The sequence below is a fragment of the Hypomesus transpacificus genome, chromosome 6 (genome assembly GCF_021917145.1).
Source record: "Hypomesus transpacificus isolate Combined female chromosome 6, fHypTra1, whole genome shotgun sequence".
Lineage (NCBI taxonomy): Eukaryota > Metazoa > Chordata > Actinopteri > Osmeriformes > Osmeridae > Hypomesus > Hypomesus transpacificus.
The window spans coordinates 5,929,342-5,997,389 of record NC_061065.1 but is presented as its reverse complement, the minus strand read 5'-3'; the positions used below and the strand labels follow the sequence as shown (position 1 = coordinate 5,997,389).

The following is a 68,048-nucleotide window of genomic DNA, read 5'->3' as shown; positions in this document are numbered from 1 at the left end:
GTGGTGACACCATCTTGTTGGGAATTTACAGGGAATGTCAAAGGAGAAGAACAGATTTCATAAAAATGACCTCTAATCAACTGGGCAACACATCGAGCCAGACAAACTGATCAATGAGCCATGTCCGATTTCATAAGGGAATATGCTATTTTAGGAACTGTGTTCTGTCTGCCAAACTACCAGACAACCCCCAAAATGGGTGGTCCTCAGTGGAACTTCGTCTGGAATCCTATCGAGTAACAGTCATGCCACCGCGGGTGAAGCATAGTTGAATGGAGTTAAAGGATAGCATTGGTGGACAAGTGTACCCTTTGGCAGTGACCTTAATTCCCTTTCTTCGCTGGCCCAGTTTGTGAATAGTGACGTGCCTGGAGCCAGTACAACCTTGAAACAGTACTACTCAGTGTGCTTTGAAATGTGCTGTTTTAGTGTTTACTGTTTTAGTTGACTTGCAGACTCTCTGTCACTGAGCATGTGCTGTTTTAGTGTTTACTGTTTTAGTTGACTTGCAGACTCTCTTGTCACTGAGCATTTCTATAGAAGAGGGGAAATGGCTTTTTCCATGTCTTTAAAGGGATTTAGCATTTAAAATGTTTCATAATAAAAGATGATCCCCATTATATATAAATAAACTTTATTTTCATTGACAAATGTACAATATTAACATTGTCTAATACTATGACATGTCACTCTCACTACATACCAAGACAAACCAGCAAACCTTGGCCAATTCTACTTGTATCATACCAATGACACACAATGTATAAGCATTCCTCACACAGGAAATATAATTTTCCCAGGTAATGACTCATATAAAAATAACATTTATAAAAGGCCCTCTCTGGTGTGCTGGCTAGATAAACTTGACTCAGAAAACTATTGAACATGAAACCCATTCACACATTAAACATTGTTGCACTAAAGGTGAACTTTAGTTCACCTTTAATAATGTTTAATGTATAACTAAAGAAATGAATTAAATGTAAGATCTAAATGTACTCACTGTAAAACTCTCAAAAAAAGATTCTGTACAACCTGCATAATTATACATGTAAAGTTGAGATATGGTATTGTTCAAAATAAAATAAGATACTGTATACAAAAGTGCAATAAATGAAACCAAAACATCTATATTGTGAAACACTGCATTCAATAATGTAAATCCTAGGTTTAATTATCTACAACTGTGTTGATATTGCTTCAAATGAATGAAAGTACCTGCTTAATGAATACATGTTTCAGATGTCCTTACAGATCAAAACAGTAACACTTCATTTCAACACTTTCAAATGACAGGTGCCGCATTCAGTCTCCTTTCCCACGGGAGAGTTGAGTACTGCAAAAACTCAAGTTACTTTTAAACATCTTCAGAAAGGTCAGCTTGCCATCTTTTCCTTCTTCTTAAAAAGCTTCATGAGTTGGCCAAATCTTTCAGCAATCTGCAAATGTAAAATAAGAATTGTGTCATTTAAGATGCTTTGACCCAAAGTGTTGATAATGTGTTGGTTTGGCTAATTTTATCGGGTTCCCATTATAAATGGTGAGGCATACTTGAGCTGGTGACTTATTCAGCTTGTCTGACAAGGCAGAGAACGCATCTGTTGAGGCCCTTTGCATTTTCAGTTCAAGGAGAATAGCTCTGTCTTCATTCCTGGGGGTAAAACAGACAGATTTAATGGATAGTTCATTTTACAGTACATGTACAGTATCTAAATGTTACTTTTTTTTCATCTTAGTAGCTAAAAACAATACAGGGAATCAATTACGGAATTGAGGGAAGTTCAAATAGTTTAAAAATATATATATATATCAAAATAATATAAATAGTTTTCCCTTTCATGACAAAATAGGCAAAAGACTAACTCACTTAGTCCACATCACCACAACTTGGCCCTTCTTCTTGATGATGTTCTTGGCAGACAGGCTGTTAGGTGATAACTGTACTGTGGGAGATGCAGCTTTGCTTTTCTCCTTCCTGGGCGTTCTGCTCCTCTTTTCCTTGGAATGTCTGAAAGCCTTCTCCTGCTTACTTCTTCCCAAATGAACCCCCTCTTTGACCCGTTTTGCCTTGGTTTCCACTTGAGCCTTCTTTCGTTTGGTACCAGTCTTTGGATCCTTCTGGTTGACATCTGGGAGTCTGCATGTTTTACTGAGAGGATCCTCAGTGTCTTCACCAGATGCTTGTGACTGAACCTCAAGCACTGCATTACCATTGACAGTTTCAGTGCTTGCGGGAAGGCTGGAGGAGCGGTCCTCTGAAGGTGGAGCCAGCTCTCCATCCACAGCAGGTGTGACAGGATCACAGCCTTCGCTAGACTGTCCTTCTCCTTTTGGCATTTTGGTCAGATTCTCCTCATCGCCTGGAGGTATGCAAGCCCTGGTGGCAGCTTGTCGGATCTTCACGATGAAATGGTCATTGGACTTCTCCATCACCACTGCCTGCATGGGCAGATGAGGTTTGAAGTGAAACAGAAGAGGAGCAGCTGCCTCTCTACTCCTGCCATCGCTGGATCCACAGCTGGAGTTGTCTGTATCGAGGGCAAGGTGGATGTCCTGCTCAGTAGCATCCTCCTCTTCCAAGAGGGCATCCTCACTGAAGTGTGCACTGATGACACTGTCCGGCACAGACATGGGCTCCCCGTTAACTGGGCGTAAGAAGCTGAGGTGGCTGTCAGACTTGAGAGGAGAAGGTATCGTGAGGGACACAGCCAGGTCTTCTGACAGGATGGAATAGGATCTCTGGGAAAACACACCGGACGATGGCCCAATCCGAGGGGGAACCTCTAGCATGCAGCTCTCATCAAACATAATTGGATTAACGGGAATGTGAAGTTTGCTGTTTGGAGAGGGAGATATTTTACGAGGTGAAATGGCCGACCACGTGGCAATAAGTTTGGAAGGCGAACACCCTTTGGTGGGGGTGGTGATGCTCAGGAGGTGCTCCCCAGTAGGAGCCTCCTTGCGAGGGGTACCGACCGGCCAGCCATGACAGTCCACAGCAGAGATATTGGTGTCCAGGAGATCAGAGCCATCTAAAAGACACTTGAATATATCTCCCATCTGTGTGTCCGTAACCAGGTTGAATGTTAAGCTGGACGCTTGCTGTTCTGTGAGGATTTGGAAGTCGGACTTGTCATGGAGTGAGTTGCTTCGAGATATGCGACGCACCAACGTAGACTCCTTTGCAGATGTTGAATGTGTATTTCGCTGAGGTAACATCTCTATGGCGTTTTTCATGGAAGGGTGAGCTGATGTGTTTGGAGATGTCTCTTCTTCATCTTTTTCAAAGGTCATTCTGATATTTTTACCTCTACTTCCAAGTCCCACCGTCATAGTTCTCTCTGTGTTGGATTCCTCCATCTTCTGCCTCACTCTAGGTCTTGAAATTGGAGTCACAGGTGATTTCAGCTGCCTCATTTTTGTCCTTGATGTTATGGTCATAGGTGACTTTTTCTGCTGTGATTTTGTCCTTGATGTTATGGTTACTGGTAACTTTGCCTGCTGTGATTTTGGCCTTGATGTTATGGTTACTGGTGACTTTGCCTGCTGTGATTTTGGCCTTGATTTTATGGTAACAGGCGACTTCAGTGGCTTTGTTGAATTCTTATTTTTACTTAGTTTCTCGCCTGTGTCTGCACTTGAAGGTGAGTTTTCCTTTATAGCTTTGCATACACTTGCCAGAGCAGCCCGGATTTCCTTGAACATAAAGTCTAGTTGTACATCCACAAAGTTCCATAGCTTTTTTTTCAGACATTCAGATTGCTGTTCAAATATGCGGTTGACTATCCCGTTTTTTGATATTTTGTTTAAAACATTTGACATAATATTCTTCAGCCTAGATTTCAGGTCATCATCTTGGTCACAGAACTTACTGAAGTTGACCCTGTCGACAAAGTCCAAAAAGGAAACGAGGGCATTGTCTACAATGCCATAAAAACTGCTCATATGGAAGGTTTTATGGAGCTTCATATACTTCTTCCTGACCTGGTGACGAATCTTCCCAATCATATCCATAACTTCCTCAGTGCTTAACACAGAAGTTGTAGCTGTTGGAAGACAAATCGTTTTGTGTCGACTTCTATTCAACGAGGGGCTTCCACTTGATGCAGTTACGTTTTTTCTGATCGTTTTAGGACTGTCCTGTGATGCAGCAAGTGACTTTGCTGAGACTTTTTTCCGCCTGGAGGACTGAGGACTAGGCTGATGTGTCTTTGTAGGCCTTTCATCCTGGGATGAGACCGGACATTGCTCTTCATCACTTTCACTAATGATTTCACCCTCTTCCAATTCATCCTCGGTTTGGCTTTTGGTCAGCATGGGGCCACCAGGATTCTTGTTCTCTTTGTTCACACCCAAATTAGTTGAAGTAGGGTCAACTACGACACTGCAGAAATCTTAGAGGTGACAAAGAAAAGCATAATTAGCAATATGACTTTTGCAATTCCCAACTAGGCATGAGTAATTCCATACGTATAGAGAAATAAATGTAAACTGTACATACCTTTCCCAAGACTTTTCACATGAGCTGGCTTGTTGGATTGAGAGTGGGGATGGTTTCTCCTGGTTATGCGGATGGGGCTGGTCAGAGGACTAACAGGATCTGGAATTACTTTTAGACTATTCAATGTCTTCATCATGGACTCCTCATCGTAGAGCAATGGTATTGAACTGGTGGCCTCAACCTTCCCCTCTTGATTCTTAGCGTAACCGGAGCCCGTATTGCAGGAGAACTTTGGAGACTGGACCCTACAAGCGCTGAGGTTCTCCGACGGCAGGATTTCTTCTGTGGTACTGCTTACCCTTGAAACTGCAATGGTGCCCGGTGGTGAACTTTGTTCATGAATGGGCCCGTATACTGCATTATCCAACAGTGTGACTTCAGCATTTGCCTCACATGCAGAAATTTGTGGAGGAACCTCCATGCTTTTTGTGCTGGACACCACATTCGCATCTACTGAACCATCTTCCCTCAGTGGAAAAGGCTTCTCATGACTTTCAGAAGAACTGCAAGACGTAGACAGTGGCAGTGAACAGCCCTCAGGTTGGATGGTGAATTCCAATTGTTGACTCTCTTGATTTATTTTTGCTTTTCCATCTTTAACTGCAGGATCTTCCTCACAGTTTGCGTCAACTGCATCTTGTGCAATTGTTTCCGAAGGCTGGTTTTTAGATACTAAGACGCTGGAAGGTTCAGCATTTAAACGAAGAGCACAACTATCCAGAAGACCAATGGATTCTTCCGGTTTGTCAGGGATATTCTTTCTGTCAGTGGAGTGACACACTTGAGTGTCTTCCTGACTCTCAGTAAGACAAGCTGCAGTAGGTAGATCCTTAGATTCCACAATATGGCAAATGTCTAAGCTTTGCAGATTAGTTTTCATAACAAGCTCACTGTCCGGAGCAGATAGGCACCTATTTTCAAGTGGTTCTGGATTGTGTGGATCCTCTGTGACCTTGGAAACTTCAACATCACATTTCAGACTGTCTTTGATGGGATCATGTATCGCTTTAATCTCTGTAACAGCCTCTGACCTGTCACTCTTTTCTGATGGTTTTTCACCTGTACTTAAGCTCTCAATACCAGCAGGGTCAAGAGACAGTGGTTCATCTGAGGATACATGCTTTGCATCGTCTATTAAGGGCTCATTGATCTCCACCGCAGATTGACTACTGTTGATTTCCATGGAGTCACTGTGGACTTCATCTATGACACAGAAGTCCTCCATGTCAAGCTGCCCACAGCTTTCCATTGATGCGTCTTCTTCATCCTCCTCAGGGAGAGAGCTTCCTTGCTCCTTGGATCCAGAGGGCCGTCTTGGCTTTTTGACAGGTGACAAGGTGAGATTCAGAGTTTCCATGAAACTCAGTTTTCTGTTTGGACTGTTTTCCTCTCCAGTGACTTTCTCAGACAGTTTAAGCTCCCCTGGAGGTACGTCTGGGCACCCGGATGTTGACTTTTCTTCCTTACCGTCAGGAACCTTCTTGCGCTTCTCCCTTTCCTTCTTATGTTTCTGCTCGTGCTTTTCCCGTGTGTCTGTCAAAGGGCTTCTTCTCTTCTCTTTGCATTTTCTGTCATCTTTTCGTTTCCTTTCCTCTTTCCTATGATGGTCGCTTGATAGGCTGGCTCCTCTCTTGTGATTTAGTGGCTCACTGGACTGTTCAGTCAAGCTACGCCGACTTGAACTAACCACATCCTGAGTCCTTCTTGAAGTGCTCAAATCTTTACAACTTCTACCATCTCCATCCTTATCTTGACGAAACTCCCTACCACCACTTTTTGAATGCGGCTCTGAACTTTTTTTAGAAGATGTCTTAAACTTATGGGCTGACAACACTGCGCCATTTACAGATTCTGGAGGCGGGCTTTTAGACTTCTCTGATCTCCTGTCCACTTCAATATCAGCAGAACAATGTTTGTCTTTTCTTGACTTGGAATCATATCTTCCAGACTCTCGATGCGTCTTGTGTGATCGGCCCCTGTCCTCTGCCTGACATTCCACTGGGTTTTTATGCCTGCGTTCTGTCGAATCTGATGTTCTGTGATGTTCAGATTTCCCGTCCTTAAGACTGGGCTGTTTGTGTTTGTCTAACAGGCTGTGTCCAGGAGTGGAGTCTGTGCTGGCTTTACGGATGGAAAAATCGGTCTGTTTCAATGGAGCTTTACAGTCTCTGGCAGTAGAATACTTTGAATCCACATCAGGAGGGAGTCTTGAATCTGAGGCATCAGTTTGGTGAAAGACATTGTCTCTTTTTTTACATGGGGCCTGAAGAGGAGGGGGTGGAGATGGAGACGAAGGAGGTGGTGGAAGAGGAGGAAGAGATGAAGGAGGAAGAGATGGAGGTGGTGGTGGAGGAAGAAGAGATGGAGGTGGTGGTGGAGGAGGAGGAAGACATGAAGGAGGTGGAGGAACATATGAAGGAGGTGGTGGAGGAGGAGGAACAGATGAAGGAGGTGGTGGAGGAGGAACAGATGAAGGAGGTGGAGGAGGGCGCGGTTTGGGAGGAGCAGTATCCTTTGAAGCACATTCTATTTTAGGTCCAGGAGGTTTGATGGGAGGAGGAAGAGATGAAGGAGGTGGCGGAGGAACAGATGAAGGATGAGGTGGTGGAGGAACAGATGAAGGAGGTGGAGGAGGGCACGGTGTGGGAGCAGCAGCATCCTTTGAAGCACAGTCTTTTCTAAGTCCAGGAGGTTTGATGGGAGGAGGCCTAGAAGGTCCTGAAGACCTACTGTGTCCCAAAGAGTTAAGTCTGGTTGAAACCGGATCTCTCGTACCATTTATATGAGGTGCATGATGAACATAAGGTCTCCCTGACCTGTGAAAACAATTGTAAACATGTAATAATCAATGACATGATTACACAGGTCGAAACGCTTGGTGTACACTAAGACAAGGATCATTTGCTAATCATTGCACTGCACTCACCTTTGGCTCAACCTCTTTATCTCCTCATCTTTCCGCACTATCTCCATCCTAGCAGTTTTGATGAGAGCACAGATGTTCTTCTTGAGGCAGCAGTTCTCAGTGTTGAGTGAAGTGTTCTGTACGATGAAAACACCACACACAGAGAACAAACATATGTCACACATCACACATATGGGAGTCAGATGGCTGAGCAGTGAGGGAGTCGGCCTAGTAATCAGAAGGTTGCCGGATTGATTCTCCGCCGTGCCAAATGACGTTGTGTCCTTGGGCAAGGCACTTCACCCTACTTGCCTCGGGGGAAATGTCCCTGTACTTACTGTAAGTCGCTCTGGATAAGAGCGTCTGCTAAATGACTAAATAAATGTAAGGTAAATGTAACATATTTGTTTTATTGTAATAAACACAAAACATTTCATTTGACAGGATATCAATACACACGGCCAGTGTGTGGTGATGTACCTGTGTTTCCATCTGCAGCAGTCTCGTTCGCAACTCCTCAACTTGATTTTGTGCCGCAATGAATCTTCTTTTCAACTGAAATTAGGATGTCAACATCAGTATTTTATTATCAGAGCAAGATCTGTGTCAGTGAGGGCATTCTTTAAGGCACGTATAAAAGAACATTCTCAAGGTCTTACCTCAGTTTGAGCAGACTCTATACCCCGCTGTTCCTCTGTAATGATTTCTTCATATAAATCCATAGATTCTTTTAGCTGTGGTGAGACGACTGAGCAGGGTGTTTCTGATGAAGACGACAACGACATAAAGATTAAGTAACATTGAATGACACTGGGATTATAATATACTGTTAAGGGGAAGCAAGGTTAAAATAACAAACAAAAAAACTGCCAAACAGGCTTTCTTAGAAATGTTTATGATATTTATATTTATGGAATATGTTTGTAACTTGTATTTACCTCCATAACTTCTTGGACTCGTATCCAACCCAGAATATATATCCATGGAATCTTCATTGCATGTGGTGATGGAGCCTGACAGGATTAAATAGTCAGTCGCGTTTCTGCTCAAGTAACGATTTTTTACAGTAAACCCTTGACTGTTATCATGTCAAATACTTTTCATAAGTCTTATGAAACAATATCATAAGGCAGTTTGATGCACGTCATTATCAGACAACCTCCTAAGGTGCACATTTTCAAATGCACCTTTCTAAACCTTACTCCTTCATTGCATTTTGAGAACAATGTACTGAGCCATAACACATGGGAAGGGCAGTTAAGATGTATACATTTGATTTACTTACAATATTGGTCTTGGCTCAAATTGCCATATAGGTCATCAATTACATTTCCTTCCATCCTGACTGGAATCTATCAACAGTTGAATTGAATGGTGGTAGAGAAAACAGCTGGGAAGATAAAAGTTGGTTTGTTATTATGAATGAAAAAAAACAAAACAAAAAAAACATTGAAAGTTTCTTAGAAAACGTTTGTTCAAGTACTATTAAGAAGTTTGTAAACGTCTTGCTAGTAGCAGGAAGAATGCTACCACACGAACAAAGACAGCAGCTGGTGGGGCAGATTGAGGGGTATTTGACAGTAACTCTAGATTAGTCACAAATGTGTTATTGAACTGCACTGGCTAAGAAAAATGAAACGGCAATATACAGTAACTGGTTGATATAAAGCGACCCACACACACAATTGTATTCAAGTTTGACATGTTTACCAGATGAAAGCTAGTAGCTACAGCTACAAGCGACCATTAATATGGTCTCAGATTTAAGGTCTCAAAGCATTGCTTGCAACCAGCTAGGTCAATATAAAAAAAATACAGCTCATATCCATTATCCGTCACAAATGTATTGAACGTGATGTACTGTTCACTTACCATCTGAAAATGTTAGTCAAGAGTCATTATTGTTCGGCTTCTTGTTCTGTATGTTTACCATCACTGGCGCGCCAACACAACCCTCGTCCTTACACGGCAGGAAGCAGCGACATTTTCCCGCGGTGAACACAAGAGCCTCTTCCGGGACAATACATTTACGTCTGAACAGGTTGTTATATCTGTTATATGGCCGTACAGCTCCTGTTTTTATTAATAAATAAAAATGTTTGGAAAGACATTGCCGACCATTTTATTATCAGGAATATGGCAAACGTCTATCCATATCCATAAGTTTGCCTCACTTTTGTCGTCACTATTTTTGACGCTGTCAGTGAAAGAGCACAGGCCAAGGAGCAAAAATTAGCTGTAGCTGGATACCTTAATCGCTAACTTTGTCAATCTTCCCCGACTCCTTGATCTGTTATCAGATGTCCAACCATTACTAAACACTTATAGGACGAAGATCTCTAAGGACCTCTCGCAATCTAAGTTGAATCTACATTAAATTCCGAATGTATTGTCGCGTTTCTTCGCGTCATTCATTCAGGCGACGTTGGCACAGACAATCGACCCGGAAGGGTTTCTCATTTACTCACATGTGGACTGGATTTTAACACTGACGGGAACGTGCTTGCTGTGTTGTGATACAACCTAGACAGACAAGCAAGTGATGTACCCCACTATTTGGTTAACGAAGAATATAACATATTACATTGTTAATAATTTGTCGTTTATTTCGTTGTAGATCGCCGTTCCACAAACGACAAATGGTACGATGGAAAATTTAGAATTGAGCCTGTCATCACTGGGTACCATATCCAGACATATTGATAAAAGCCACAACGAACTAAGCAAATACTTGGCAAAACAGGTAAGATAGAATTCATTTGAACTCATTAGAAACTGGATTTTGTTTCTATAATGAGTTATTTACGCTAACCGAACAGAAAGCGCAACCTCATTTGATCTATCAAACCCACCCTCCTCAAAATTGACACTGTGTATTTATCTTTCAATCAATCGTTTTACGACTTCACACACAATCAGAATAGATATTTGTGCATCACAATTGTAATGTTGTGTACTCTGAAAGCACGTTTTAAGCATGTTTTGTTCACGAAATTAACGGATGATGGTTTGGAAATGAAACGTGTCAGGATTCAAGTATGTTTTAATGTTAAGACTTAACTGACTTATCCCTGTCTGCAGATATGGAGCCAACAAGACAGACAAAGTATTCTGTCATGTCTTGCCCAGCTCCTCTTGGAGAAAGACTATACTCTTCTGATCGCCCGCCACCTCCGGCCCCTCATCCTAGACCTCCTTGAGAGGAACACAGAGAGGATCAAAGTGGATGGCACAATAAACCACGATCTTCATGAGCGCTTGTGTGTTGCCCTCAGCAAGCTCCTCTTTGTTAGTCCGGATGCACAGGCGTAAGTCTACCCCATGCATCCTCACCGATGACAATCAGTATCCCACGACACGACGAACAACCTCTTGTCTTTTTCCATCCTCTCCTTCGCTCTCCTCCTTTGCAGGTTTGCTGCCAGGTACTTTGACACGGCCCCTCCAGTCTTTCAGAGGCTCTTCTTCACCAGCGAGGAGTCCTCGTCCGTGCAGTACGGGCCCAGGAGGATGAAGCTGCGAGACCTCATGGGCGCCACCCTGCGCTTCCTCCAGAGCGACCGTGCCAAGTTCAGGGTCCTCTGGGACTGGAGCGCCTGTGTGTCTCAGCTCCTCACCAGCGACGTCATGGTCCGAGGGTGCGTACTCAGCCGACCTCTTACCTGTTACAGTCCTCATGTTGTAAACGTTGTTATTTATGAGAATAACACTTTTTTTGTGTGCCCTACTGTGAAGGTACACGGCCCAGTGTTTGGCCCTGGTCTCTCACATGACAGACAATCAGAAAACCATTTTCCTGAGAAAGGTGCTATCGAGCGAGGAGATCCTCCACATGAAGATTAAGTATGTAGATTCTGATTGGCTGATGTTATGAAGGATTGTTTTTACGTCATAATCGACATGCGATCGTTTTTTATCGTCTTGAAGGTCATTGGAGGAAACGCAGCAGTTAGAGGTCGAAAAAGCCCTTGTCCTAGCCAATCAGGGGACTGTGATGTGGCGGCAGGAAAAGGCAAACAAGTTCACCAGGGGTCAGGTGGTGTCAGAAGACCTCTCCCAGAATGTGGTGGCTGTATGTGGGGTGGTGTTGCCCAGGGTGTCTCCCAAGCACACGGAGCAGGTACTACATTTAGGGTTAACGTTTTCTTATGTGGGCTATTATGTAACTCAGAAATGTGATTAATGGTGTGTTTTTGTGTGGATCTCTTTTCTTCGCACCTTTCTTTAGGCTAACCTAAAGGAACTGGTGCTTGTGGATTCAACTTGTCGCAACATGCGCAGACTGGCGATGGCAGTGGCCTCCCAGAAGGCTGTTCTTCTTGAAGGGCCAATCGGATGTGGTAAAACTGCCCTTGTGGAGTTTATGGCATCCGTCACCGGCCATACAAATGCCACAGAAATTCTGAAGGTTCAACTTGGGGATCAGACTGACAGCAAAGTGAGACAAACAGTGCCACAAAACCATACCAGTATGATATTGCACATTTGCAGTCATAGTAAGTCTAATAATAATCTTGTTGCAGATGTTACTAGGGATGTATCGGTGCACAGACATCCCAGGGAAGTTTATTTGGCAGCCTGGTACCTTGACACAAGCTGTGTCCAAAGGCCACTGGATCCTGCTGGAAGACATTGACCATGCTCCTCTTGATGTGGTGAGAATACGTTCACTTCCATAATCACAAAGGAAATTCATGAATCAGATAGGGAAATAGAATGTAGAATACTCTTGACTGTTATGGCTGTGTGTAATGGTTGCCTTCATGGTCCGGGTGTTGTGCTGTTCCTGCAGATATCTGTCCTGCTGCCTCTGATGGAGAACAAGAAGCTGATGATTCCAGGACGGGAAGACTGCATAGATGTTTCTCCAGGCTTCCAGTTCTTTGCCACGAGAAGGTATACAAATTAATATTTTTATAAATATCTGTGTATTATTGACTTTGTTGACTGATAAATGAATGGTGAGTGTTGTGTATTTGTAGGATGTATTACGGTAACGGCAGTTGGTACAGGCCACAGAACAGCCATGCTTCTCTCTTGGACAAGTACTGGACTAAACTACAGATGGGAAATATGGTGCGAGATGAATTAAAGAAGGTAAGCTGTCCCAGAGCACGTTCATTCACCTGTCTGCCTTAGTCTGGCTCCTCCTGGATGCTGGTAGATGTGTGTTGAAACTATTTACTCGTCTTTGGGGAGCAAAGACTGTTGTCATGACGTTACTGTGTCGTTCATATGTCTGTTGGGTTGTTTAGGTGTTGGTGACGAGGTACCCTAACCTGACCGTTGTGGTGGAGCGACTGCTGGATATCTACTGCCAGCTGACAGGGGAGAGGCACCCTGAACACAGCCCTGCTTCTCTGTGCCACGGCCTCACAGGCAGCCTGCAGGACCCCGAGGTGGCCCAGTATAAGCCGGACGAGAAGACCACATCCCTAGAGGGGAGAGACCTGTCCCTCAGGTAGGCAAACTGATTTTGGTCCATATTTTTTTCCATGATTGGTATCGAAATAGAAATAGAAGAAACTTTCTTGGTGGAAGATTATTTAACAACTTCTTAGAAAAAAAATCACCATCCAAACAGAAGCAATTGTAGTTTACTTTGTTGTTGTCCTCTGCTTCATTGCTATTGTGGTGGTCTCACTGCTGAAATATGAACCCATTCAACTGTCAATACAGTTTGCCTCTGGCACATAAGAATAAGATCCATTTTCATGCCCATAGTTCCAAGCCCTACGGTCAAGTCCCAGATAGAGATGTAAATGTGATGGTCCCGTATCTGTCTGAGGGGAGTGTGCCCTCGCCCTCCCCAGCTGAAACAGAACCCGCCAGCCCCCAAGGACATTCATTAGCTTTCCACTGGGTGCTGCTGCGGTCGATGGCTGATTGATTGGATTGTCCTATGGACTGGGCTCTGACTACTGGTGCTTGTGTCAGTTTAGGACAACCCGATTAGATAACACATTTATACTCTTACATTTACCTTGACCACTTGTCTGTCAATTACCTGTTACCTGCATAGCTTCACAGAAAAAAGGCTAATAGAATGTTATAGAATTGAAGAGGGAATTTTCTTTTACACACATGAATTGATATGCTGACAACTATATTCTGTCATTTTAGTTGTGTTCTGTTTGTATGGATCGTTGCAGTTTAAATATGTGTGCTGCCTTGAACTGTTTATGATCTTGATCTTGTTTCTTTGTGCTTCTTTACAGGGACTTGCTGAAGTGGTGTGAGAGAATCACGGGGAACTTTGACAGCAGCTCTTCAGCTACAGCACAGCATGTCTTCCTGGAGGTTCGGTCTCAATCCAGTCATCAAACAATTACGTCAACCTGTTTCAAACAGATCTGTCCTGGTTGTGGTTTTGATTCGAACACGATATACCGCTAAATACTTCTACTGCAGACCGTTAGAAACAATCACATTAGCATGGATGTACTTCTAAAGTATTTCTACTCTTCTTTGAATATCCTGTCTGCTTTTCCCGCTCCAGGCTCTTGACTGTTTCACAGCTATGCTGTCACGACCAGAGAACCGTCTGCGGGTGGCTGAGGTCATCGGGAGCAAGCTCAACATCTCCAAAGAGAAGGTACCACAGCGCTTCCCTCGCCTGCTTCCAGACCTCTCATCGTACCAGGGACATGTTCCATAAAGTACTGTGGTCACTGTGTCTCCCCAGGCTCAGCACTTCTGCCAGATGTATCAGCCTGGTATCTCTGTGACCGAGCTGGAGGCTTCTGTGGGCCGAGTGGCTCTGGTCCGGAAGCAGAACGAAGTAGTCCGGCTGTGTGTGTAAGTTGGGCATCCTGCCTGTCGTCCCTGGTCATGTGCCAGTCACTGTGCCAGTCACTGTGCCAACATTTAGTCAGAGCAGATAGACTCCCTGCTGGTAAATTGAATAAACATCAAATTGATCCTTAAGTACACTATGGTAAACCAACAAATATTCTGTCTCTAAGCAAATCCCCCAAAACGATTGATTCTTTCTTTTACCCCATCAGGTCTACTGAAATGCATTCTTGGCTTTAAAGTGCAGTCCCATTGTAATAGTTTCAACAGTGGATGAACTAAATTAAATCAAATGGGTGTTTGATTAATTGTTTCGACAGTGGGTGAATTACATAAAATCGGTGTTTATTGATCGCAGTTGTTTCAATAGTCAGTAAAATACATTAAATGGGTGTTTAATAAAAAACTACCTGTTTCCAGTTCAAGTATGGGTAAGAAATAAAGAAGAAAATTAAAGTAAAATCCAAATGTGTTCTTTTTCTGGGTGTTGATAGTGAGAAGCAGACCTTTGCAGCCACACGTCCGTCTGCAGTGCTGCTGGAGCAGCTGGCTGTGTGTGCGGTGAGGGGAGAGCCTATACTGCTGGTTGGAGAGACGGGCACTGGGAAGACCTCCACCGTGCAGTATCTGGCTGGTCTCACAGGTGAGACACGGCTCTAATGACCATGGCCTTCCTCCTGACTCCCCTGAAAACTCCAACACGTCCCCTTTTCTCTATTCCGTACCCTCCAGGACACAGGTTAAGGGTGATAAACATGAACCAGCAGAGTGACACTGCTGATCTTCTGGGAGGGTGAGTCACTGAAGGCTTGTAGCCTAGTCCTTACCTGCACAGTCCCACACCGACCTGATTAAAAGGGGGTCCCTTTTCCTTGCTGATGCGGATCTTTTCCAGGTACAAACCTGTGGACCACAAGCTGATCCTGCTGCCGCTGCGCGAAGCCTTTGAGGACCTGTTCTCCCAGTCGTACTCCCGCAAGCAGAACCTGACCTTTCTGGGCCATGTGCAGACCTGCTTCAGGGGCAAACGCTGGCAGGACCTGCTCAAGCTCATGGACCACGTGTGCAAGTCAGCCCTCACCAAAGAGTTGCAAGACAAATCTAATGGTACTACCTCCAGAAAACACCTTTCTAAGCGAACAGATCATTCCACACCTTGATTGTGGACTTAGGGTTGTAACTATCCCCGTGGTGTGACTGTGACTGTGTGTTCCCCCCAGCTGCCTTGTTGCAGGAGCAATGGGAGGCCTTGGCACTGAGACTGAGCCAAACCCAGCTGCAGATCAAAGCCTGTGAGACGGCCATGGTCTTTGCCTTTGTGGAGGTAACACAAGGATCCCTACAGACGCACCTCGCTCCCCTCACACGAGTGTTAATCACCCATCACATTGTGATCCTTACTGACGATGTTTGTGTGTGTGTGTGTGTGTAGGGGACTCTGGCCCAGGCGGTGAAGAAAGGAGAATGGATCCTGCTGGATGAGATCAACCTAGCGGCGGCTGAAACCCTGGAGTGTCTGAGCGGGCTCCTGGAGGGAAGAGCTGGCTCTCTGGTGCTGCAGGACCGTGGAGACACAGGTGAGCTCAGTACTGCACCCTGACAGGATCATACCATCCTGCACCATGATCTCAGTACTGCACCCTAACAGGATCATACCATCCTGCACCATGATCTCAATACTGCACCCTAACAGGATCATACCATCCTGCACCATGATCTCAATACTGCACCCTAACAGGATCATACCATCCTGCACCATTATCCTAAATGAAGCCCTTGGTCTATCTTAAGTGTTGTGCTGGTGCAGGATCTAAATGACTGCAATGCACACAATGATTCCCTTCTGTTTTTGCGCTTGCCGACCCAAGATGTGGTATTTTGATGCTGCAATGGGAATATCACCTTCCCTCTTCTCTTTGTGCAGAACCGCTCGTTCGCCATCCAGACTTCCGTCTGTTTGCCTGCATGAACCCAGCCACCGACGTGGGCAAGAGGAACCTTCCTCTGGGGATCAGGAACCGGTGAGAAGCTCTTAAGAGAACCAGGTGTGGTGGATGACTGTGAAGCTCTGAGCATCTTCACAACCTCATGTTCCTGGTGTCCCCCCCCGCCCTCAGCTTCACCGAGCTGTACGTGGAGGAGCTGGAGAATGAGTCGGACCTGAGGATCCTGGTGTCAGATTACCTGAAAGGCCTGAACCCCTCGAGGACCGTCGTCAACGGCATCATCAGGTGAGGATGAGAAGCTCCTCCCTCTGAGACGTCAGGTGAGGTATCTGCGCATTCTTGATTTAATCTCCAACTGTATGGCTGACCTGGTGACTGTGTTGGCGTGTAGTTTTTACCTGGCGGTGCGCAAGGAGGCTACCAGCCACCTGGTGGACGGTACGGGCCACAGGCCTCACTACAGCCTGCGGACGCTGTGCAGGGCCCTGAAGTACGTGGCTTCCAACCCCTGCTACAGCGTCCAGCGCTCGCTATACGAGGTGGGACAAAACAGCGCTGGGCCCAGACATTCTGACGCATCTCGCTGACTGTGCTTGATACGTGACGTGCTGTGTTTCTGTCAGGGGTTCTGCATGAGCTTCCTGACCCAGCTGGACAGGAGCTCCCATCCCGTCGTCCAGAATCTAGTGTGTCAACACATCCTGGCAGGAAACGTCAAGTGTTTGAAACAGGTAATGCAGCACGACAACAAGACGAGCTCATGTAGCAGACCCAAAGGAGTGGAGGGAACTCCTTAAAGCTTAAAGTGGAAATCATGTGATTCGAAAAAGCTTTGAGGAAACCCATCCCGTCATGAACCAGCCTGGTGATCTGCTGATCCAGTGATAGTGAGCAGGTTTCGTGTGTCTCTTCCAGCCTATTCCAGAGCCCTCAGGGCGGGTGTGTGTGGAGATGGAGGCCTACTGGGTGTCCCAGGGGGAGATGGAGCCAGCTCTGGACCCCAGCTACATCCTCACCTCCTCTGTCAAGCTCAACCTCCGTGACCTGGCCAGAGTGGTGTCCGCAGGGTAGGAAAACCTCCACTAGCCCCCCCCCCCCCCCCTTCCCCACTCATTTGCTTGCTGGGAGTAGTGGTAGGGGGCTTCTGGCCCAGCTGAGAGTCAATTATCCTCTAACCGTACTCCACAGGTCAATGTAGTTTGCTCCAGGCACTTGACCGTTCCTATAGAGGTCAAACTACAAAATCACTTGTTTTCACTGCAAACTACTGGTTGTTAGAGAATCACACCATTTATCTGCCTCCTTCAGGAGTCATCCTGTCCTGATCCAGGGGGAGACGTCTGTGGGGAAGACCAGCCTGATCAGGTGGCTGGCGGCTGCCACAGGGAACCAGTGTGTGAGGATAAACAACCACGAACACACGGACATCCAGGAGTACATGGGCTGCTACTCCTCTGACGACGGGGGCAAGCTGGTCTTCAAAGAGGGTATCAGCCATTGATATACAGCCCAGTCCAATCCACTCCCCTCCCTCCCACCCGAGCCTCTGGCAGCGTCATAGTCTAACATTACTGTGTGTGTGTGTGTGCTCTCCCTTCAGGCGTTCTCATTGATGCTATGAGGAAAGGCTACTGGATCATCCTGGATGAGTTGAATCTGGCCCCCACCGATGTTCTGGAGGCCCTGAACAGACTCCTGGATGACAACCGAGAGCTGTTTGTAGCAGAGACCCAGGAAGTGATCAAAGCCCACCCCAGATTCATGCTCTTCGCCACCCAGAACCCTCCGGGACTCTACGGGGGTAGAAAGGTAGGTCTTGTTGTGGCTTCAGTAGAGCAGTGGTTCAGGTATAGTGTCGACGGGGGCCGCTTGGTCGAGTCTCTTCATTTTTTTTACATTTTTAGTCATTTAGCAGACGCTCTTCTCCAGAGTGACCTACAGTAAGTACAGGGACATTCTCCCCGAGTCAAGTAGGGTGAAGTGCCTTGCTCAAATCCACACCAATTTCTTTTGCACGTCCCGGAATCGAACGGGAAACCTTCTGATTAATAGCCCGTTTCCCTAACCACTGACTCCATCTGATTCCTCTTCATTTCTTCCCCAGGTCCTCTCCAGGGCTTTCAGGAACCGCTTCGTGGAGCTGCACTTTGACGAGCTGCCGAGCGGCGAGCTGGAGGTCATCCTCCACCAGAGGTGCAGCCTCCCTCCGTCCTACTGCACCAAGCTGGTCCAGGTCATGCAGGACCTCCAGGTGAGCGCTAACCTCCAGGGACGCTGCGTCGTCAGCCAGCTCGCTGGGTTTGACCGCTCATGTGACCTTTGGGATGTATGCTCCAGTCCCTGCGCAGGGGATCGTCTGTGTTTGCGGGGAAACACGGCTTCATTACCCTCAGGGACCTGTTCCGCTGGGCAGACCGCTATAGGCTGGAGGAACAGACTGAGACGTCGCGGGATTGGCTGCAGCATTTGGCTGACGATGGTAACACCGGATATTTACAGAAACGTAGATGAGACAGATTCTAGCGGTGGGGGAAAAAATTGATTCACATTTGAATTGCGATTCAGTTTGCTAGCGATACAGATCGATTTAGAAATGTATGTGAATCAATTTGTGTTAAAAAAATTGTTTTCAAAAAATCTCGGAAAAGTTGTGAATGTATTTCTAAGCGGACCTACTTGTGTGTGTGTCAGGATTCATGCTGCTGGCAGGCAGAGTGAGGAAGGCAGACGAGGCAGCTATCATCCAGTCCATCCTGGAAAAGCACTTCAAGCGGAGGGTGAACCCTGACTCCCTGTTCTCTGAACAGCAGGTCACCTCTCAGTTCAGTGAGTACAGACCACTCTGACCACTGAACGACCCTCTTTCAGCTCAATAGGTCAACTGCATTATTCAAGCACTTGTTAAACAAAACCAAATATGAAATGTCTCTCAACTGAACCAGCGGTTGACGTTTTAGGTAAACACCATGAGTATGAACACTTGAGGTGTTGAATCAGTGTTTAATGTTGTCTATTAGGAGTTAGATCCTGGAGGTTCTATTGACTGTGAAAAGCGTTGCGTGTTGTGCAGTGTTTCATGTTGCGTGTGGGACATTAGTATTGGCCAGACTGTTAGGATCCATTTAGAGCTGTGATGTGGTCTGCACGGCAGGTCCTTTTGTGGACAGCATCGCGGGCGTCCCCGAGGAGTTCCGTCACGTGGTGTGGACTCACAGCATGCGGAGGCTGGCCGTCCTGGTGGGGCGAGCGCTGCGGTTCGGAGAGTCGGTCCTCCTCGTGGGAGACACAGGGTACGGCACATTGTCTGTCTGATCTCTGAGTGCAGTAGAAGGGAACACTTCTGAGGGCTGAAGTTTGTGGTTTTTATTTATTGTTTTTATTTTCTTCTTAGGTGTGGAAAGACGACAATCTGCCAGCTGTTTGCTGCCCTGGCAGGACAGAAGTTCTTCTCCCTGAACTGTCACCTGCACATGGAGACGTCAGACTTCCTGGGAGGGCTCCGGCCAGTCAGACACGCTGGGACACATCAGGTACAGGCTGGCATGGGAAGTCAGAATACAAAAAAATGAAATTGGCTAAATTGAAGGTTAGCCTATACCCTACACTTAAATGTAGCTGGAAAAAAACCCATCTGCTGTAGCATAATGTTGGTTACAACCCTAGTTGGGTACCTCCAGACTAACTGCAGGTCTAGCAGATAGGAAGTCCTAACCTCCTGCTGATACTGTCTCCTGTGTGCTGTGCGGCGCTGCAGGTGGACGCGGAGGACGGCCGTCTGTTTGAGTGGCAGGACGGGCCTCTGGTCCAGGCTATGAAGGAGGCTGGGGTGTTCCTCATGGACGAGATCTCCCTGGCAGACGATTCTGTGCTGGAGAGACTCAACAGGTGGGCACGCTCTCTCCGTCACGCCTCTTAGCTGGCCCGCACACACACACACACGATCGTCGCTGACCTTTGACCTCGTCTCCTCGCAGCGTTCTGGAGACCGAGAGGTCCCTGCTGCTGGCGGAGAAGGGCAGCGGGGACGATGACGACGTGGAGCTGATCACAGCCGCGGCCAGCTTCCGCCTGGTGGCCACCATGAACCCTGGAGGAGACTTCGGCAAGAAGGAGGTAAAGCTCTCTAATGTAGATCCTTAAAGATCAGCCATCATGGATCCTGGTTATTTAAACCATACTCTCTTGTTCTCTCTGTGTGTGTGTGTGTGTGTGTGTGTGTGCAGCTTTCCCCAGCGCTCAGGAACAGATTCACTGAGATCTGGTGCCCTCAGACCAACAGCCGTAGTGACCTGGTCCAGATCATCCAACACAACCTGCGTTCAGGCCTGGCCATAGACGGTACCCAGCTCCTCTCCACCCTCAGTCTGTTTCACGTCTGAAGTAAAGCCCTCCTCCTCTCCTCTCTCTCTGAGGCGTCCCGTAACCCTGACGACGCGCCCTGTCCCCCCTCCTTGCAGGTGGAGACATCGCTGAGCTGATGCTGGACTTCATCGATTGGCTGACCAGTCAGGAGTTTGGCCGGCGCTGCATCCTGAGCGTGAGAGACATCCTGTCGTGGGTCCACTTCCTGAACGTGGTGTGTGAGCGTGACATGGATGGCTTTATGACCATGGGGGCGGAGGAGGAGGAGGAGGAGGCTGAGTGGGACCTGAGGCTGGACACCATCACTGCCTTCATCCACGCTGCCTGTCTGGTGTATGTGGACGGCATCGGCTCAGGTCAGACACTGCCACACCACACAGACTCAACCTGTGTCAACTCAGGAAGTGCTAGAATCACAAAATCTCCTCCTCCTCCTCTCCTCCACCTCCTCCTGCCCTGCCCCTCCTCCTCCTCTCCTCCCCCTCCTCCTCTTCTCTTCCTCCTCTCCTCCCCCTCCCCTGCCCCTCCTCCTCTCCTCCTCCTCCCCCCTCCTCCTCTCCTCCCCCCTCCTCCTCCCCCCTCCCCTTCCTCCCCCTCCTCCTCTCCCCGTGTGTTACCCACCAGGCACAACAGCGTCGTCAGCTGAGAGTGCCATGGTGGCTCGCCGGTCCTGTCTGGGCTTCCTGCAGCAGAGGCTCAGCAGAGTCACCCAGCTGGACCAGGAGATGCTGGACGCCCTGCGCGTGTACGACACCACCCTGCCCAGGGAGCCCCAGCTGGGGGATGACTTCTTCGGCATCGACCCCTTCTACATCGCCCTAGGTCTGGACGCTTTTTCCTCTGGACGTGTCCTGCAGTAGTGTTTCCATAGCAGGTTCTCTGCTGTGTCTGGAAGTGCAGGTCGACCTCATCTTTGCTTCCCCTCGACCCCCCCCCAGGACCAGCGACTGAGAGCCGGAGCCTGTCGGACTACGCCCTGGCCGCGGGCACCACTGCGGTGAACGCCCAGAGGATCCTCCGAGCCCTGAAGCTCCAGAGGCCCGTGCTGCTGGAGGGCTCCCCTGGCGTGGGCAAGACCAGCCTGGTGGCAGCCCTGGCCAAGGCCTCTGGAAACCACCTGGTCCGGATTAACCTCTCTGAACAAACGGTAAGCCCCTGTTCCCCAGTCTCTCAATGTTCATGTTAGCCAGAACATCTGTGCAGCCTCCTCTGCTGTTATATCATGTCTCAAGAGAGAGACGGGTGGACTAGCGATCGCTCCCTGATCGGTTAATGATGTTGTTTTGTCCCGGGGCAGGATGTGACGGATCTGTTTGGGACTGACCTGCCTGTGGAGGGGGGGAAGGGGGGAGAGTTTGCTTGGCGAGACGGCCCTCTTCTGGCTGGACTGAAGGCTGGTCACTGGATAGTTCTGGATGAGGTACGATATCTCCCACAACCTGCTGTATTTCAGAGTTATTGGTGTCTTGGTGTGCGTTAGATGTGTATGATGATGGTCCATGTGATATAAAGGCTTGTGTTTTTCTTTTCTTCTGTAGTTGAACCTCGCTTCCCAGTCTGTGCTGGAGGGCCTGAACGCCTGCTTTGACCACCGCTCAGAGATCTATGTTCCAGAGCTGGGGATGACCTTCCAGGTGCAGCACGAGAAGACCAAGATGTTCGGCTGCCAGAACCCCTTCATCCAGGGAGGGGGGCGCAAGGGACTCCCCAAATCATTCCTCAACAGGTTCACTCAGGTACTGTAGACGGGAGCCAGCCAAACACACAGGACCAGGATCACGTTGTTATCATCATCAAATAGATGTCATTATGTAACTACACCCCTGTCCTTTACAGGTGTTTGTGGACCAACTCACCAGTGAAGACATGGAATTTATCGGGGACTCAATTTTTCCCAACATCGACAAGCAAATCACCTCTAAAATGGTGCAGTTCAATAACCGGGTAGGTTAAGGACTCATGTCCCTGGTCCAGTCAGAGCCTGTGGGGTTCAGTGGGACTGACCTCGTCTGTCCCTCTGTGCCTGCCAGGGTCCAGCAGGGTTACATGTCCTCGCTTGACCCCATTGTGACAATAAAGGACAATAGCCGCCAGTCTGTCCAGCAGTTGGCATCGTTCCCCTGCCCATAGAGCTATTCGTGGATATTGGTTCACTGTCCCAAGTTCACTGCTGGCTTTGTTTGGGGGGGGGGGGGCTCTATGAGGTCTTGAACTCTCTCTGTGGTCCACTGGCTTCTGAATACACAAGCCACTTATCTCTTCTCCACTGCTTTGTCCTAAATCTGGTCACAAACCATCCTTCTGTTTCCTGCTCTGTTTGTCCCTCCTGTCCCTCCGTCCCTCAGCTTGTGCAGGAAGTCTCTGTCGAGAGGAAGTGGGGTCAGAAAGGAGGCCCCTGGGAATTCAACCTGCGAGACATGTTCCGCTGGTGTCAGCTGATGCAAGCCGACCAATCGCCTGGCTTCTTCAACCCAGGTCAGCATGTGGGTGTGGTGTACGCAGAACGGATGAGGACGGAGGCAGACAAGGCCCAGGTATGTACAGCCCTGCTGTTTACTAACTTCTGGTCTTGGAGTTGTCTGTGAAACTTGATGCTCGTTCAAAGCTGTCAGCTGTTGTCATGAATACTCCTCTGTTTAGGTGCTGTCTGTGTTCCGGAAGGTGTTTGGTGAAGATTTTGAGCCCTACACTAGTTCAAGGCAATTCCACATCACACCACTGAACCTTCAGGTAAGTCACAGCCTCGACACCTCATCCAGTGCTAGACTGATTTGTTTTTTTAATAAAAAATTCACAGATGTGTAAAAAGCACATCAAGTCATCCCCCCGCCATGTTCCCCCAGGTGGGCTTCTCAGTCCTCCAGCGCAGTGGGGGGGCCCCAGTGGTCCTGGACCCCCCCCTGTCCATCACCCACCAGGCTCTGCGTCCTCTGGAGTCCGTCATGAAGTGTGTGGAAGTGGGCTGGATGTCCATCCTGGTGGGCCCCACGGCCAGCGGGAAGACCAGCCTGGTGCGGCTGCTGGCCCTGCTCACAGGCCACCGTCTGCGCGTCATGGCCATGAACAGCTCCATGGATACCACAGAGCTGCTGGGAGGGTTCGAGCAGGTAACTCATCAAGCTGGGACAGCTGGCTTCCCTCTGCAGAGCACACTTGGGTTTAGATTGGCCTGGTGTTCTCCTCTGTAGTGGCTTCGTGTGAGCAGGGGGTGTGAAAGAAAGCCTAGCGTTTACTTCCTTGTGGTGCTAGCTGTGTTACGCTGGCTAGGTTAGTTCGACTGGCCCACACTGATGTAGCACGTCCACAAACGCTCAAGCAAACCCAGCGACCAACTCGTGCCACGTTTTTTTACCGAAAATGCGACGAGTTACAGCCTGCTTGTGTCTCCAGGTGGACATCATGAGGCCATGGCAACAGGTGCTGGAGACGGTGGACTACGTGGTTGCCATGGTGACGAGGCGGGGCCTGATGTCGCTGGACGGGGCGGTGCAGGACACAGAGTTCCTGCTGAAGACCTGGAGCCTGTTCTGCCGCTGGCTGAAGGACGAGGGTCTGGAGGGCACGGGGGGCACGGTCACCTCAGACGCCCTGAACAAGCTGGAGGTCATCATCCTGCTGCTGCAGAAGCTCAACACCAAACTCAAGGTCTTCACAGGTACGGCCCCCCCTCACACGCTGGGTTTGGCCCTTCCATGGACGGCTGTCCTGTTTAAAAACAAACTGACCGCGTGCTGATGTCACTGGTGTGGTTAATGTCGCTGGTGTAGTTTTATTTCATTGTTTATGTTTTTTTATCCTTGTTGCATTCATGTTTAAATGTTGTTTTATTAGAATGGTGCAGTGACCCCGATTCTAATAAAATAAACAAAATGTAAACATGAATGCAACGAGGATAAAACAAACCAATGAAGTCAAAGCACAGCAGCTCCAGTAAGGTGATGGGCTGCCCCAGGTGATGGGCTGCCCCTGTGATTGGCTGCCCCTGTGATTGGCTGCCCCCTGTGATTGGCTGCCCTGTGATGTGCTGCCCTGTGATTGGCTGCCCTGTCGTCCCCAGACATGTCCAAGCTGCAGATGGACTTCACCCTGCTGAAGGAGCGCCTGGCTCAGCTGCAGGACGGCTGGACCAACGGAGGCTTCGAGTGGCTGGATGGGATGCTGGTGCAGGCCCTGCAGGCTGGGGACTGGCTGCTCATGGACAATGTCAACTTCTGCAGGTGAGGGGAGGAGGGCGGGGTGAGGGGCTTCCAGCCATCCAGGAGCTTCAGCCAACCTGAGCACAGAAACAGTGGATGTCAGTGTGATATCGATGTGTTTGTGTTCAGCCCCTCTGTGCTGGACCGCCTTAACGCCCTGCTGGAACCGGGCGGCTGTCTGACCATCAACGAGCGAGGCGTCATCGACGGAACCACGCCCAGGATCACGCCCCACCCCAACTTCAGGTACGTCCCACAGAGCTAGAGCTCCTGGTTCAACACACGGACAGCAACCCCTGGGGGCTCCGCCTGACGGGAGCTGGTGTCCCTCCTTCCTCCAGGCTGTTCCTGACCATGGACCCTGCTCACGGGGAGATCTCCAGGGCCATGAGGAACAGAGGGGTGGAGATCTACGTCCCAGGAGAACACGAGGGGGTGTGCTGGGACTCTCTGGACCTGAAGACCGTGCTGCACACTGTGGGAGTGACCGGAGACTGTGTGTGCGATCTGCTCATCGAAATCCACGCTGACATCAAGACCACCATCTGGGGTAAGCTTCCAGAGACAGTCCTGTACTCTGAACACAGGAGTGGCTGGTGTTTTCCCAGTCACTGATCAAGTGATCTAAACAGACAGATATGTAAGTCTCTTCCCTCCCCCCTCTCTGTCTCTCTCTCCCTCCCTCTTTCCCTCCCCCCCTCTCTCTCACCCTCTCTCTCCCTCCTTCTCCCTCTCTCTCCCCGGCCAGACTCTCCTGCCTCCTCCGTGTCCTCCCTCCTCCATGCTGCCACCCTGCTGTCCTGCCAGCTGCAGAGAGGAGTGGACCTGCCCAGCGCCCTGCTGCACTCCTGTGGAGAGGCCTACTCCCTCTGCCAGCGCACCACCGCCAGCCAGCGGGTACAACACTACACCATCACCACACCGTCACCACACCATCACCACACCATCACCACCACTCCTACCAGACCAGCCTGTCTGGCAACACAGTCCTCGTACCCATCTAGCAATGTGTAGCGACGGCACAGCAGGCCAAATCCCAGGTGTCGACGCTTGTTTGTTCTGCTGTGTCTCTCTGCAGCAAGCCCAGCAGGTGATCGAGAGACGGCTAGCCATCCTGGACACGGAGGACTGGGGCAGCGGGCTGCTGTGTGCAGGGGTGTGGCCAGACGGCTTCCCCTCCGCCCTCCTCTCCACCGAGGACTCCTGCTTCTCCTCCGTGCTCCGAGACGGACAGGTCCTGTCCTTCTGCCTCAACACCCTCAGCCTGCAGGGCAAGAGGTCAGACACTGGACCACGCGCACGGGTATCAGAGAGAACATTTAGTTTTGGGGCTACAAGGCTGATGTCCGTGTGTCTTCCCCCTGTGTGTGGAACCAGGAGTCGGCCGCTGAGCCTGTGTGACCTCCAGAGGGCGCTCCAGAGCGGAGGGGTCCACGAGGGGCTGGTGTTCTCTGGAGGGGTGGTGGACCTGGAGGAGGGGGACACCCTGCGTCTCATCCCCACGGCCGTCAGGCTGCTGACGGAGAGGGCCTCCCACAGCGACTGGATCCTGCGCAGCAGCTGGCTGGCTCACCTGGGCAGGAGCTACAAATCTGCCCCCGGTACGTCGCCGACACGGAGCCACCGCTAAGCAGGCAGTTGGAGCGATGATATCAGGGACTTTAGGTCCTGACGGTACACTCACATACCTAATATGCCAAATTTGTTGCTCTGGAGCTTTCTGTGAGGGACACGTATGCACTGTGTACTAAGGATGTTCATTTGGAAAATACATTCTGAACGATAACCAATGCTCGTTAATGACCATCAAACTATTAACAGACAATATGAAAATGTAGAATGGACTTCAAAAAATATATATTTGTGGCGGTAGACAGGGGCGGAGCCAGACATTCAAAACATTTTGGGCTCAGCCCAATCCAGCTTTTAACATGTGTTTGTACTTTTACTCTGCAAACATACTTTAAGTCTAATATTTGTTCCGCTCTGCTTGTTTGCAGATCCTGCGCTGGTGCAGCTGGAGGCGGGAAACCGATCTCTGAAGGCCGTGTTCTCCAGCAAGCTGATGGTCAAGGGCAAGAGCCTCACGGAACTGCTGCAGCCCCACAGCACAGGTACCAAACACACAGGAACACGCTCCCGCTACAACACTTCTACATCAACACAAACAGATTTCACAAGAAAATGACAAAGTTTGAGCGCTTTTGAGAGCTGCACTGTTGAGGTTAACAGCATCTGCGATGTGGTTAGATGACTACAGGATCCTGGTGGACATGCGATGGAACAAGCAGTATCTGGACATTCTGGCCAACACGTGCAACTTTGAGGATGAGGAGAGGTACACAGAGTTCATGGAAGCCCTGAACGCTGTCGCTAACAGGTACGCCCCCGAAAACAGAGTCTCTGTCTGACCGCTGGTGTCAGTCTGACCGCTTGTGTCAGTCTGACCGCAGGTCTCAGTCTGACCGCTGGTCTCAGTCTGACCGTTGGTGTCGCTGTGATGAGGAGGAGTCACCGGGTGTGCTTTGTGTTTTCACAGGATTGTCCTGCAGATGGACAGAGAGGAGAGGGCTGTCATCTGTACCTGTGCCATCAATGCATCAGCACACAACAGCGCCCTAAGACTGGCCACTGCGTTCTCCAAAGGTACCCCAACACAGGGAGAGCACGGAGCCCAGCTGAAACACACTTCCACCTGGACGCTTCAAAAACAAAAACACACAAACAGTTGTTGGGTGTTGATTCCTGTTTTTCTTTCCTCATCTGAAGGGACGGTGGACATCGGCCACCTGCCACACCCGGTGCTGATACACCTGCGCTCCTTTTTCGACCTATGGGACGACTTCATCCTGCAGGGCATCCAGACAGGCCAGCCCTACATATCAGACCACCTCATGTTCGAGGTCAGACTCCAGGCATCACACCCTGATCACCTAATCTGAAGGCTCCTTAATGCGTCTCATAAACCTCAATCATGGCTGATGTGTGTATAACTGTGAGTGTGTGTGTCTCCAGGTCCTGCAGCTGCTGCAGTGGAGAGACCGCTTCTGGGACGTGTGCAACACGCTTCCTGCAGACTCCCAGGGCGTGTCGGTGCTGTCGCTGCACTGGCAGTGGGTCCAGAAGCACCTGATCTTACGGCTGCCTCATCTGCTGCTGGGGGACGGCACCTACGAGTGAGTGTTCTCCTCCAGGCACCCCCCACCCTCTCCCAGACACCGCCCTGGTGAGAGGCAGTGGTCAGGCTGCTGTGGTCAGGCTGCTGTGGTCAGACAGCTGTGGTCAGTCTGCTGTGGACAGGCTGCTGTGGTCAGGCTGCTGTGGACAGGCTGCTGTGGTCAGGCTGCTGTGGTCAGGCTGGTGTGGTCAGGCTGCTGTGACCAGGCTGCTGTGACCAGGCTGCTGTGGTCAGGCTGCTGTGGTCAGGCTGCTGTGGTCAGGCTGCTGTGGTCAGGATGCTGTGACCAGGCTGCTGTGACCAGGCTGCTGTGGTCAGGCTGCTGTGACCAGGCTGCTGTGACCAGGCTGCTGTGGTCAGGCTGCTGTGGTCAGGCTGCTGTGGTCAGACTGCTGTGGTCAGGCTGCTGTGGTCAGACTGGTGTGGTCAGGCTGCTGTGGTCAGACTGGTGTGGTCAGACTGCTGTGGTCAGGCTGCTGCTGTGGTCAGGCTGCTGTGGTCAGGCTGCTGTGGTCAGGCTGCTGTGGTCAGGCTGCTGTGACCAGGCTGCTGTGGTCAGGCTGCTGTGGTCAGGCTGCTGTGGTCAGGCTGCTGTGGTCAGACTGCTGTGGTCAGGCTGCTGTGGTCAGACTGGTGTGGTCAGGCTGCTGTGGTCAGACTGGTGTGGTCAGACTGCTGTGGTCAGGCTGCTGCTGTGGTCAGGCTGCTGTGGTCAGGCTGCTGTGGTCAGGCTGCTGTGGTCAGGCTGCTGTGACCAGGCTGCTGTGGTCAGGCTGGTGTGGTCAGACTGCTGTGGTCAGGCTGGTGTGGTCAAACTGCTGTGGTCAGGCTGCTGTGATCAGACTGCTGTGGTCAGACTGCTGTGGTCAGGCTGCTGTGGTCAGGCTGGTGTGGTCAAACTGCTGTGGTCAGGCTGCTGTGGTCAGGCTGCTGCTGTGGTCAGGCTGCTGTGGTCAGGCTGCTGCTGTGGTCAGACTGCTGTGGTCAGACTCCTGCTGTGGTCAGGCTGCTGTGGTCAGACTGCTGTGGTCAGGCTGCTGTGGTCAGGCTGCTGCTGTGGTCAGACTGCTGTGGTCAGACTGCTGCTGTGGTCAGGCTGCTGTGGACAGGCTGCTGTGGTCAAACTGCTGCTGTGGTCAGGCTGCTGTGACCAGGCTGCTGTGGTCAGGCTGCTGTGGTCAGGCTGCTGTGGTCAGGCTGCTGTGACCAGGCTGCTGTGACCAGGCTGCTGTGACCAGGCTGCTGTGACCAGGCTGCTGTGACCAGGCTGCTGTGGTCAGGCTGCTGTGGTCAGGCTGCTGTGGTCAGGCTGCTGTGGTCAGACTGCTGCTGTGGTCAGTCTGCTGCTGTGGTCAGTCTGCTGCTGTGGTCAGGCTGCTGTAGTCAGGCTGCTGTGGTCAGGCTGCTGTGACCAGGCTGCTGTGGTCAGACTGCTGTGGTCAGGCTGCTGTGGTCAGGCTGCTGTGGTCAGGCTGCTGTGGTCAGGCTGCTGCTGTGGTCAGACTGCTGTGGTCAGACTGCTGCTGTGGTCAGACTGCTGCTGTGGTCAGACTGCTGTGGTCAGACTGCTGCTGTGGTCAGGCTGCTGTGGACAGGCTGCTGTGGTCAGGCTGCTGTGGTCAGGCTGCTGTGGTCAGGCTGCTGCTGTGGTCAGACTGCTGTGGTCAAACTGCTGCTGTGGTCAGGCTGCTGTGATGGTGATGTGAGGTTTCTCTTGTCTTCCAGAGGGCAGCAGGAGCTGCAGACGGTGTCAGCTGCCATCCAGACCGTCCTGTCCACCCCGATCACTGTGGCCACAGCCCTGAAGGGCATCCAGAAGACACTGGGAAAACCACTGCCTTTCAAGGTAAAGAGAATGTCTGAACCTCCGAATGCTTCCTGTTAATCTTCCTGATGCGTTATTTTGAGAAGTCACAGTACTGGATGTTGACCCATCATAACCTTATTGAAAAGAAAAAAAAGCAATAACAAAAACAGTAAGGAATAAAAAGCAACAACAATAATATAAACGTGTAAAAAAACCAAATCCTCCTCTTCCAGTTGGAGTCTGTGGCTGAGTGTGCGTCTCGTCTGAGAGTCCTGAGCCGCGTCCTGGACGTGGGGGACCTGAGGCTGGACGGCTCGTCCAGGAAGCAGGAGGTGTCCCGCCTCCAGGAGGCTGTCCTGGGCCTGGAGACCAAGGAGAGGCTGCTGGAGGCCTGGGGCCTGGTCCTGCTCGCCAACAACCAGCTAGAGCCGCACCACTCAGGTGGGATGAATCACACGACTTTAGACGTCGGGAAAATGTTCTGTGCCTTGGCCTCCTCTGATGTCCGTGGTGTGGTGCTCCTCAGGTGTGCTGGAGAGGTTGGTGTCCTGTGTGGAGCAGCAGCAGGGTCACATGACGTCCTGCGGCCTCCTGGAAGTTCGTCCGTCCGTGACGGGAGCCGGCGAGCCGGCAGACAGCGCCCCCGCCTGCAGGGAGGCGTTACTGCAGCTGCGCCGCAGGGCCCAGCTCTGGCCGCTGGTGGAGGAACTGGCCCTTCTCAACCAGCTCCGGCTGTGTGCAGACCTGCTGCAGATGGCCCTCACTCAGGGGTAAGGAGGGGTAGGGAGGAGCAGAATGCCCTGGTGAAAGAGGGGGGCGGCCATGCTTGCTCGCTGCAGTGTCGTCTCGTCAGGGCTGATTGTGTGGTGCTGTTGCTTCCTCAGGGATAGGGACAGGGAGGACAGCATGAGGAGGGAACTCTCCCAGCACCTGCGCTTCTGCCTCCAGTCCACGCCCATGAACGTCAGCCAGCTGCAGCCTCTCTGGTTCCTGCTCAGCAGTGACCGGGTCAGTCAGACTCCCTGTTGAACCTTTCAAGCACCAAAGCGTCCATGTTTGTTTCCTGTGTGGTGACCGTGTTGCCCTTCTCCCCCCAGCCTTCGGAGGAGCTGCAGTTTGTGTGGTGCGAGCTGCTGTCTGAAGCGCTGGCCTCTCTGTGGAGCAGCAGCGTGACCTCTGACCCTGAGCGCTGGCTGAAGTGGGACCCCCTGAGTCCAGAGTCCCAGATGGCAGCAAAGTCATCTCTGGTACCTGACAGCACGGTACCGTAGCTACAGTGTAACGTCTAATGGTGCTCTAATCGGAATGTCAAATTGAAAACGTAACTTTCGTGTTGTGTCCTTTCCAGGGTCCTGGCATGCTGAGTAAAGCTGTGTGGTCGCACTGCATGCTGGGAGTCCTAAGCAGCATTGAGAGTGGGGGCTGCTGGGATCCCACAGGAATGTCACTCCTTTCGGCCTCAAGGGTCACCCTGGGGGAGTGGCGGGAGAGGAGCCAGCAGCTGCAGGACGTCAGCGCCCTGCTCTGGAACAACATGGCCATGCCTGCCCTGGCTGAGTTCAGGTACACACACCGACATGACGTTCAGAAACGATCCAAAAGAGATCAGTGGACTTCCTGGAGACGACTCTACCCGCTGGCAAGCTGCCAGCATGTTCAGTAAGCCTTTGGGCCGTTAGTTTCACGGTGTTCCTGTGTCTCCCCCCCCCCCTCCCGCAGACGAACAGACAGCAGGCTGCAGGGTATGGTGCTGCGCAGACAGCTGCAGAGCATGGCCGACCTGCTGCCCCCCGCCTTGCAGGAGGGATACACCGAGAGCTGTGAGAGTCTGGTGGAGGACCAGGACCCTCTGGTGGCTGCCCAGGAGATCCAGACCGTCCTCCGAGACTTCCTGGCCCCCAGCCTGCTCCCTGAAGGCCTGCTGGATGCCCTGCTCACCGGCCTGCAGCAGTACGTCCAGAACAAGGTCAAGCCCGGGCCCAGCCCGGAGGCCCACTCGGGGGTGTTCTGGGTCAACATGGGCCTGATGCACATGAAGGTGTGGACCCCACAGACTATCTTCGACCCAGCTGTGAAGCGAGCCTATAAGTTGAGCTACTCTCAGGAGGAGGTGGGTACACCTCCACGACGCCGCGCGCCTCTTCCACCTTTCTCCCCGTGTTTTAACGTTTGACGCTAACTGGCTGTGTGACCGCCTGCGTTTCCCAGCTGGCCTTGCTGCAGGAGGAGTGGAGGGGGCGGAGCCTGGCGTCGCAGCTGCTGACTGGAGCAGAGCTGGGGGAGAACAGCACCACTGACGGCTTCCAGCACCCTCGTATCAGGTCAGCATCCGGACAGCTGTGGGCTGGACCCAGTGTTTCACACAGCGTTAACCTCCAGGTGCATGCGGACGGGAGGGTTGTGTTCTCTCTTTAAGCATGTTCCTCCGCTGTGGCTCCAGGTACCTGTGGATCCGGATGCAGCAGGTGAAGGAGCAGATCGCAGAGCTGTCCAGGAAGCAGGCGTGTCGCCCGACAGAGCCGCAGTACGGCCGGCTCTTCCAGGAGCTGCAGCACTACCTCTGCAGCATCGGCCAGCCTGCAGCCGTGGAGGACCTCCTCTCCCACCTCCTGAAGGCCCTGCAGGGCAGCGGGCCCAAATCCAGGTCGGGGATCCAGGGCCTGCTGAAGGAGGAGGCCGTGTGGCAGGCGTCCCAGCATTGCTTCGCCCTCAGGCTGCAGGAGGACTACCCGCTGTACCCTGACGTGGTGGGGCCCCTGCGGACCGCCATCCTCCAGCTCCGCCACGGCATGAGGCTGCTGGCTTCCCAGCTGGCCTCCTCTCTCACCCCCATGCTGGGCCTGCCCAAGCTGGTGTCCTGCCTGCTGGCCTTCCCCTCCCTGTCCCCCAGCCTGCCCTCCTACCTGGCCAGGGCTGACTACCTGTGCTCGCGGGCCTGTGTGGATGTGCTGCGGGGGCTGGCCAAGCTCCTCCCCCAGCAGGACCCGGCACGCACGGTCCCCGAGACCTCCACCCTGCTGCTGAACGCTCTCCTGTACGTGCAGTGCCACGCCCTGTCCACCGGGGGGCTGAGCCAGGACACCCACAAGCTCTTCAGGCACATCTGTCAGGTGCGCTAGCCTGGGCCTCCATCACCGGGGGGAGGGGGGGGGCTGAACGAGCACCAGGGTTTGTGGAGAAGAGTGCAGTGTGTGATGCTCTACATCTCCCCCCTGCCCTGCCCTGCCCTCCTCCCCCCTCCCCCTCCCCCACAGGCGGTGGTGAACGAGTGGGACGAACAGGAGAGAAGAGCCAGGGAGAAGGAGCAGCTGGAGGCCAGTCTGTACCGCCATCGCAGCCGTCTCCACGGGACGGGCCTGAGCGAGGAGGAGCAGGAGGAGAGGGACTTCAGACGCAGCTTCCCTCAGTACAACCAGGTAGCCCTCTACCTCTGCTGGTACCCTCTACCTCTGCTGGTACCCTCTACCTCTGCTGGTATCCTCTCCCTGTGCTGGTACCCTCTCCCTCTGCTGGTACCCTCTCCCTGTGCTGGTACCCTCTCCCTCTGCTGGTACCCTCTGCTGGTACCCTCTCCCTCTGCTGGTACCTTCTCCCTGTGCTGGTACCCTCTCCCTCTGCTGGTACCCTCTGCTGGTACCCTCTCCCTCTGCTGGTACCCTCTCCCCCTGCTGGTACCCTCTCCCTGTGCTGGTACCCTCTACCTCCGCTAGCCTGTACAGGACGTGCTTGTCCCGCTCTGGCTGGGTTGAGCTGTTCTGCTGTGCAGCAGGGACTCTGATTCCTTCTCTTTGGTTCTTCAGGACTTTGCTGACATCACGGGCCCGGACACCCTGGAGGGGCCGGCGGAGGCGGGGCTAGAGGAGGAGGAAGTCCTGGAGGATGCGGGCGAGGCTGGTGTCCTGTCCCCAGCCTGTATGAACACCATGGTCCAGGTCCATCTGAGCCTCTGTCTGGGATACTCCCAGTCGCTGTGGTACCAAGGCAACCCTCCAGCCAATCACAGCAAACATCACATCAAAGCCCTGGTCACCTCGTACCAGATCACAGCTCCTGTGATGGCACGCTTCTATCACCTGCTCGGTGGGTCCTGCCACTGAACCACTATTAACGTCTAATATCAATGTACTAAATGAGAGCTAAATATGTTTTCATTGTATTTATCTTTGTGTCCACAATTGGAAGTGCAATTTGAAATGTGTATACAGTATTTTGTACAATCACACGCTTTTTGACATTGAAGTTCGTCAGTACTTCTACTTCGTAAGCATACATTAAGTTAAATATTTCTTCCACTTAGGATACCTTATGGTGAATTACTAATCTAATCTACCAAACCCCCACCTCACCCCTCCTCACCCCTCCTCACCCCACCTCACCCCTCCTCACCCCCTCCTCACCCCTCCTCACCCCTCCTCACCCCCACCTCACCCCACCTCACCCCTCCTCACCCCTCCTCACCCCTCCTCACCCCCACCTCACCCCACCTCACCCCCCCTCCTCACCCCACCTCACCCCACCTCACCCCTCCTCACCCCTCCTCACCCCACCTCACCCCTCCTCACCCCCTCCTCACCCCTCCTCACCCCTCCTCACCCCCACCTCACCCCTCCTCACCCCTCCTCACCCCTCCTCACCCCTCCTCACCCCCTCCTCACCCCTCCTCACCCCTCCTCACCCCCACCTCACCCCTCCTCACCCCCTCCTCACCCCACCTCACCCCTCCTCACCCCTCCTCACCCCACCTCACCCCTCCTCACCCCACCTCACCCCACCTCACCCCTCCTCACCCCACCTCACCCCACCTCACCCCTCCTCACCCCTCCTCACCCCTCCTCACCCCTCCTCACCCCTCCTCATCCCCACCTCACCCCTCCTCACCCCTCCTCACCCCCTCCTCACCCCTCCTCACCCCTCCTCACCCCCACCTCACCCCTCCTCACCCCACCTCACCCCTCCTCACCCCTCCTCACCCCCTCCTCACCCCACCTCACCCCTCCTCACCCCTCCTCACCCCCACCTCACCCCTCCTCACCCCACCTCACCCCTCCTCACCCCCACCTCACCCCACCTCACCCCTCCTCACCCCTCCTCACCCCTCCTCACCCCTCCTCACCCCCTCCTCACCCCTCCTCACCCCTCCTCACCCCCACCTCACCCCTCCTCACCCCCTCCTCACCCCACCTCACCCCTCCTCACCCCTCCTCACCCCACCTCACCCCTCCTCACCCCACCTCACCCCACCTCACCCCTCCTCACCCCACCTCACCCCACCTCACCCCTCCTCACCCCACCTCACCCCTCCTCACCCCTCCTCACCCCTCCTCACCCCCACCTCACCCCACCTCACCCCTCCTCACCCCTCCTCACCCCCTCCTCACCCCTCCTCACCCCCACCTCACCCCACCTCACCCCTCCTCACCCCTCCTCACCCCTCCTCACCCCCACCTCACCCCACCTCACCCCTCCTCACCCCCTCCTCACCCCTCCTCACCCCTCCTCACCCCCACCTCACCCCTCCTCACCCCTCCTCACCCCCTCCTCACCCCTCCTCACCCCTCCTCACCCCCACCTCACCCCTCCTCACCCCACCTCACCCCTCCTCACCCCTCCTCACCCCCTCCTCACCCCTCCTCACCCCTCCTCACCCGCCCTCCTCTCTGTCCTCAGACTCTGAGCTGGACCAGCATCTAGCCTGCACCCAGCTGCTTCTCAGCTCCCTGCTCCAGAACACTTTCCAGGGCCCGGAGGCCTCCGACCCCGGCCTCAGCCTTCAGCCAGACGGGCCCTACGACTTCTACCAGCAGCCCAACATGAGCGAGGCTCGCCGCTGCCTCCCTGTGGTGGAGCAGCTGGCCGTGGGCGTCAGACACAGGCTGGACGACTGGCCTGGACACCCCACCCTCATCCAGGTGGGAGCCTGCTGCAGCGTTGGCCCTCACCCCCCCTAACCCCACCCCCCTCACCCCCCTCCCCCCTCACCTCACCCCCCTCACCCCACCCCCCTCCCCCCTCACCCCCCTCACCCCTCACCCCACCCCCCTCACCCCACCCCCCTCACCCCACCCCCCTCACCCCTCTGTCAGCTGAGTTGAGAAGGATGTTGATGCTTCAGTGTGTCAGTCTTGTGTTGTGTGTTTGTGTCCCAGCTCACCGTGGTGATGGAGAGGATCCTGAGCTTCAGCCTGGCCAGCCCTCTTGCCAAGTTCCTCAATGGCCTGGAGATCCTGCTCAGCAAGGCCCAGGTCTGCTCCTCACAGCCCACAGCTGGCCCTGGACTGAACACTGGCTCTGTCTCTCTCTCTGTCTCACTCTCTCTCTCTTTCTCTCGGTATCTCTCTCTTTTTCTGTCTCTCTCACTCCTTTTCCATCGCTCTCCCTCTCCCAGTCTCTCTGCAAGCGTTATGTAATCATGTTCTGTGGAGCTAACCCCCCCCTCCTCCTCCCCCTGCCAGGACTGGGAGAACAACGCCAGTCGCTCCGTGTCTCTGCGCAGGGAGCTGGAGCCAGTCACTCAGCTCATCATCCACTGGCGCAAACTGGAACTGAGGTACGAGTCCTGCCGTACGGAACCCTGCCAGCGCCCTCTGCTGGTGGGCAGGACTCACGACAGCTGACTTCACTGTTTTTTTGCCTTTCAAAACAAACCCAGCAGGGTGCAACACTGAACCGTCATTAAAGTCGATTTGTTTCTGTTGCTTCCTAGCTGTTGGTCCAGCAGTCTGGACAACGCCCTGAAGCGCCACACAGAAAAATCCACCAAGCACTGGTTCTCTCTGTACCAGCTGATTGAGAGGTACCTGGAGGAGCAGAGGATGGATGCAGGTAACCTAGAAACCCTTCCACAACATCTCACCCACTTTATAAATCTCCTCAATGCTTTTATCATGAATTATTATATGAATGTTTCTAAAGATATTTAGGATGTAAGTGCTAACCCTGTGTGTGTGTGCGCGTGTGTGCGTGCGTGCGTGTGTGTGTGTTGTCCAGGGGAGGAGGAGTTGGAGCCGCTGTCCCTGTCCTCTGTGTCGTCCACGCTGCAGGCCTACATGGAGGGATCCTCCCTGGGGCAGTTCCACCCCCGCCTGACCATGCTGCTGGGCTTCCACTGCCACCTGCTGCTCCTGGGCCCCAGCCAGCAGGGCCAAGGTCTGCCTCGCTCCCCCGCCCCCGCACACCAGCCTCACTCAGCCCAGCCTCACTCAGCCTCACTCAGCCTCACTCAGCCCAGCCTCACTCAGCCCAGCCTCACTCAGCCCAGCCTCACTCAGCCCAGCCTCACTCAGACCAGCCTCACTCAGACCAGCCTCACTCAGACCAGCCTCACTCAGCCTCACTCAGCCCAGCCTCACTCAGCCCAGCCTCACTCAGCCCAGCCTCACTCAGCCCAGCCTCAGCCTCACTCAGCCCAGCCTCACTCAGCCCAGCCTCACTCAGCCTCACTCAGCCCAGCCTCACTCAGACCAGCCTCACTCAGCCCAACCTCACTCAGCCCAGCCTCACTCAGCCCAGCCTCACTCAGACCAGCCTCACTCAGACCAGCCTCACTCAGCCCAACCTCACTCAGCCCAACCTCACTCAGACCAGCCTCACTCAGACCAGCCTCACTCAGACCAGCCTCACTCAGCCTCACTCAGCCCAGCCTCACTCAGCCTCACTCAGACCAGCCTCACTCAGCCCTGGTCCCCAGGGAACTCCTGTCATGCGTGTTTTAGATGTTTCCCTGCTGCAACACACCTGATTCAGACGAGTAGGTTGTCATCAAGCTCTGTGGAAGCCTCTAGAACAAGCAGGGCAGCGGGTCCCGAGGACCAGGGCTGAGGAGGAGGGCTGATTTAGTCATGTGGTTTCTTCAGTGTGACTGTATGAAACTGGAATCTTGGTTCCATGGCTGCTGTTGTAACAGCTGTTCTGTTCTGACTGGGGTTTGTTTGTGCTACACAGAACCCCTGTGCCACTTGCTGTGGAACCTGCACAAATACTACAGCCAGTTCTCTGAGTGCATCCAGACCAAACTCGTTCAGCTCAGACAGCCCATTGAGAAGGAGCTCAAGGTATGCTGGCGAGACACTAACTACATTACATTACATTTACATTTAGTCATTTAGCAGACGCTCTTATCTAGAGCGACTTACAGTAAGTACGGGGACATTCCCCCGAGGCAATTAGGGTGAAGTGCCTTGCCCAAGGACACAACGTCATTTAGCAGGGCTTGGAATCGAACCAGCAACCTTCTGATTACTAGCCCGATTCCCTAACCGCTCAGCCACCTTACTCCCTAACTATAGAGTACATGGATGTTTTGACATGCCAGTAGGGACATGCAATGCATACTAACGAGGTGTACCCCTTCAGGACTTTGTGAAGATTTCCAAGTGGAACGATGTCAGTTTCTGGTCCATCAAACAGTCAGTGGACAAGACCCACAGGTACGATGGATCTACATCTCCTCCAGTAGCCGTGGCTGCTTCTACAGCATTACACACATCAGCCCCTTTGAAGTATGTTGTGATAAGTATATTAGAATGACTGTCGTTCCTCTACCACTCAGAACCCTCTTCAAGTTTGTGAAGAAGTTTGAGGCTGCCCTGTGTAGCCCCTGTGCCCCAGCTCTGGTGGAGCAGGGCACTAGTGCCAGCCTGGACACTGTGGATGCCAACCCAGAGGAGACGACCCTGCATCGGGTACACCGGGCCCTGAAGATCACCCTCCCTGGCAGGGGAAGAGACCTCCAGGTATCCTGTCACAAACTAGCCACCACACAGCAGAACAACCTTTAGTCAAGAGTGCTCCAACACACCTGACTCAGGTGACTGGGTTGTTATCGAGCTCTGCGGAAGCCTGGTAACGACCATTCGTTTGAGGACAGGTGTGTTTGAGCAGGGAAACATCTAGAACATTCAGGACCGTGGACCCTGAGGACCAGGATGGAACACCCCCTGGTTGTAAGATGTGTACGTGGAGGAGGTTGTTGAAGGTGTTTGGTGTGTGTTTCAGAGCGACGTCCCAGAGGCGAGTCACCTGGCTGGCTCCTCGTCCCTCCTGCTCCGCCTGCCTCACCTCACCAGGAAGATGAAGAACATGAGCGTCCAGCTGGTGAAGAAGAACCCCCTGCCGGAGCTGTCAGAGGACCTGGACATGTTCACCGGTAAGGAACCGTGCCTCTCTCAGAGTCCTGTTGGTGTGAGAGAGGAGGAGAGCGAGGTGTTGGTGCGAGGGAGGAGGAGAGGGAGGTGTTGGTGTGAGAGAGGAGGAGAGGGAGGTGTTGGTGTGAGGGAGGAGGAGAGCGAGGTGTTGACTGTGGGAGCTGGATGCTGTTTCAGGGGAGATCATCAGTAACCTGCGCGACCTGCAGAGCTTGACGGTGGACATGAAGGCAGAGAAGGACAGGCAGAAGTCTGAGGTGAAGCACATCCTGCAGCAGAAGCAGAGAGCTCTCTCTGACCTCTTTAAGATGCTGGCTGAGATCGGTGAGTCCCCCCCCCCCCCCCGCCTGTCCTTCATGTTCCTCAGTGTGAAATATAACTGCACCTCTCAGCGGTCAGGGTTGACCTTGACTTGACCTCTGAGGAACTTTGTGTTCCTCTGTCGACACGAGCGTTGGGCTGCGTAGCGTTGACGGTGGTGAATGATGATGATGATGGTGTGTGTGTGTGCAGGCCTGTCGTACCGGAAGGGGCTGGCGTGGAGCAGGACAGCCAGCCCAGAAGAGATGCTCTGTCTGCAGCCTCTGGAACTCTCCACAGCCCTGACTGCCGTCAGGACCCAGGAGCAGGCTGAGAACACGTACGCCACACACACACCTCGCCACACACACACCTCTCCACACACACACCTCTCCACACACACACCTCTCCATACACACACAGAGCTATTCCCTGTGTAGTTTATGATGTGTGACTCTGTAATTGAGTGGAGCTGTTGTGTTTCTCTCCTCAGGCTGTTCACAGAGTTGGCAGCAGCGTGGGACGGCTGTCAGAAGTATTTCTATCGGTCCTGGGCTCGAAGGACGGCCATGCAGACGGCGCTTCAGAGCGCTGCCAAGGTGATACAGACAGAACAACTGGGTTTCTGTGTCAGCTGGAGTGGTCAGGAGCTGGGGGTGTGTGTGTGTGTGTGTGTGTGTGTGTGTGTTTCAGGAGGTGGGGCTGACAGTGTGTGTGTTTCAGGAGGTGGGTCTGGGGAACATCGACCGCTGCAGGGGGTTCTCCTCCCACCTGTTCAAGCTCCTCCTGAAGCAAAGACGCCGGCTGGCCGGGCTGACGAAGCAGTGGGTGCACCTCAGGTCAGACCTCCACCCTCCCCCTTCACCTCCCCCCTCCCCCTCCACCCTCCTCCCTCACCCCCGAGCCACCATCTGCTCCTCCAGTCACCTACCAACTCTGCTCTCATACTGGATGTACAAACATCCTCACAGGCTTGTTGCTGGTGTGCTCCCCCCTCCCCTCCCCCTCCCTCACATACAGGAGGTTAACCACCAGCGTTCAGGGGATCCAGGCCAACCTCCAGAGCCACGGCCCAGACGCAGGAGGTCTTCCCCCCCAGGTGGCCCTCCAGGGCTGGGTGTCCCGTGCCCAGGGTCTGGCCGCCCAGTGTGCCACCCTCCTCCAGCAGCTGACCTGGCTGCTTCAGTGCTGCCCGGAGAACCACCACCACCACCCAGGCCTGCAGGAGCCGGAGGGGGCAGCCTGCCCGGCGGAGCCCAGCCTGAGGTGCCCTACTCCCCTGGCGGCCCAGCGCCAGCCGCTTGGCTGTCTGATGAGGAGGGGAGACCCAGGCTGGTGTCAGCTGAGCCAGCGTGTGTCAACCATGCTGACCCAGACCCAGGCCCTGAAGGAGGAGCTGCAGGCAGTAGCACAGCAGTCCACACAGGGGGCGCTGCACACCTGGTGAGCCCACACACCCAGACCACATCGCTTCTACAGTGTGTCTTCTAATGTCTATTCCAGTCTTTAAACAAGATGACACAAAGACATGTTGTTGTTGTTGTTGACAACGCCCCTCCTTCACCCTGATCCCCACAGGAGCCATTTTGCCACGTGCTGTTCTGGTTTGGACCGGCTGGGCTCAGTGGCGGGCCAGATGCTGTCTGTGGAGCAGCTGTTCACTTTGGCGGGGCCAGAGGGCCCTGCTGCCTCCCAGCCTGGCCTGGCCTCCAGCCTGCGCTACGTCAGAGGAGAAGTGGAGGCCTGTCTCACAGAGTTCACCACCTGGAAGGCCCAGCACCTGTCCCTGGGCCAGGGGGAGCACACAGGTAGGCCTGCACGCATGGGAACAGGAAGGAACACACACCAGCGGTTTTATATCAAGTCGATCAGTGAATACGATTTAAAAACAATTTTATTGTATGGATGGAAAAAGTATCCTGTGCGTTGGGACACCCATGATTTCATTCATAAATAAACTGGAATCTCTCTGATGGCTTCATAGGGAGCCAGCAGGACTTTAGCTCTGAGTTCTGTGGAGAGCTGGAGAACACCATCACCATGCTGCTGTTAGCCATCCAGAACCTGGTGAAGAGGAGGGAGGGCGAGGCCAGGGGAGAGCAGCACGCGGGCGCCAGGAGAGGTGAGAGGCTCCAGCCTGGTGGTTTAACCTCCAACAACCTCCCTGTTCACTGGGGGGGACTCATCCTTCTGTCTGGACTGAGGAGAGGACTGAGGAGAGGGGGGGGATCTTCCACCACCTGGAAGTGAGATCATCGAGATTAGAATACAGACCAGCGTGGTCTTGGAGGTGTTGTGGTGTTGATGCGGTTGCGTGTTGTGCTGTGTCCAGAGAGCGAGGAGGAGGAGGCTGCGGAGGACCTGCTGAAGCCTGGACACCTGAGCCGCCTTCTGGAGGAGGAGCTGGCGGGGGAGCTGGGCTGTCTGGCCCTGGGGGAGGTCAGCGCCGCTCTGGAGCAGCTGCTTAACAGACTGGCAACACACAGAGAGACCTGTCCTCCACAGCAGCTACATGTACGTGCTCACACACACTCTCTCACCTACACACACAAACACACACACAAACAAACACACACACTCTCACACACACACACGGTAAATAATCATAACAAAACCACCACTTTAAAGACCCCAAAATCTTAAACTAATAATCACAGTTCATTATTTTCTCAAAAATTTGAAGGATAATAGTGTTCTTTGAAGTTTAAACCCCAGTGTGTGTGTGTGTGGGTGTGTTCAGGAGCTGACTGAGGCGTGTGTGTTGCTGGTGCGTCTGGAGCCCATGCTGGGTGTGTACTCTGAGCTGGTGCGCTACTACCTGGCCGTGTCTCTGGGGGCCCACAGGAGCACCGGCAAGCTGCTGTCAGTCCTGGCCAGCATCTTCACCGAGCTGGCTCAGAAGGTAGCGCCCTCCACCTCCCCTTACACCTCCCCCTTCCCCCTCCACCTTCCCTTACACCTCCACCTCCCCCCTTACACCTCCACCAAGTACAACAACAAGTAGTATTTATGTAGATCTCGACCACACGAAGCTCTGAGTGACCATTCCTCCTCTGTGCGCAGGGCTTCTGCCTGCCCCAGGAGCTGATGGAGGGAGGAGACGGAGAGGGAGCCACGGACTTCCATGACTACGAGGGCGGAGGCATCGGCGAGGGGGAGGGAGTCAAAGACGTCAGTGACAAGATCGACAACGAAGAACAGGTGACGTGTGCCCTGAGGGCGCTTTTCATGCAGGACGAACGCTAGCCCTCGATGCTGTCCTGACCCCTGTGTGTGTCCTGACCCCTGACCCCTGTGTGTGTCATGACCCCTGACCCCTGTGTGTGTCCTGACCCCTGACCCCTGTGTGTGTCCTGACCCCTGTGTGTGTCCTGACCCCTGACCCCTGTGTGTGTCCTGACCCCTGACCCCTGTGTGTGTCCTGACCCCTGTGTGTGTCCTGACCCCTGACCCCTGTGTGTGTCATGACCCCTGACCCCTGTGTGTGTCATGACCCCTGACCCCTGTGTGTGTCCTGACCCCTGTGTGTGTCCTGACCCCTGACCCCTGTGTGTGTCATGACCCCTGTGTGTGTCATGACCCCTGACCCCTGTGTGTGTCCTGACCCCTGACCCCTGTGTGTGTCCTGACCCCTGACCCCTGTGTGTGTCATGACCCCTGTGTGTCATGACCCCTGACCCCTGTGTGTGTCCTGACCCCTGACCCCTGTGTGTGTCCTGACCCCTGACCCCTGTGTGTGTCCTGACCCCTGTGTGTGTCCTGACCCCTGACCCCTGTGTGTGTCCTGACCCCTGACCCCTGTGTGTGTCCTGACCCCTGTGTGTGTCATGACCCCTGACCCCTGTGTGTGTCCTGACCCCTGTGTGCCTCCTGACCCCTGACCCCTGTGTGTGTCATGACCCCTGACCCCTGTGTGTGTCCTGACCCCTGACCCCTGTGTGTGTCCTGACCCCTGTGTGTGTCCTGACCCCTGACCCCTGTGTGTGTCCTGACCCCTGACCCCTGTGTGCGTCCTGACCCCTGTGTGTGTCCTGACCCCTGTGTGCGTCCTGACCCCTGACCCCTGTGTGTGTCCTGACCCCTGTGTGTGTCCTGACCCCTGACCCCTGTGTGCGTCCTGACCCCTGTGTGTGTCCTGACCCCTGACCCCTGTGTGTGTCCTGACCCCTGTGTGCTGGTGCAGGTGGAGGACACCTTCCAGGGGGGTCAGGAGAAGAAGGAGGAGGAGCAGGACAAGAGGAACATCAAAGAGGAGGAGAATGCCATCGAGATGTCGGAGGACTTTGATGGGCAGATGCATGATGGGGACGAAAGAGAGCCAGGTAGGTCACCTGCTGGGGCAGAGCTGGGGCAGAGCTGGGGCTGAGCTGGGGCTGAGCTGGGGCTGAGCAGGGGCTGAGCTGGGGCTGAGCTGGGGCTGAGCAGGGGCTGAGCTGGGGCAGAGCTGGGGCAGAGCTGGGGCAGAGCTGGGGCAGAGCTGGGGCTGAGCTGGGCACTCCTCCAGGCTTGGATGTCAGTGTTTCTCTTGGTCTGTGTTTAGGTGAGGAGTCGGAGGAGTCGGACAAGGAGGATGAGGAAGAGCTGGATAAGAAGATGGGCGACCTGGGCGAGGGCCAGACAGACACCCTGGATGAGAGGATGTGGGGGGATGATGAGGAGGATGAAGATCTGGAGGGCAGCGACAAGGAGGAGGAGTCTGGCCAGGGAATGGACCAGGTATGGACAAGGAGTGGGCTCAGTTCAAGACCATCTGCCTGACTCACGTCAGGTTGAGGAGCGTAGCTTGGAGCTCGCTTCTCTGCACACACACACACATCTGTTTGCTTATCCACATGTTCCTTTCTGGTATTTTTGTTTTAGGGCGAATCGGAAATGGTTGCCAAGGACGACAACCTTGATGCAGCTGACCCCAACAAAGATCAGAAGAACCAGGACAAAGACCAGTCGCTGGAGGATGAGGAGAAGGAGAAGATCCACGAGCAGGGAGATGAGGTGAGGCTCTGACGTCTTGGTGTATCTGCTTGTAATTAGCAGAGAGAGAGAGAGTCTGTTATATCTGTGCTGCTGCTATTTTTCAGCGCGAGTTTGACGAGAACGAGGTTGACCCCTATCATGGGAAACAAGAGAAGAAGCCAGAGCCTGATGCCATGGACCTGCCGGAGGACCTTAACCTGGACCAGGAGGACGACCAGGCTGGGGACGAGGGGGAGGGAGACGGTAAGGGGTCAGGGGTCAAACTAAGGGTGGAGTTGACTGGGCTCAGAACAATCAGAAATACCTATTTTCTCTTTCTTTCCAGAAGAGAATCCTTTCGACATTGACGAGAAGCCCATGGACCTGGATAAGGAGGGAGGAGAGGAGGAGGGAGAGGAGGAGGGAGCAGGAGAGACGGACGCTGAGCAGCCAGGAGAGGAAGAGTGCAAGGAGCCAAAGACTGAGGAGGAGGAGGAGGAGGAGGAGGGAGGAGGAGACAAGCCAGAGGACGACAGTGAGCCTGGAGTCAAAGAAGAAGAGGAGGGGGAGGAGGAGCAAGAAAAAGATGAAGGACAAGAGGCAGGAAAAGAGAAAGACCTGACTATCCCAACAGACAAAGGCCAGAAACCAAAGGTAGCTGTAACTCTTATTTACCACCTACAGAAAACGGTATTGTGTGTGTGTGTGTGTGTGTGTGTGTGTGTGTGTGTGTGTGTGTAGAAGTAACCAAGTTTCTCTGGTGTCTTCAGGAGGAGGAGGAGGAGGGGGTGGGTGAGGACGAGGAGCAGCCGGAGGCAGTGAAGAGGGAGGAACACGCTACAGACGGCCAGACAGGAGAGGAGAACGTCCAGAGCGACACAGCTGTGGAGCTGGCAGGAGAGGCGTCAGAGAGAGACCAGGCTAAAGAGGTACGGCACACACACACACACGTTAGGAGCATCCTTGTGAGGACCTACCATTGACTTCCATTCAAAATGTTGTTCTCTCTAACCCCTAACCTTAACCCGAACACTAATTCGAACCGTATCTCTTAAACTCCTTGGACAAAGCATTTGACCTTATAGGGATCAGCAAAAGGTCCCCCAAGGTCAAGTTTGATCACTTTTACTGGACATAAGAGTCCCCACAAGGATAGTAATACCAGCACACACTCACACACACAATAGTCCCAGCCACTGATATGTGACTTCTGTCCCCAGGAGCACGGTAGCGGGGCTGCAGATGCCAGTCAGACAGAGGGCCACGAGTCCAAGCTGACAGCCAGGATGGCCTCCCAGAGACAGAGTCAGAGCAAAACACAGGTACGACTCACATGGGACCGTGGAAACACCAGTTAAACCAGACCTGGGGCCTTTCTCTCCCTGACCTGGAATCTCTCTGTCTCTCTCTCTGTCTCTCTCTCTCTGTGTCTCTCTCTCTCTGTCTCTCTCTCTGTCTCTCTCTCTGTCTCTCTCTCTCTCACTCTCTGTCTTTCTCTCTCTCTCTCTGTCTCTCTCTCTGTCTCTCTGTCTCTCTCTCTGTCTCTCTCACTCTCTGTCTCTCTCTGTCTCTCTCTCTGTCTCTCTCTCTCTCCTGTTCCAGAGCTTCAAGAGGAAGCCGGGCCGGGCGGACAACGAGCGCTCGACCGGAGACGACAGCGAGCGCGTCAACAAGCGTCTGCGTACGGTGGAGAGCAGCCAGGAGCGACGTCAGGACGCCAAGCAGCCGGCGGCCCAGCAGGAGTCTGACCTGTACGAGCACATCAAGCAGGGAGAGACGGCCTACGACAAACAGACATACGGTCAGACGCCCACCTCTCTGTACACTGGGACTGAATACTGTTCAGTTTGATGTTTTAAAGTAGCCTTATGTTTTAACTGAACTTTTAAATATCTCTGAGAGCTGATTGGGTCCCACGCTGTGTTATTTGACAGATGTGGCCAGCACAGAGCAGCAGAAACCAGCCGGTCCACATCACGACTCGGACCCAGACGACGATGACGTTGCCATGGACACGGAGGACCAGGAAGAAGACCTGCAGGCTGCGGATGCTCAAGAGTTGAAGCCCGAGCAACTAGACTCTACTAAAGGATCCCAGAAAGGTGCCCTGTTCATCCCCTCATCATCCCATCCTGCTCCGCACGGCTTAGACGCGTGTCTCTGTCTGTGTTGTAGCTTATGCAGTTTCCCCCTGTGTAGGACTGGACAGTGGAGATATGGAGGCCAAGACACAGGGAGAGGAGGAAGAGAAGCGATGGAAAGACAGAGAGAGACTGGAGGAGGAGGAGGAGAAGGAGAGAGCAGAGAGGAGCACAGAGTCCACCATCCACACGGTCCCTGAGCTGCTGATTGAGACCCAGCGGGCTGTGCCCCCCGACCCCGACCAGCTGAGGAGGGAGATGGAGCTGCAGCTCGAGTCCTGGCAGAGACAGGCCCCAGGAGACCACCAGGAGGTACACACACACACACACACACACCACCAGCTGTCACAGCATTGTACTTTCATATGTAGGTACACACCTAGATCAAAGCCTAGGTTGTTGGCTTTAGACCTGTTGCTCTGTGTCATCTGACCCTCTTCCTGTGTGTCCCTGTGTGTCCCTGTGTGTCCCTGTGTGTCCCTGCGTGTCCCTGTGGTCCAGGAGAGTGCGGCGGCCGCCATGTGGCACCAGTACCAGACCCTGACCTCGGCCCTGTCCCAGCAGCTGTGTGAACAGCTCCGGCTCATCCTGGAGCCCACACGCGCCGCCAAACTCAAGTAAGCACAGGCTCCCCGGACCTCCACACCACCATGTGGTCATGTGACTCTTCCGCTCTCAAAACTGGATGGATTCTGTGAAACTCCACCTTCTTTGGAAGCTGCCGTTTTTTTGTTCCAGTTCTTTCAAGGAGCTTGTCTTTTCTTTCTTCCTCTCTCCTTGGACAACAGGGGAGACTTCCGCACAGGCAAGCGTCTGAACATGCGTAAGGTCATCCCCTACATCGCTAGCCAGTTCCGCAAAGACAAGATCTGGCTGAGGAGGACCAAGCCTAGCAAGAGGGAGTACCAGATCTGCTTGGCTGTGGATGACTCGTCCAGCATGGTGGACAACCACTCCAAACAGGTATGAGAATCCAGCCAGAGCCCTGGGGGGCCCCAGAACTTGCTCTTTTTAGAAAACAGTTTTTGACTGTTTTTTTGAGAAAATGAAACTTTTGGTGTCGTGTTTGGGTGGAAAAAGAAGTAGCTATTTTAGACATTTTGTAGATTTTTTTTTTTTGATATTGGACATATTTTCAAAAAGGTTTTGAACAAGAATTTCAAAAAGGTTTTGAACAAGATTTTCCAACAAAGTTTTGAAAGGTTGAAAAATAAAAAGGTTTAAAAAAAATTGAAACTTTTTTTGTGAGCCAGTCGCGCCCATGCCTGCTGCACATAACCCAACATGTTTCCTGTGACTTGCAGCTGGCGTTTGAGTCCCTGTCTGTGATCGTCAACGCCCTCACTCTCCTGGAGGTGGGCCAGGTGTCGGTGTGCAGGTAACATGCTCACTCATGTATGAGTGTATTAGAGCTACTTAAAAGTACTTTTAACTAGCAGTACAATTCCTAACTCAACAAAAAACATTCTTATTCTTTTCTTCTTCCGTCAGTTTCGGCGAGACTGTGCAGCTTCTCCACCCGTTCCAGCAGCAGTTCACTGACCAATCAGGGGCCAGGATCCTGAGGCTCTGCCAGTTCAAGCAGAAGAAGACCAGGATAGCTCAGGTGGATAAATCTGGCATCTGGCATACATCTGGCATACCTCCACCCCTCATTAGGGGAACCCCTTTCTTTCCCCAGTTACTTGTTTGACTGTAGGTGTCTTTTCAGACTAGACTGACTAGTGTTGTGTTTCCATCTGTCAGTTTTTGGAGACGTCAGCCAGCATGTTTGTAGCAGCGCGGCAGCAGACTCCTGGGGCCATGCACACAGGTACGACGCACCTCCAGCCTTCTCTTAACCCTCAGAAAATCACTGATTTCAAGATCTCCTTTCATCTGTCCACTGTAACATTTAACTTTGTTTCCATTAAAACAGACTGCCTGATTTCCTTTGTTAGGCTAGTGCTTTGGTTGGGGTGAGTTAGGAATCTCATTAGTCCATAACCTCCAGTAATGAGAAAAGACATTCATGAATGCCCGCTGATTGCATTCACTTCTGAGCCTCTTGGGTCAATGCCCTGGTTGTATCTGATGTCCAACCAACACGTCCTCAGTGAAACCGTGGTAGGAGAGGGAGCTGGGAGAGCAGAGCAGGTACTGTTATTGAAAGGCAGGCCATTGTCCCTCTCTACAGTGCCCACGGTGGAGTTAACGTTTCCTCTTTGTGGAGCCGCGGTGCAGATCAGTGTAAAAGCGGTATCAGGCTCCCTGTGTGCTCCCCAGACTCCCAGAGGCATGTAACAAGAGAGCCACAGACATCGTGAGACTGTCTACACTGACTGGCCTTTCTCTCCCTTACTCTCTTCTGCTCCCTCTCTCGCCCCTCTCCCTGGCCGTGTCTCTCTCTCCGCTCAGACACAGCCCAGCTGCTGGTCATCGTGTCGGACGGCAGGGGTCTCTTCCTGGAGGGGAAGGAGAGGGTGACGGCAGCTGTGCAGGCGGCGCGCAGTGCCAACGTGTTTGTCATCTTTGTGGTGCTAGACAACCCCAACTCAAGGGTAAGGAGCACTCCCCTTCATGAAGCGTGTGGTTGTGGGTGGTGCAGAAATCCCCCACAACAGGTGACTTGGTCGTGAACCTTGTCCAGCCCTTCTCCTCTGAACGTTTTATCTCCTGGCTCTCTCGTTCAGGACTCCATCCTGGATATTAAGGTGCCCATCTTCAAAGGCCCGGGTGAAATGCCGGAAATCCGCTCCTACATGGAGGAGTTCCCCTTCCCCTTCTACGTCATCCTGCGGGACGTAAACGCCTTGCCCGAGACCCTGAGCGATGCACTGAGGCAGTGGTTTGAACTCGTCACAGCAACCGACCTGTAGGCCAGCGAGAAGCCATCCCAGGTGGCGGTATGGACACTGCACAAGGCCACTCTGCTGCTAGCCTCCTCTTTTGGACTCAAACACGGGACTCAAAAGACGGACTTGCCGCTGTACATGTGCCTTTATTTTCTTATTTTTACTCTCATTTTAGTAGACTCTATAGAGTTTGATAGCAACCTCTGACATTTCGTCTTTTGTCATCAGGGGAATTCTGGAAGTTCTTTTGTAACGTAATAAGGATTGCTGTAACTTGCACGTCTATAACAAATGATAGAAGCAAATGTGATCCCCCTTTGTGTGAAAAACCTTGGTGAAGGTAAATACCTCTCTCCCCCTGTAATATACCCCTCCTTCACAATGTGTGGATGTTTCAGTGTTCCATTGCTCATCGGCCCATTTCTGCGTCAATGTGGACACATAGACTGACTGGGGGATAACTGACAGTTGTAAAATGTGTTTTTGCACACGATTTGTAAAAGAAACACCCCCTAAGTGACAAATCATGGCAAAAAAAGAAGCATGTTGATATGTTCTAGATACATTTTGAAATTACTGAAATGTGCCTTGAAGAATGTTGCATCTCATTTTACACCATGTACTCAAAGAGCAGTTGTTTACCTCAGGTAAACGGTTAGGGGCCGAAATGTATCATTCTACCCAAAAGTGAGGCCATTATTACTTGCAGTAAGATCAATGTAAAGGTCAGAGGTTTTTAGAAAGCCAGTTCTTATGCACTTTGAAGCACAAGGACTGCTAATACCTATTTTGATAGAATCTCCAATAACTCATTTTCTGGTCTAGAAACATATCAACTAACAGTTGTATTGACGACTTTCCCATATCAGAGTAGTGCTAATGATTGCAGAATGTTTGTGCATTGAAATGTTTATCATCAAGGTGTTTTGTAATGTGGACATGAATATAATCACACGTAGATTAAATTCTAAAAAGTTGTTCCTTCATACCATCCATCAGTTAAACAATGCCATGACACAATAAAATGTATGAAAACATTGAAACGTGTACAATTCGTCTTGAAGCCCTGCTACCCCAGCCCACACGAGGGAGCTGTTTGATTACGTGAATTGAGAAGGCCACAACAACCGAAGCATAGTAGCAGAGAATAGTAGCCTTGCTAAGCTAGTGAGGCTAAACAACCGAGCAGAACTTCAGTTACAACATGGCCATCTCAAGGTTACCTCCTGCAGCGCTTACCCTTAAGCAGGTAGGCTACTGTACCCAAGTTAGAGCTTGCACTTGAAAAAACATTGATATTTACAGTAACGTTTAGAGTATCCGTTCTTTAAAACGAAATTCAGCCTCGTCTCGCTGTTATTTTGCAACTAGCCTAGCTACAGTAGCGTTTATGCTAGCATGCTAACTGACTTGAGCTAGCTAGGCTTCTAGGTAATTTAACTGAATCGTAAAAGACAACTTTACCTTTCTTTCTGTGTGCAGTTTTTACAGAGGCAGAAGGTTTTAGGTTTGTACAGAAACATGATGAGGACTATAAGGCAGGTACCTGACGAGGGGGACCGAAAATACCTGAAAGACTGGGCACGGGACGAATTCAAAAGGAACAAGACTGCCACAAATCAGGTAACTTGATGAGTTCCAGCTACTTCGGTGTATCCTGAGACCCTAATACTATTTGCAAAATTATAAGCAAATTATCTGTAATAATACAAAAATCTCTCATTCCCAGGACGCGATCCGTATGATGATCACACAAGCAAACAATCATCTTGAAGATCTACAGAAATCTCTTGCGTTGGCTGGTAGAAGCTAGCTTGCTAAAAAGGTGACAGGCATTGGATGCCTTAAGACACTGCGGGTGCTCATCTGAGAGCAAGCTCTGCGACTCTTCATTGAGCGAGGATGTGCTGGATTAATACCTCATCGCCTGGCAAGAGAGGGACTTGGAACTCAAAATACATTTGCGAGGCGAACTCGTCCCTCCCCAAACCCTGACACACTCTGTGGTGCGCAGTGTGACTGAGAAATATTATGTTATAATATATAAGTGATAAGAAGAGTAGTGAATTCGTTATGCTCTTACAGTTTACTATCAATTCATATTGCGACTATTCTGCAAGACTAACAGTTAATTTCTGTGCACTTTACATGATACATTGTAGCATGTTATGTTCTTGTCGAATATATTTTGCAACTGGCAAACAATGAAATTTCACCTTTTTTTATAAAATACATTTGATTTATTTTCGCCAAGCTTTATCACATATAATCCATATTGATATTATCAACGAACATTATACAACTCATCATCATAAACAAAACCAATGACATGACCACTACATAAAAAAGACAGTATATAGAGTAATACTGCAGGATGCGCATCAGCCATCTTGTCATGCAATGGGATCTCGTGTCAACATAAATCAAATTCGAATGCTGTGATGTTGCATTTATTCTTTTTTTTTTACCGTCAAGGGAGGAGACATAAGTCTAAATGTATACAAATACTAAGTCTATGTTATGAAAGATCAAGTTTTCTTCAGTTAAGACATACAGTTCAGCTGTATTCACGAGGTGTTCGCCCAAGTCACATGAAAGTTCCAGCCTACAGTGGTCAATACAAGCTTATTGTACTATCATTTTCAGTATCTTGACAGTCTTGCTTCAAAAGATAGGCATGTGATTGTTTAAGTGGTTTTCTATTATATTTATTCTATTGAATAAATGGATTATAGTTAATCCAGTCAAATGTAAGAGCCATGTTTTCCGTCGTACAGTGTCTTATCATGGTTAATTTGAGAGTTGTGATTTAGTGCGTATTAATGCCCTAAACTTTATCTGCAGTAAGTCTTCCTAAACAATAACGGCTGTGTTTGATCCATCAACAACAACAACTACCACCATCTACTAGGGTCTTCACACAGCACAGCACACAACAGCTGTCCTGCTTAAAGTTACAAAATATTTACAATGCATCATAGTGCTGAACGATCATGCCATATTGTGTGGATTTAAATGCTTGAGTTTTGGGCTATTGTTAGCAGGGAATGATTACAACAGAGATGAATCATTTGTTTTAAGTCGACTCACTGAGCTCATCATACTTTTCAAATGTAAAAGACAGTTGTTGTGAGGGCTGGAGGTGAGCGTGTTAGAAGCGCCTGTTAGCTGTCGTCCTTGCGGTTGGTCCTCAAGAGTCGCAGTTCGTCCTCCAGGTAGGTGATCCTCTCCATCAGGGCAGCCTGGTCCGCCTGCGCCCTCTGCTCCGCCTGCCAGCGAGCCTCCTGGATCTTCCTCTCGTACCAGCGCTCCATCTGGGTCGACACCGCCTCAAAGAAGTACTGGGTCACCTCCAGAGCGTGCATGTTCTCCCTCTCCTGGGCGAAGGAGGGCTCTGTTCCTTTCTCCCCAAACACCTCCAGAGTCTGGCCCCCCCCAGGCTGCCCCGAGCCCCCCCCAGGCTGCCCCGAGCCCCCCCCAGGCTGCGCCGAGCCCCCCCCAGGCTGCCCCGAGCCCCCCCTGGCCTTAGTTCTGCCCTGGGAATGCCTCTTGTGGTGTTTGCCCCTGTCCCGTCCTTGGTCCCGGTCCCTCTCATGTCTGCTGCTGCAGCGGCGCTCCGTGGCAGGGGACAGGCTGCTGGCCCTGGGGCCCCGGCCAGGTCGGCGGTCGCGCTGGTCTGGGTGCTGCAGTCCCTGCTGCGGCCTCTGGGGGTCAGCAGAGGCAAGCGAGCGCTCCTTGGGGCGAACGACTTGGGGAGACGGGGAGAGAGACTTGGCAGGAGATGGGGAAGACGGCTCTGGCTTGGGATGTTTATCTCCATCTAACGTCCAGGAGGGATAAATGAATGAGAACAATAAAACACTTCACATTCCATTTCACACCAAATCGTTTTTCAGTTATCTATAAGTAGTCTTGAAAGATTAACAAATACAAAAAATTGAATTAAAAAGGTCTGACAATTATAAATAATGGACACTATGCTACAGGCTACCATAAGACATTTTCTGCGATAATGTGCTTTCTGCTGAATCCTGTTATTTACTTCAGAAAAAGGTCACGACAGAAGAATAATGTGTTTGGATTACATAACAGCAGTTACATAAGCCTGTATCAGTTCGAAATGAGTTCCCAGTTTTTCTGCACGCGTGTATGAGTGTTCATGCATGCCTGTGTAATCTTCACGATAGGACTGGCGGTCAAACATCACCTCCGGTGACTCCACCGTGTCACGTTTGCACTGTACCTGGAGAGGTGTCCACATGGATCACAAAATAGTGATTGGCGGAGCCTTCCTCTGAGGTGCCTCCAGAGGGCCCTCCTTCCTCAGGACCTAGCCCCTCTGGAGCGGCAGGGGCCAGGCAGTGGGTGCTGCCCCCAGGCCCAGCGGGCAGCACGGTGACCCCGGCAGGGTGGACCTCACACAGACCCTCCTCCATGGAGGAAGAGTGCTTCAGCAGGCCCAGACTGGGGTCTCGGTTGAAGCGGACCTCGATGTTCTGCAGCTTGGCCATGCACCAGCTTTTCAGCTCGTTGACCACTGACGCCTGCTTAAAGAAGACAAGGACAGGTGAGGGGGCAGTTAGTGACAAGCAGAACATCGGGATGGCATGGTCTGCATGTCGTCATGTGTGAGAAGCAGTTTCAATGAGCCATACCTAGAAATCAAATAAACAAACTGGTCCTCAGTGGTTGTTTTGTCAGATATTGCAAGCTTAGCTTTGGGGTTGTAGCTAGCTTTACCTGTCTCTTGTCCACCTCCAGCCTCTCTTCCATGGCTCTCTGGTCAATCCTGTGGAGACACTCTGTCCTCTCTGCTGACACCCTCTCCACCGTCATCTTATCAAGAGCACGGATCTGCAACCAATCAGGAGGCGCGTCGAGGTAAACATCTGAGAGGGACAATGTCACTAATGCCTCACGGAACCATGGAACCCCTACACTTCTGCAGGCTCTCTCTCTGTTTACAGTGACATTTTCACCCTTGATTTAATCTTTTAGCTATGCAAGATTCCACATCCATCACGCATGCCTGGTTTCAGAGCCGGGTCCAGGGTCCTGGGATGGAGGATGGATGTGTGGGTCTGTACCTGGTGCTTGTTCTTGCGATCCAGCTGACCCATCTTGTTGTTCATCAGGTCCTGGACGGTGCTGATCTCAGTCTTCATCTCCTCCTTGGTGGCTTCTAGCTGGTTCTCTAGCTTGTTGATGAGGGGCTCGCAGCGACAGCCGTTTAGAGGGGCCTGGAACACGAGGGTAAGGTCTCACTCACATATTCATAGAAAAACTAAAACAGTGTTTTCTGTAGCGCCTTTAAAAGTTGCATCAGCATGCCTAAAATACTGAGACTAATATCCCTATGGGACAGAAGACGGGAGGCAAGCTGTCCTCAACAGTACCTGCATGACCTTGCCGTTCTTGCCGCGGTACAGAGTGTACAGCTGATAGGCCTTGAAGTTGTGGGGGGGGCCGGGGGCTGGGGGGGAGGAGCCTCGCAGTTTGGCCTTCCTCTTTCTCCCCTCGTCGTCAGGTTTGTTTTCCCGGCGACGGAGGGGCTCCGAGAGAGAAGGCTGTCAAAGACAAGGCGCTTCATCAATTACAGCACCTCTTCAATATCAAAAACCTGTTATTCCACTGGAATGGCTTTGGTATTTGAGTACTGTACGGAGTTGCCTATGACGTGAGGTCATCATGACTGACCTTTTCTTTCAGCTTCCTGTTTTTAGAGCCTTTCCTGGCGCTGGTTTCGATAGTTTCGGTGTGCTTGCGGGCCGCCCTGTCGCTGCTGTGGGTGTCGTCAGCAGCTGATGCACTGTCCTGTAAACAGCATGGACCAGCAGGGTGAACTATCAGGGCTCGAAACTCACTAAACCACACCTGGAACTGGTCCCAGTCTCTTTCTGACTACGTCTACACCTACTGAGAGGATGGGCCTGCAGCTGTACCTTGCTGGGCAGCATGTCGTCCCTGGGGACTGACTGGGCTCTGCGCTCGGCCTTCAGCTTGTCCCTCCTCTGCCTCACGCTCCTGCCCCGTGCGAAGCTTTGCACCTGGAGGCACAAACACGTGCATCACATATGCATGTATTCATGTACACAAACAATAACAAGTCTGCCATTTAGGACATGGAGCCATTCAGTTAAATATTTACAGGATGGAAAAGGGAAACAGTAGGAAAGCAGCGTATTCTAGATTCCGTTCAGCCTCGCAGCCTTCCTGAGTACTAAGCTATCTCCCTATAGCAGAATACTGCCTGTACTTGAAACACTTTTACAGCCGGCCTACAGGAATGATGTCAGATAAACCTGATGTCAGATAGATGAAAAGCAAAGTCAAACTGCAGGGTCGTAACTCAAGTCCCAACAGAAACATGAATGCTTCTACAGATAAAGAACCACATGGCTAGGTAGAGATGGTGCAGAGTTCAACACTGTTTGTGGCCCTGCTGGTGAGATGTGAAGGCTGTGCTGTTGAGACTGTTTTGGTGCGATGTGGAGACTGTGCTGGTGAGATGTGCTGGTGCGATGTGGAGACTGTTCTGGTGCGATGTGGAGACTGTGCTGGTGAGATGTGCTGGTGCGATGTGGAGACTGTGCTGGTGCGATGTGGAGACTGTGCTGGTGAGACTGTGCTGGTGCGATGTGGAGACTGTGCTGGTGAGATGTGCTGGTGCGATGTGGAGACTGTGCTGGTGAGACTGTGCTGGTGCGATGTGGAGACTGTGCTGGTGAGACTGTGCTGGTGCGATGTGGAGACTGTGCTGGTGAGACTGTGCTGGTGCGATGTGGAGACTGTGCTGGTGAGACTGTGCTGGTGCGATGTGGAGACTGTGCTGGTGCGATGTGTAGACTGTGCTGGTGCGATGTGGAGACTGTGCTGGTGCGATGTGTAGACTGTGCTGGTGCGATGTGGAGACTGTGCTCTCACCTGAGGAGCTTTGGTCAGGAGAAGAGCTACATCTGGGTTGTTGTGTTCTCTAGCCTGGTCCAGCGCAGTCTGCCCTGCCTACACACACACACACACACACACACACACAAAGACACACACACACACACACACACACAAAGACACCGTGAGAAATGACTCAGAACATCTTACTTAAAAAAAGAAAGAAAATAAATGCCAGCCTGTCCTCAAAGTAGGTTGGCACCCTGACATTTAGTGATTAGAGAGGCTGTGTTGAGTGATTAGAGAGGCTGTGTTGAGTGATTAGAGAGGCTGTGTTGAGTGATTAGAGAGGCTGTGTTGAGTGATTAGAGAGGCTGTGTTGAGTGATTAGAGAGGCTGTGTTTAGTGATTAGAGAGGCTGTGTTTAGTGATTAGAGAGGCTGTGTTTAGTGATTAGAGAGGCTGTGTTTAGTGATTAGAGAGGCTGTGTTGAGTGATTAGAGAGGCTGTGTTGAGTGATTAGAGAGGCTGTGTTGAGTGATTAGAGAGGCTGTGTTTAGTGATTAGAGAGGCTGTGTTTAGTGATTAGAGAGGCTGTGTTTAGTGATTAGAGAGGCTGTGTTGAGTGATTAGAGAGGCTGTGTTTAGTGATTAGAGAGGCTGTGTTGAGTGATTAGAGAGGCTGTGTTTAGTGATTAGAGAGGCTGTGTTGAGTGCCTGGCCCCCCCCTGAGGCACTCACTCACGTTGTTCACAACGCTGCTGTCCGTTCCTGCCTCCAGGAGAAGACGCACTGTTTTCTTATGATTCAACGCAGCTGCCACATGCAGCGGTGTGTCCCCAACCTGAGAGACAGAGAAAGAGAGACAGAGAGACAGACAGAGAGAGAAGAGAGAGAGACCAAGAGATAGAGTTGAGATGAAAAGAGAGATTGGTGTACTATAAATCCACCCTATTCTTACGCTTCTATGAACAAGTATAAATAAACACTCAAATTGCCTGCCTGGGTTTTCAAAAGCTACCCACCACAATAACATGTCCAGCATAAGCCAGAGGCACAATAACACTTACCAAAGAGATTGACCCTAAGAAATAATATTTAACGTGTCAAAGAAGCCTATGGCCCTGCAGTGTCCTTCCGCTGCCCCCAACACGGACTGACCTTGTTCCTTTCCGACACAGAGCAGAAGGCTCCCAGAAGGATCCGGATCATGGCCACATGGTTGTAGCGGGCGGCCACATGCAGGCAGGTGTCACCTACCTAGAACGAGGGGAAGACAGCAGCACAGTCAACAGCTGAACGGCAGCTGAACAAGCCCTGAGATGTTTCCTCAGGGCTTAAGGTTCCCTGAACATCCCACAGCACTGGAAGACTGAGCCGATCTGGGAGCGCCTTCGACGACTAGCGTCACGGAATGAGAAGCTTCCTCCTGAAGGTTCCCACCCCTAAGAGGAGCGCACGTTTGAAGTGCAGATGAGGGAGGCGCCTTGTTTCATAATTAAGCGACTACTCAGCCATGCGAGGTCTGTTGTGGCGGCGGTAAACTGTGGAGAGGTGGCTGTCAGCCTGGATCGCTTCAGCTGGGGCTTCTTAAGAGAAGAGTCCTCAACAGGAAAGGAGGAGAGGGGGAGGAGAGGAGGAAGGGATGGGAAGAGGAGGGGGGAGGAGAGCAGAGAAGGACTCACATGGTTCTTGCTGTCGGGCCGGGAGCCTCCTAACAGCAGCACCTTGGAGCTCTGAGCATGACCGTTCTGACAGGCCAGGTGGAGGGCTGTGTTCCCTGCCTGGAGAGGGGGACAGAGACAGGGAAGGAGAGAAACACAGAGAGAGACAGGAAAGGGGAGAGAGACAAAGAGAGAGGGAAGGAGAGAAAGAGAGAGAGGGAAGGAGACAGAAAAAGACAGAGGCAAAGGAAGAGTCATGAAGGGACCCTTGTTTAACTGTTATCTGAAGAGTATAGCTGTACTGTAGAGCTAACAAACATACCTTGTTTTTAGCATGGACGTTAGCTCCAGCCTTGACCAGCAGTTTGACTGATTGGCTAAAGCCGTGCCATGACACTTCATGCAGAGCAGTGTTACCATCCTGTAACACACACACACACACACACAATGGAGCACTTTAGTGTTTTGACCTGAGCATTGGAATAATATTTTTGATGAGTCATCCTTCTGCAACTCTGCATGTTCTGCACCCAGGTCTAAATTCCTCACATAACCTCTCTCTGTAAATAGGAGATTAGAGACGTATCTGAAGAGGCTGTGTGCAGAACATGAACATAAATACACTTTGTATCCGGAAAGACCATGGCCGTTTCTGCTGGGAATAGGGGTTAAGCAGATTACAAAGCCCCATGTTTTCATTATGGATTGTCAAATAGTTTTAGTGCTAGATGGCATTTTGGAGTTTAAAAATCCCTCTAACCATGTTTGAGTGCAACCTAGCTGTAAGCATTTGTGTGTAGTTTGCGGGTATGTGTGCGAGTGTGTGTGTGTTACCTTGTCCTGTCTGTCCAGAGCACACCCTTCCTGGACGAGAGCAGAGAGGACGGCTGTGTGTCCCACCACAGCTGCTCTGTGGAGCGCTGTCTGTTCCCCCTGACGACCACACACACACACACACAGCCTGGTCAGCTCAGTCCCTCACACACTCCACCACACACAACTTATTCACTCTTCTAAATCAATTTCAACTGACATAACGAGATAACTGTGATGGGTGGATGTTTTAGTAGGCTGGAGAGGGATGGGAGGGGGGGGGCTGTATCCCAGCATCCTCTTGTTATTACTGGAACAGCTGATGCACCACTGATGTTATAACAGCTCAGTCAGCACAGTTTGATCCCTGGTAGGGTTCCACACGAGCAGAGTCCACTACTGCCCAGATTATCCACACGAAGCAAAGCAGCAGGCAAGAGGCACGCAGCTCAGCTCCACATTTATGCTCGACCATAAATGGAATTCCTGCTCCCCCTCCACGTTAACCTGCAGAGGAACCCTGCTCAAGCCAGGAATGAGATGCAGGGAGATGTTCAGCAGGGCGGGCTAAGCGCGCGGGGGGGGGGGGGGTTCAAAAACAGAAAGACAGAGCTGAAAGCGCCGTTTTCCCTGAGGTGGAGGGGAGGGTCATTCCAAGTGAGATAAGAAGCCGGCGTGCCCAGCACCAGTGGTGTGCAGTAGCAGTAGGAGGAGACAAGGGAGTAACCAGGGGAGGAGGAGTGGAGGGGAGGGGCAGAGGAGGGGGATTGGAGGGGAGGGGTGGGGCAGGAGAGTGATGTCCACTGGCTCAGAGTAGGTTTCTCTAACCTCCTTCACTCTCCCTGATCTTCCAGGCTCTCTCCCAGCCTTCCTCCACTGAAGTCTGTCTCTCCCCTCCTCCTCCTCCTCCTCCTGCCCCTGCTGCCTGACCCCCCTGGCCGCTGAGGACGTGCTGTGGCCCGTTGGGGAGCTCAGAGACCAGAAGGAGAGCATTTGGGAGCGCCAGAGGCCTGGGCCTGGGTCTGTGGGGAGGGGGGAGGAGCCGCGCCCAGAGGCCAGCCCCGAGGGAGGACTGCCCGCTCCTACTAGCTCACAGTCCCAATAATCCCACTCTAGACCACTGGAGGTCATTACGCTCCTAGTGACAGGGATGTCCGGACTGCAATCACACACACACACACACGTCTAGCTCCAAGCACTCCTCTGGCTCAGCGGTACCTCTAGTATATCTCAAGCTGCAGACAGATCTATAGAATGTCTAGTTTACATCTATCGAATGTTTAGTATGGTTGTATTCATGAATGCCAAAATGCTGATTGTCCAGTCAGACACTGCAGGCCTGGCTAGTGCACTGCCACAGGAAACCACAGCCCAGCCCCACAAGCATCCTGGTCCCAGTCCTGACTGCAGAGACAGATGGAAGCGTGTGAGCGTAGCGAGCAGGCGTCTGGGGTCAGGAGGGCTACTCACGTCGTCCTGGATGTCCACGTCACAGCCGGCCTTCAGCAGAATCCGCACCACCTCGATGTGGCCCTTGTAGGAGGCCAGGTGCAGTGGACTTCGGCCGTACTGTGGGATACAGAAAACACACTCTGACACAAAGAAAAGAGAGAGCCGTCAACACGAAGCACGAGATCTTTACACCTCGAGCAGAGCTAGCAGAAGACAGGCAGAATGTGTCGACAGACACTGGAGATGGAGAGAAAGAGTGAGAAAGGGACAGAGATGAACAGAAATAGAGAGAGAGACCCAGTGTCTATATGTACAGGTTAGACACGCCCTTACAGCATGGCAGAGTCGTGGCCCAGCCGGTACAGAGCAAGCTGTCATGAGCTCTGAGACCCATCTGAGGAATGAGGCCACAAGTAAACTAACGTGTTGAATCCATCGGTTAAGAGAAGGCCATGGAGCATCCACAGCAGCCACTGAGCCCCTCTCTCACTCAGGGTTAGCGCTGCATACCCTGCCTCTTACGCTGATGCTGATGTGTGGGCGGAGGATTGCGACACATTTCATACTCAAACAAGAAATAGGAATTTGAAAGAGGATTAGGTTGAGCTAATGTAAACTCACACTTAGCCTATTCCTAAAACATCATACCGTGACATCCGACCAGGGCTGCTAATTTAGAATTACTTTAGGATGTAGAAACAAGAACTAGCTCTTCCTGAGAAGAATGCAGCAGCAGCCTATGGTATTGAACCAGCCACCTGTGTTAACACAATGCAGTTATAGGACAGGTGTGGATTCACAAAGAAACACATTACCACAAGCACACCCCCCCTCTCCTCCCTTAAACTCTTATTAGCAGTTCCTCTTGAAAGCCCTCCATTAAACTGGCTCCAATAACAGGGGAGGTGGGGGGCGGGGGCAAGGGGCCGTTTGGCCTCCGCGGGCGTGGCTCTGCCTCTCCTCCTGCCTGGCTGGCTTGTTCCTGGGGTAGAGTTTCACCGGCCCAGGCCTGGAGGATTACCATGGTACTGGCTTAGGTCAAGTCAGTCCAGGATGGTGGGGAGGGGGGTCAGTCTCCATAAGACTGGACAGGTCCTTCTCTCTCCCCCCTCTCTTAATCTCTTCCCCTCTCTCTCAAATGTCTCTCTCTTTACCTCTGTGTCCTGGCATCACCTGGGTGAGGCTGAATCTCAGTTCTTTTTATTTCAGTCTTCCAACCTGCACTCTCTCTTTCTCTCTCTCTCTTGTCTAACTTTCTGACTCACTCTCTTGCCCTCTCTCTCTTTCTTCAGCCTTTGTTCAAACAGTTACGGCATCTCTTTCTCAGGCCTGAACTGGCCAGCAGCCGACACTTTACCTCCCAGCACTGCAGAGGAATTTCCAGCTGAAACCCTAGCCTCCTATTCCTGGATTAAGCCTTTATCATGGCAACCTGCCAAAACCACAGAATACCAACAGCAACAAATATATCAAAAGAGGGCCACTAACCCTTGCAGGAAATATGTAACCGATATGACTATGAACAAGATTAAATACTCACTGACAAAGGATTCAAGTATACCAAAATATTTTATTCCAAATGTAAATAAGGGTTTTGGGATGATTTGGGATCCAATAGAACAGTGGTTCTCAATCCTGATCCTCGGGACCCCTGCCCTGCATGTTTTAGATATGTCCCTGCTCCAACACACCTGAATAAATGGGCTTAATAACGACCCATTCATTTGAATCAGGTGTGTTTGAGGAGGGAAATATCTAAAACATGCAGGGCAGGGGGTCCCGAGGACCAGGGTTGAGAACCACTGCAATAGAAGACTCCATGTGTCCTAAGACTGAAGACAAATAGGACTGATTCCAAATAGGATTCACTGGGTGCCCACAGATGACTTCAGTTATGGCATTAAGAAAATCATTTTAGTACCCAGCAAGAAGCCTGTGATGTGGGCCTTACTGGCCAGTATCACATTACAGCCAAGAGTCCATAAAGAGAAAGAGCTTGTCTAGATCTAAGGATGACCTACATTCTTCAATGTAGGTCTATTTTCATTACACTGCTGCTCTCTCTCTCTCAGACAAGCTGGTCACATTCTGCTACAGTAGCACATGACTTCAATCAAGCACATCTTCCTGTAAAATGTCACTAATTAAAACATCGGCACATGGATCCTGTATATCCAGCCTTTCCAGCAGAGCTACTGCACTCACCACAGTAAGCTCTTGTGACTGTGGAGAGATGAACGTAATGTAGCCTGTACATGAAAGCTAGCCTCTCTGTCGTGTGTCCTGTGTGAACACAGAGTTTCACATCGTGCTGATGGTTGATTTGTATACACAGATGTTCTCTCCACAGCTGTGATAGCAGATAAACAGATGGAACGTTGACCAAGCGCCCTCACACACACACACACACACGGTGTAACTCAAACAAAGAGTTCCTCACATAGCTTTGCTCTGTTTTTCAGCCAGTGCCACAAAACAGCACTTTTTCTCTCATACCACAATCATTACATTCTTTGGAATGTCTTGATAACCCCTTGGCTCACTGATGACATGTGGGAACCGACTAGTCTATTTACATGTTTATTTACAAATATCCAATGCTACATTCCTGAACGCTGGTCAGGATTAGCATGTTCACCCTGCCTTGGCCTCGCTAGCACTGTTCCGGCTGACTTTCTAATTAGAGCATGAACAGCACGTGTGTTTGTGGTTCCCACAGGCAGACCCAGTGAACGTGAGGCACAACACAAGCACCATTCACAACAGAAGCCTGCATATGACACCTAAACTACCAAGCCAGTGATCACAACAGACCGTCAAAACAACCAGCACATCCTTCAACTAACACAGCCTCCCATCCCAACCAGCATCAGCTCCCCCTCCTCCCCCCCTCCTCCCCCCCTCCTCCTTCCCCTCTCCTCCTCCCTCCCCTCCTCCCCCTCCAGGATCATCTCCCCCTCCTCCCCGCTTCCTCCCCTCCCTCCCCCTCCCTCCCCTCCCCCTCCTCCCTCACCTTGGTAACAGCTACTTTGGCCCCCTTGTTGATGAGCTGCACCACATTGTCGGCCTGGCCCTTGTGACAGGCTACCAGGAGGCGCTCGGACAGTGCGAGGACCGCAGCTGCATCCTGCTGGCTCATGAAGCAGGGCGAGGGGCGCGGGGCTGGGGGCAGGGCTGGGGGCGGGGCTGGGGGCGGGGTCTCCAGACACGGTGCTCCGGGGCAGGGGGGGAGAGGGAGACGAAGCCTGCGCCCGACTAACTCATGTCCAGGCACGAGAGTCTGGGCTCAGGGGGGTGCAGCGGGCGCTCCTGCTGCTGCTGCCTGGGTGTGCCGGGCCGACACCAGGCTCCTCCCTCACGTCCTCCTCGGCTCCTCCCTCACGTCCTCCTCGGCTCCTCCCTCACGTCCTCCTCCCTCACGTCCTCCTCGGCTCCTCCCTCACGTCCTCCTCGGCTCCTTCCTCACGTCCTCCTCCCTCATGTCCTCCTCAGCTCCTACAGGACCACAGGAAACACATGGGGTGAGCGCCAGCTGGCACGTGGCAAACAGGAAGGACGAGGGAGAAGGGGGAAACACTGGTCTGAGGATTCAACAGGAGTGACATCATCGCTCCTGTGCTCTCTGAGCATGAAGGGAACACATGAGCTTCCTGCCTGGGTGAACAACACATCCTCTATCCTTACTGGTCTGTGTCAAAGGTAGCACATCTGGTTAATCGTTCACTCTCTGTCAGACAGCAGAGAGTGCTTTCCGTACCGCACCACGCTGGCCAGTCAGGCTTGTGCGGTGAGCAAAGTGAAAGTTGGTGTAACCGCAGGCAGAGTGACTCAGAAGATGGCTGGCTCATCTAAGTAGCATCATTACAACCCATCAACATGCTGAACTTTCAGGTGTGTATGCGTCATCCCAGACTCATGAGAACTGGCCAACGATGATCCATGACAGCCTATCAAACCTCTTGTAAACCACAGGGCGGGCTGTAGACAGACAAGATACGCAAGACTGTTTTCACTCACGCTTGTTAAAACTAAATGAGCTGTCAAATGAGCTGTCAACAACTCCAAATGCCCATATATCTGAGCATGCTAGGGAAGGTGTGTGATGAAAGGACAGACGGAGGTTTGACAGCTGGCACGGTCTGTGTTCTGTCATGACAGATAAAGCAGACATAAGATAACCAACCCATAATTATCAAGAATCCTCATTGTCTGCTTCATTGGACACATTGTCTACCCATTTGCCTGCCTTAAAAACACATGGTTTTACAAATTCAGAAGGTTGTTTATTGAGGCAAGAGGTGAGCAGAGCATGTCGTTGGTATTTTCAATCTAGGTCATGTTTTTCTTCTCAGCCCCACAGGAGCAGGATCCACTATGAGGTATTTCATCATCATAAAACAAGTAGGTGGTACTTCATGGGTGAAAACAGTCTCTCATCACATGTCCTAACAAGAATCACTATCTGATTACATTGAATGACTCTTTCTCACTTCTTCTCTACTTCAAATCGAGAGATACACAAGGCTACAGGGAAATAAATCAACTTTCTAATTCTTAAACTATCTTCAAAGGATTTCATATGCCAGGGGATCCTTTTTTCATCACCACAAAGGTAAAAACAGAAGAGGAACCATAAATAACACAAGTCACTGTGCCATGGTGCCAGGGTGCCATGTCTTCAGGCTTGAGATGCTTAGACACATCCATCAACACAGAGGAGCTAGCTTTGAAGAGCTACATATTTCAGATTACCAGGCAACCCAGCAGTCATAAGTCTGTTGATATAACTTGAAACCAGCTGTTTCATAGAAGATGTACACTGGTACATCCCTCTCTGATCCCCACATGGGGGAACAGAGGCTTCCCCCACTCAGATGAGGTCATGTGGGATTTCCAGGACTAGAAAGAGGCCAATGCAGGCCCTCAGGGATGGTCAGGAGAGAAGAGAGAGGAGTTCCAGATAGTCTTAGTTCTCAGCAGGGGCTCCAGGGGCCACCAAGCCCTTTTCTGAAGCCCAGAGGAGGAGCGGGGAGCGGGGAGGTGCTGTAGGGGGCCCAGCCTGCTCCTCGCTCAGTGTGGCTTTAATCACGTTTCTCACAGTCCCTCACACCTCTAATATCTGGGCCCCAATTAACAGGATTAATGTTGGTGCATAATGCAGCGCTCAGATTAAAGTTGAGATCCCCCTCTGGAGCCTCTAATCCAGGGGCCGGGCGCTTTAAGCCTGGCGGAGGCTGTGACCTGTCATCTCTGACTTCTGTCTGGGATTGTGGTGAGGATGTCAATTTAAATTCCCTTTACACACAGTTCACAAGTCACAGACATACATGGGAGCTATACTTTAACATCTGATCTAAAGCATGGACAGAATGCCTTGTTCTGGGAAATACCACTCAGAAACCTGAGGTAATCCTTTGCTCATAATGGACTAAATAGGCCTATTTTCAAAGAAGGTGAGAGACACTAAAACAGTCAGGACCATTTTCCTGTGAGAACTCAGTTGAGCTGAAACATGCAGAGGAATTGGCATGTCCAATCTGCTCCCCCGAGCCTAATGTACTACGAAAACTGCTTTAATGACGGAGTTTCATTTCTGCAGTGACAGCACACACACACACACACACACAGATTAACAAACAGGCAGAGACAATATTATCACTGGGTCACTGGAAACAAAATCAGTCATTTCAGAAATGTGCACAGCTACAGGCATACTTTAATAAGTAACAAAAAAAACAAATATAAAAAAAAATCTATTAATATCTCTCCAACTTTAATAACCTGGTACCCAATATTTGAAATGGTCTGTAGCATGTTGCTCGTGTCACGGTACAATGTTTATTCAGATTTTAAAAAGTGGTACTCATTTTGTTTTTTTTTTATTCTACTGTCACGCTAAGGGACATCATGGTACAATAAACAGGATTAATTCTAACAAGCACATGCCGACCAGAAACTGGGCTGTTTTCATCAAGTCTCTAAAGCCCTGTGCCCACATCTTATCCACCGACCAAATAAAGAAAATAAACGAATATAAAAAATGCTAAGACTCAAAATCAAGCCTACATTTTATGACCAAACATCCTCTTGTAAGTTACTGCTACTTCAGTGGAGGTGGTCTACTACTCTGTTGGGGCTATTAGGGTACAAGACTGGACATTCCAGACCATGCTTCAGTCTATCTGTGGGGGTCAAAGTTTCTGAGGGGTCTGTCAACTTCACAGCAAGAAGAATGCAAGGCCAAGAATCTGTAGATAATACACACAGTGTCCTCTATGCCTCAGATAGTTAAGGACGTGAGAAAAGGGTGCCAGCTTGACAAGCTGGCAAGTTTCACCTCACAGAAATCTTCTAACATAATTGAGCCAAACAGAAAAGGCAACTGCACTGTACAAAATGGCTATTCCACACAAGACAGTGTAGTAGAAATAGTAAAAAGACGAGAGTTTTGTTCCACAAGCTTTGAAAAGACCATTTCACTTGAGCTGAAATAAGTGCTATTGCACTATGGCAACATTTGAATGACCCCCCCCCCCCCCCTTTCCAGCTGAGAAATGAATAAGATTAAGTGAGGGAATTCTCTCCCTAGCCCCATTCTTACTGAATCTCCATAAGAGCTCTGTTCAGCCAGATAACCTCTCACAATGACTGGCAGAGCAAGGCTCTTCGCAGGTAGCTAGGCAACGCGGCTTTTGTATAACCCTTCAGGAACTCAGGATTCAGCTCAAAAACAAGAAATGCCAAGCTCCCTTGCCTTTCATTTGTTTTGAAAAGACCCCCTCCACACACACACACACACACACACACACAGTCTTTCAAAAGCAGAAAATGATTAAAAACAACTTGTTTCCACAGACATGTTTTGTAGTTGTGCAGTCTGGGTAGATTGAACCATTTCTGTTTTTATCTACAGAGATCCTGAAAGAATGTAGGCGTCCTGGGGGATTTTCACACCCATAGAGAGATGGGTAGGCTTGTTAGAGCTATCCTTCCCATCTGAAAGACACAGTCTAGTTGAAGGAAAGGTCAAGAGACAAGCAGAACTGGTCTGACCAGACAGGGATCCCTCTGATCTCTCCCATGTGTTTACTCCTTGGTCATTAGTCAGAAGGATCCATGGCAGTTCTTCCCCAGAAGACAACAGACCTTTCTCCCCCCTTAGATCCCACACCAAACTACTGACACACTGAAAGCATCAAAGCTGGTGCTATGGATGTGAACGGGAGCATTTCAGTGAATGGATACGACTGAATTAATATGACTGAATTAATGTGTCCCCAAAACAGAAATGCATAACTCATATAGGCTGCTATTCTGGGCATAGAAAGCTTAAGCTCTACAATGCAGATGGGTTGTCCATATTCTGGTTGAATTGACCTTCCTAACACCCAATTATTCCACTAAGTCTGGACAGACCAAACCATCATATCTGACTGAACTATTCTGGACTGAGTTCAAATGTGGACAAATTGTCCAAATGTTTTTATTAAGGTGTTGGAGGAATCTCATCTGAGTTTCCCTGGCTTACGAGGCTTCTGTTAATAGGTAGCACATTTACCAGTGGAAAAACGGCGTACGGGAGAGAACCCTTCAGCCTGTGGTCTCCTCCTTGGGCCATTCATGGGATAAAGCAGTCAACGTCAATCTGTCAACCTGAGGAATGAGCGTGAAGGCAAGCACATACCGTCTGAGGAAGGGCACTGCACTTTAGATCCTGAGCATGTCAGGAATGCTGCTTCTTGCATATCTCAAGGTATGGAATTATATAGGCGCAATGTATAGGCGCATTCATTTTGCCATGTACAACTTAAAAAAAGGACAGCACTGAAATCACTCTCAAAACCCAGCAAACATAACATCCTATAAAGCCTATCCCCACAGTTTGTAGAGAGAAATTACATTGGGCAGTGTCACAATTGTTTTTCTTTCTACAAGCTTTTCGTTGTTGTTGTTTTATGGATGTGACGTTTCCATCCCCCTGGTAGCAGGAGCAGAGAGGAGCCAACCCTTCATCTACACTCAGTCACTTAACTCCACCTGAGACACGCACGCAGAATGGAGCCAGTCGAAACAAACACATTACATCTACACAACACACAGGGGGATGAACGCGCTCAAATGAACCCGAGTCCTCTAGGCTATGGCCTGTCATAGATTCTCCACAGTTTCCAGA

General features: G+C 51.5%; 4 protein-coding genes across 4 annotated transcripts; 2 read left to right on the top strand and 2 right to left on the bottom strand.

The window, feature by feature from the left end:
• Window positions 1-658: 658 nt before the first annotated feature.
• Window positions 659-8,350, bottom strand: casp8ap2 (caspase 8 associated protein 2). Its single transcript, XM_047022122.1, has 6 exons — window positions 8,345-8,350; window positions 7,428-7,543; window positions 4,502-6,825; window positions 1,868-4,394; window positions 1,552-1,651; window positions 659-1,439 (listed from the first exon to the last, which is right to left on the bottom strand). Exons 1-6 carry the CDS (start codon window positions 8,348-8,350, stop codon window positions 1,377-1,379), a joined length of 5,136 nt encoding a protein of 1,711 aa, XP_046878078.1. The 3' UTR covers window positions 659-1,376.
• A 1,495-nt stretch (window positions 8,351-9,845) lies between these two features.
• mdn1 (midasin AAA ATPase 1) lies at window positions 9,846-44,844 on the top strand. The gene is made up of 89 exons (XM_047021099.1): window positions 9,846-10,149; window positions 10,488-10,714; window positions 10,820-11,044; window positions 11,142-11,249; window positions 11,334-11,526; window positions 11,635-11,844; window positions 11,930-12,061; window positions 12,199-12,302; window positions 12,389-12,503; window positions 12,662-12,867; window positions 13,625-13,706; window positions 13,906-14,001; window positions 14,092-14,204; window positions 14,696-14,844; window positions 14,934-14,994; window positions 15,097-15,308; window positions 15,422-15,525; window positions 15,634-15,778; window positions 16,126-16,222; window positions 16,319-16,432; window positions 16,539-16,686; window positions 16,771-16,878; window positions 17,063-17,214; window positions 17,456-17,634; window positions 17,748-17,956; window positions 18,252-18,398; window positions 18,485-18,626; window positions 18,839-18,973; window positions 19,299-19,437; window positions 19,539-19,677; window positions 19,902-20,032; window positions 20,122-20,260; window positions 20,371-20,485; window positions 20,605-20,865; window positions 21,134-21,331; window positions 21,448-21,656; window positions 21,807-21,929; window positions 22,048-22,245; window positions 22,346-22,453; window positions 22,855-23,043; window positions 23,150-23,239; window positions 23,353-23,616; window positions 23,900-24,164; window positions 24,567-24,726; window positions 24,835-24,951; window positions 25,047-25,255; window positions 25,454-25,602; window positions 25,784-25,983; window positions 26,083-26,306; window positions 26,706-26,819; window positions 26,956-27,085; window positions 27,245-27,351; window positions 27,475-27,608; window positions 27,721-27,881; window positions 29,609-29,729; window positions 29,924-30,131; window positions 30,217-30,460; window positions 30,575-30,698; window positions 30,788-30,952; window positions 31,039-31,253; window positions 31,410-31,800; window positions 31,899-32,011; window positions 32,131-32,800; window positions 32,945-33,106; window positions 33,491-33,770; window positions 35,358-35,599; window positions 35,837-35,932; window positions 36,143-36,237; window positions 36,394-36,512; window positions 36,678-36,836; window positions 37,632-37,741; window positions 38,043-38,116; window positions 38,239-38,422; window positions 38,685-38,835; window positions 39,011-39,157; window positions 39,347-39,473; window positions 39,627-39,732; window positions 39,857-39,972; window positions 40,154-40,576; window positions 40,712-40,941; window positions 41,118-41,255; window positions 41,466-41,647; window positions 41,874-42,035; window positions 42,197-42,334; window positions 43,317-43,455; window positions 43,674-43,849; window positions 43,994-44,125; window positions 44,212-44,350; window positions 44,433-44,844. The coding sequence occupies exons 1-89, from the start codon at window positions 10,054-10,056 to the stop codon at window positions 44,825-44,827; spliced, it is 14,955 nt and encodes a 4,984-aa protein (XP_046877055.1). The 5' UTR covers window positions 9,846-10,053; the 3' UTR covers window positions 44,828-44,844.
• Window positions 44,845-49,098: 4,254 nt separating this feature from the next.
• lyrm2 (LYR motif containing 2) lies at window positions 49,099-51,489 on the top strand. The gene is made up of 3 exons (XM_047021106.1): window positions 49,099-50,310; window positions 50,544-50,684; window positions 50,791-51,489. The coding sequence occupies exons 1-3, from the start codon at window positions 50,266-50,268 to the stop codon at window positions 50,872-50,874; spliced, it is 270 nt and encodes an 89-aa protein (XP_046877062.1). The 5' UTR covers window positions 49,099-50,265; the 3' UTR covers window positions 50,875-51,489.
• Window positions 51,279-61,526, bottom strand: ankrd6b (ankyrin repeat domain 6b). Its single transcript, XM_047021100.1, has 15 exons — window positions 59,894-61,526; window positions 59,252-59,582; window positions 58,445-58,543; window positions 57,933-58,031; window positions 57,632-57,730; window positions 57,108-57,206; window positions 56,692-56,790; window positions 55,986-56,063; window positions 55,004-55,108; window positions 54,759-54,875; window positions 54,458-54,628; window positions 54,149-54,301; window positions 53,802-53,915; window positions 53,305-53,608; window positions 51,279-52,881 (listed from the first exon to the last, which is right to left on the bottom strand). The coding sequence occupies exons 2-15, from the start codon at window positions 59,552-59,554 to the stop codon at window positions 52,226-52,228; spliced, it is 2,496 nt and encodes an 831-aa protein (XP_046877056.1). The 5' UTR covers window positions 59,555-59,582; window positions 59,894-61,526; the 3' UTR covers window positions 51,279-52,225.
• Between the last annotated feature and the right edge of the window lie 6,522 nt (window positions 61,527-68,048).

Coding starts and splice junctions, on each gene's coding strand:
- casp8ap2 (XM_047022122.1), bottom strand. Junction 6,826..7,427: donor ATAAAGAGGTTGAGCCAAAG/GTGAGTGCAGTG, acceptor ATCTCTTCCTCC/TTCATCTCTTCCTCCTCTTC. Junction 1,440..1,551: donor TGAATAAGTCACCAGCTCAA/GTATGCCTCACC, acceptor TTACATTTGCAG/ATTGCTGAAAGATTTGGCCA.
- mdn1 (XM_047021099.1), top strand. CDS start 10,054: ATGGAAAATTTAGAATTGAGCCTGTCATCACTGGGTACCATATCCAGA. Junction 39,733..39,856: donor CGCTTCAGAGCGCTGCCAAG/GTGATACAGACA, acceptor TGTGTGTTTCAG/GAGGTGGGTCTGGGGAACAT. Junction 43,456..43,673: donor TGGGGACGAAAGAGAGCCAG/GTAGGTCACCTG, acceptor GTCTGTGTTTAG/GTGAGGAGTCGGAGGAGTCG.
- lyrm2 (XM_047021106.1), top strand. CDS start 50,266: ATGGCCATCTCAAGGTTACCTCCTGCAGCGCTTACCCTTAAGCAG. Junction 50,311..50,543: donor CAGCGCTTACCCTTAAGCAG/GTAGGCTACTGT, acceptor TTCTGTGTGCAG/TTTTTACAGAGGCAGAAGGT. Junction 50,685..50,790: donor ACAAGACTGCCACAAATCAG/GTAACTTGATGA, acceptor TCTCATTCCCAG/GACGCGATCCGTATGATGAT.
- ankrd6b (XM_047021100.1), bottom strand. CDS start 59,554: ATGACCTCCAGTGGTCTAGAGTGGGATTATTGGGACTGTGAGCTAGTA. Junction 57,207..57,631: donor GGCCCGACAGCAAGAACCAT/GTGAGTCCTTCT, acceptor CCCTCGTTCTAG/GTAGGTGACACCTGCCTGCA. Junction 53,609..53,801: donor TGGAGGTGGACAAGAGACAG/GTAAAGCTAGCT, acceptor GTCTTCTTTAAG/CAGGCGTCAGTGGTCAACGA.